General features: G+C 36.4%; 7 protein-coding genes, 1 long non-coding RNA gene, 1 other non-coding gene and 1 pseudogene across 10 annotated transcripts; 2 read left to right on the top strand and 8 right to left on the bottom strand.

Moving 5' to 3' along the window:
- Window positions 1-8,325: 8,325 nt before the first annotated feature.
- Window positions 8,326-9,795, bottom strand: LOC125582471. Its single transcript, XM_048749210.1, has 2 exons — window positions 9,597-9,795; window positions 8,326-9,494 (listed from the first exon to the last, which is right to left on the bottom strand). The coding sequence occupies exons 1-2, from the start codon at window positions 9,793-9,795 to the stop codon at window positions 8,326-8,328; spliced, it is 1,368 nt and encodes a 455-aa protein (XP_048605167.1).
- An 11,080-nt stretch (window positions 9,796-20,875) lies between these two features.
- Window positions 20,876-22,865, top strand: LOC106380146 (bidirectional sugar transporter SWEET4). 2 transcript variants are annotated; one of them, XM_013819954.3, is made up of 6 exons: window positions 20,876-21,029; window positions 21,140-21,176; window positions 21,280-21,496; window positions 22,117-22,278; window positions 22,373-22,492; window positions 22,577-22,865. In XM_013819954.3, exons 1-6 carry the CDS (start codon window positions 20,987-20,989, stop codon window positions 22,733-22,735), a joined length of 738 nt encoding a protein of 245 aa, XP_013675408.2. In that variant the 5' UTR covers window positions 20,876-20,986; the 3' UTR covers window positions 22,736-22,865. The 2 variants fall into 2 exon arrangements, with proteins under 2 accessions (XP_013675408.2, XP_048602939.1); XM_048746982.1 differs by having other exon boundaries at window positions 20,877-21,029; window positions 21,280-21,502.
- Window positions 22,866-33,488: 10,623 nt separating this feature from the next.
- LOC106379847 (apoptosis-enhancing nuclease) lies at window positions 33,489-39,034 on the bottom strand. The gene is made up of 6 exons (XM_013819708.3): window positions 36,694-39,034; window positions 36,360-36,511; window positions 36,135-36,265; window positions 35,618-36,045; window positions 35,382-35,462; window positions 33,489-34,771 (listed from the first exon to the last, which is right to left on the bottom strand). Exons 1-6 carry the CDS (start codon window positions 36,732-36,734, stop codon window positions 34,531-34,533), a joined length of 1,074 nt encoding a protein of 357 aa, XP_013675162.2. The 5' UTR covers window positions 36,735-39,034; the 3' UTR covers window positions 33,489-34,530.
- Window positions 39,035-39,266: 232 nt separating this feature from the next.
- Window positions 39,267-43,090, bottom strand: LOC106378692. The gene is made up of 3 exons (XR_007319088.1): window positions 41,889-43,090; window positions 41,270-41,818; window positions 39,267-41,172 (listed from the first exon to the last, which is right to left on the bottom strand). It is a non-coding gene; the product is annotated as an uncharacterized LOC106378692 (long non-coding RNA).
- A 1,656-nt stretch (window positions 43,091-44,746) lies between these two features.
- LOC125582871 lies at window positions 44,747-44,853 on the bottom strand. The gene has a single exon (XR_007320312.1). It is a non-coding gene; the product is annotated as a small nucleolar RNA R71 (small nucleolar RNA).
- Window positions 44,854-53,177: 8,324 nt separating this feature from the next.
- LOC106378690 lies at window positions 53,178-56,710 on the top strand. Its single transcript, XM_048746981.1, is given in 15 exon segments — window positions 53,178-53,647; window positions 53,779-53,929; window positions 54,027-54,082; window positions 54,168-54,206; window positions 54,517-54,537; window positions 54,635-54,718; window positions 54,816-54,901; window positions 54,993-55,083; window positions 55,182-55,305; window positions 55,484-55,525; window positions 55,616-55,692; window positions 55,777-55,867; window positions 55,940-56,021; window positions 56,115-56,187; window positions 56,269-56,710. Coding segments are annotated over 15 exon segments (1,269 nt in total). The 5' UTR covers window positions 53,178-53,564; the 3' UTR covers window positions 56,438-56,710.
- Window positions 56,711-57,444: 734 nt separating this feature from the next.
- On the bottom strand, window positions 57,445-58,245 carry LOC106378689. Its single transcript, XM_048749209.1, has 2 exons — window positions 57,915-58,245; window positions 57,445-57,824 (listed from the first exon to the last, which is right to left on the bottom strand). Exons 1-2 carry the CDS (start codon window positions 58,243-58,245, stop codon window positions 57,445-57,447), a joined length of 711 nt encoding a protein of 236 aa, XP_048605166.1.
- A 4,543-nt stretch (window positions 58,246-62,788) lies between these two features.
- On the bottom strand, window positions 62,789-64,712 carry LOC106379844. Its single transcript, XM_013819706.3, has 4 exons — window positions 64,321-64,712; window positions 63,987-64,138; window positions 63,762-63,892; window positions 62,789-63,672 (listed from the first exon to the last, which is right to left on the bottom strand). The coding sequence occupies exons 1-4, from the start codon at window positions 64,359-64,361 to the stop codon at window positions 63,436-63,438; spliced, it is 561 nt and encodes a 186-aa protein (XP_013675160.2). The 5' UTR covers window positions 64,362-64,712; the 3' UTR covers window positions 62,789-63,435.
- Window positions 62,993-63,430, bottom strand: BNAC02G48230D. The gene has a single exon (XM_013819707.3). The coding sequence runs from the start codon at window positions 63,428-63,430 to the stop codon at window positions 62,993-62,995; it is 438 nt and encodes a 145-aa protein (XP_013675161.2).
- An 827-nt stretch (window positions 64,713-65,539) lies between the features above and the next one.
- LOC106379843 lies at window positions 65,540-67,123 on the bottom strand (annotated as a pseudogene).
- Window positions 67,124-71,467: the final 4,344 nt, after the last annotated feature.

Raw genomic sequence — 71,467 nt, 5'->3', positions numbered from 1 at the left:
CCTCACCCTCTCAGTGATCCCCAAGGCCCAATTATATTTTTGCTGTTGGAAAAAATAAATTAACAATTAGTTTTTTAGAAAGTATATATATAAATCATGAAAAAATTAAAATATATATAATTAATTAATAGAAACTTACAGCGTAAATTTTGAACCACGTCTTTCTGACGTAGTGAGGCGTCTTACTCCAGTTTGGATGTGCCATGGAGAAGTAACCCTTGATCGTGTCGGTTACGTCCGATGCAAGACATCCGTTAACCCCCCACCTGGAATACAAATTTAAAATATAAATTATTTTTTAATGTTATAAAAGAAATTTAAACGAATTAAAAAAAAAATTAATGCAACATACCACAACGTTCCGTCCGGTCGGTCTGGGTCGATGACTGATAAACCTTCTCTGCCTGGCAGACTGAGAATGTCCTCTACAGTGTACTGCGAGTAAGGAGCACTCGGAGGCACCATCAGATCAGGATGAATATCGGCGGCCATCGGAGGTGCCATCGGAGGAGGCACAGGAGGAGGCATCGGAGGAGGCACATGAGGAGCCGATGGTGCACTAGAAGAAGTAGACCCAGAGACTCTCTGAGTGTACTGAGTCTCGGGGACAGTCTCCTGGCCCGAAGAACTGGGAGCGGAAGAAGAGGCCGGGTCTAAACGACTACCCGGCTCACCGAAGATCTCTCTGTAATGGGCAGTAAGTCTTCCTTTTCGAACCTGGGAAAAAAATGAAATTTTTAAAATTAACATCAACAATATATTTCCCAACATTATCCACCTAATCAACACTAAATAACATAAAATCCGCAAACCTATCTAAATTCCCTATACTAACCACCTAATCTATCCTAAACTAACCAAATTAGAGAGGAATCAGAGAGGCTTACCATTGCTACGAAATGGAGAGGAAGTAGAGAGGAAGTAGAGAGGAAAGAAAGAGTGAGCGCTCGGGTGTATATATAAGATTACATATCGTCGCAAATTCGTCGTAAGTTTACGACGAAATAGCGAGCAGTTACAAAGGCCCGTGTTTTTTTTTACGAGGAAATTGCGAGGAATCACAAAGGCCCGTGTTTTTGTTTACGAGGTATTAACGACGATTTTGCCTACGTGGAATTAACGAGGCTTGCTTTCCTATAAATATACCCACAACTCTCATTCTCAAACCACACATAAACTCCCAAATCACACACCTATCTGAAATCACATTCCTCAGCAAAATCATATTCAAATTATAAATATTTGAAAAAATAGGAAAAGGATAAGATATTAGAATTCATGTGGGCGAGACTTACGTATTATAATTGCTGGAAGTCTTGCCACATGTTATTCTTGTATTTTGATCCTTTTCCCTTTTTTCTAGTTTTTACACTACGAGGTATTTACGACGATTTATGCTTACGTGGAATTAACGTGTTTTATGTTTAAATCTTTTTACGTGGTCTTTACGACGATTTCTGCTTACGTGGTCTTTACGACGATTTCTGGTTACGTGGTCTTTACGACGATTTATGCTTACGTGGTATTTACGACGATTTCATCCTACGTGGAATTAACGAGTGTTATGTTTAAATCCCTAGAATCCGAAAACCAAAACCCGAAACCCGAAACCCCATACCCGAAACCCCAAACCCCAACCCCCAAACCCGAAACCCGAAAGCCCAAACCCGAAACCCGAAACCCAAACCCCCATATTTAATTTTAAGTTTCGTCGTTATTTTTAACGAGTGTTATGGTTAAATCCCTAGAACCCCAAACCCGAAACCCAAAACCCGAAACCCGAAATCCAAAACCCGAAACCCGAAACCCCGAACCCCTAAACCCGAAACCCCAGACTCGAAACCCCAAACCCGAAACCCGAAACCCGAAACCCGAAACCCAAAATCCAAAACCCGAAACCCCAAACCCGAAACCCGAAATCCAAAACCCGAAACCCCAAACCCGAAATCCAAAACCCGAAACCCCAAACCCCGAACCCCTAAACCCGAAACCCCAAACTCCGAACCCCTAAACCCCGAACCCCAAACCCCAAACCCCGAACCCCTAAACCCGAAACCCGAAACCAAAAACCCGAAACCCAAACCCCAAACCCGAAACCCGAAACCCCAAACCCGAAACCCCAAACCCCATATTCCTTATTTTCTACTTCATATATTCCAAACCCCATCTTTATTTTTAGGTTTCGTCGTTATTTCCTCGTTGTCTTACGTTGTATTTACGACGATTTCATCCTACGTGGTTTTTACGACGAATTCATCCTACGTGGTATTTACGACGATTTTGTCCTACGTGGAATTAACGAGTCTCGCGTTCTTTATTTTTATATTTTGTCGTTATTTCCTCGTTGACCTACGAGTCCTTTACGATGATTTTTTGTTACGTGGAATTAACGAGTGTTATGTTTAAATCCCTTGAATCCGAAACCCGAAACCCCATATTCCTTATTTTCTACTTCATATACTCCAAACCCCATCTTTATTTCCATTCCAAACCACAATTCCCACATTTGCTTATTCATAAAACAAACTCCCGGCATTACCTTATTCATAAAACAAACCCCACATTATCTTATTCATAAAACAAACTCCCTCATCTTATTCATAAAACAAATACATCAATCGGATACATCGACATTCTCGTCATCACTAGAAACATCATCATTTTCATTAAACTCGTCTTCAACAGCTTCGTCTGTGGCATCATCGGTAAGATCTTCGTACTCGTGATTATGCGGATCAATGAGAAGGATGTCATCAATTTCTTGTTCAGGTTCCTCAACTTCATTTATCTGTTCTTCTTGCAATGGTGGTTCTTCTCCACTGATGATTCGTCCTCGAGGTGTAACTTTGATCACTGCTAACCAATTTATACCTGAATCTCTCATCCGAGGGTATGGAAGGAAGCTAACTTGGTCTGCTTGTGAAGCTAAGATGAAAGGCTCGAATTTGTTGTACCTTCGTCCACCGTTGACATCAACTACACCGAATTTGTTAGACCGAACACCTCTGTTGACGACGGGGTCGAACCATTCACATTTGAAGAGGACGCATTTCAGCTTCAGTATCCCTGGAAATTCGACTTCAATAATCTCCGTCAAGATCCCGTAGAAATCTGTTTCCCCTTTCACACATATTCCATAGTTACTGGTCGCCCGCTGTCTACCATAGTCATATGTATGAAAAGTATAGCCTCGTGTGAAATACATCTGTGATGTGGTGACCTTTACAAGTGGAGATTGAATTACTTCGTGTAACCACTTAGGATAATCTGCATCGTCGTCGTCATAATCAACCTGCAAAAATAAAGAGAATGTTAATGAAATACAGATAATGTATGAAAAAAAAGTTTTAGTTAATACCTGATTCCGCAACCACTTAATGAAGTGTTGATCTTTCCTTTTGTCTACGTCACTTGTGGATATACCAGGAAATGTTTCTTCGACTTGAGAAACAAATAGGCTGTAAAATCACATTTTATAGGAATGAATCTCTCGCAATTATACAATTAATTATACTTATATGTGTTTCGAAGTGTCAATATATGTTACCTTTCAAAATAACGCATCAATGGATCTTCGCAATTGAGTAGAATATAGGTGTGTGCACTATGAGCGTCTTCTTCACTCGACCACCAAACCTCTTTAGACTTCCCACCGAGTCGCCCAATCTGGCTAAAGATGTCTGGAACACCAGCAACTGCATATGTTGGCGCAACACCACCATCATCATATCTTCTTGGAGCTCTTCTCCGTGTACGTACTTTTGACGCAAAGTAGTACGATGTGAAGTGAGAAACTTCTTCCGTCAAACTTCCAGCAATTATAGAACCTTCAACTTTGGCGAGGTTCTTTGCTTTTCCCTTCAAATATTTCATGGCTCGCTCATACTGATACATCCATCCGTAATGTACAGGTCCACGAAGCAATGCCTCATATGGGAGGTGGACAGCTAGATGCTCCATGACGTCAAAAAATCCGGGAGGAAATATCTTCTCCAAGTTGCACAATAAGATGGGAATGTTCTCCTGAAGCTGTTCCACAACTTCTTCTTTAAGAGTGCGTGTGCTCAGATCCCTGAAAAATGCTCCAATGCCTTTTATATTCAAAAAAAATTAAACACATTGTTAGTCATATATTATTTTGTAAATTATTGTGATATAATACACTACGTACCTGCAAGTGCTTCATGTACGTTTGTTGGAAGTAGCTCCGCAAATGCAAAGGGCAGTAGTCGTTGCATAAATACATGACAATCATGACTCTTCATCCCGGAGAACTTTTGACCCTTTTCAACACATCTAGAGAGATTCGAAACATACCCATCGGGGAACTTCACTTCTGATGCCACCCAGTTGAACAACACCGACTTTTTTTCTGAAGATAATCTGAATATCGGAACGGGAACTTGTCCATTGCTTTTAATATGTAACTCGCTTCTTGAGCAAATATCCGGCAAGTCCAACCTCGATTTTATGTTGTCTTTTGTCTTCCCTGGGACATTCAATATTGTATTCATGATGTTCTCAAAGAAATTCTTCTCTATATGCATCACATCGAGGTTGTGGCGCAGAAGAAGATCCTTCCAATATGGCAACTCCCAAAATATACTCTTCTTGTGCCAGTTGTGATGAACACCGTAAGAATCTGGCATATTACGAGGGACATGCCAATTACCACCCCAACGAACTGTTTCGTTAGCTCCGTAGTAGTCGATTTGCGCTTCAATTTGTTCTCCAGTTAGATATGGAGGAGGAGTGTCTCTCACAACCCTTTTGTGCCTAAACAAATTCTTGTTTCTTCGGTAAGGATGGCCAATGGGAAGAAATCGACGGTGACAATCAAACCAACTTGTCTTCCTACCATTCTTCAGTTGAAACGCATCTGTCGTTCCATTACAATATGGACAAGCTAATCTCCCATGTGTAGTCCATCCAGACAACATCCCATAGGCAGGGAAATCACTTATGGTCCACAAAAGCATCGCTCGCATCGTAAAATTCGTCTTCGTTGAACAGTCATACGTCCTCACCCCTGTTGACCACAAATCCTTCAACTCTTTTATCAGTGGTTGTAGGAAAACATCCAGGGACCTTTTTGGATGGTTCGGACCAGGTATTAATATGGTCAAGAATAGTAACTCCCGTTGCATGCACATCTCCGGTGGCAGGTTGTATGGAGTAAGAAAGACTGGCCACAATGAATATTGTCTCCCTGACATTCCGAACGGACTAAATCCATCTGTGCATAATCCGAGATACACATTCCGGATATTGCTAGCGAAATCTGGATGTACTTTGTTGAAATGTTTCCAGGCTCTTGCATCTGATGGATGAGTCATCTCACCATCCGTCTGAGTATGCTCGGCATGCCATCTCATCTTTCCAGCAGTCTGCTCTGATTGATACAATCTTTTCAATCTGTCTGTAATTGGTAGGTACCACATCCTTTGGTACGGTACCCTATTACGTCCCCGTCCTTGCGGCTTGAATCGTGGCTTCTTGCAGAATCGACATTCTTCTAGCTTCTCATCATCTCCCCAATAGATCATGCAGTTGTCGATGCAAACATCTATCATCTCCGAAGGCAACCCAAGACTATAAACCAGTTTCTGAATCTCATAATAAGAATCAGCAGACACATTGTCTTCCGGCAAATACTCTTTAAACAAGTCCGCCCATTCGTTCATGCAACTTTCAGGTAGATTGTGATCAGTTTTAATATTCATCATTCTAGCAGCTAACGACAATTTAGAGAGACCTTCTCTACAACCACTGTAAAGTGGTTGATTCGCCGCGTTTAACATTTCGTAAAACTTTTTTGCATCTATATTAGGTTCTTCATCTTCATCATGAGCTACGAATGCATCAGCTACCATATCATGAACCCTATCATAATCTACCATCTCCTCCTGATGGTAACTATGTTCATTATGCAAATGATGATCAACCGGTTCTTTTTCCTGAAAATTGCTATTACTACTACTAGCTTCATTCTGATCATAATTAAAACCTTCTCCATGTTGAAACCAGATATAGTAATTTGCCGTGAAACCTCTATTTATTAAATGCTTCCAAACATTTTCACGATTTGCCAGTTTCGAATTGTTGCATTTCCGACAAGGACAGAACATCTTACCACTTTCTTGGGCGAGCGGTGTTGAATCTGCTTGATGCATAAATGTCTCCAGACCCGCAAGGTATTCTTTCGTCACTCTCCCGTTAGCATCTCTATGCATATACATCCACTTCCGCAACTCGTAAATAGTCCCGGAGCCAGCCATTTTTTTTCTTTCACGTTTTTTGTTGTTGGTGTGTTTAAAATGATGTTCAAACATCCATATTTATAGGAAAATTCGAATCTGGTAGTTGTAATTTTGCTATGAATTTACGACGAAAATTAATTAGGTGGGCAAAAAAAACGTGTAACACCTATAAAGTTGGTGGATTCAAAAATTTCCTCGCTAAATACACGTAAACTATTCCCTCGTAAATACCACGCAAAGTTTACGTCGTATTTACGAGGAAATAGTTTTTCCTCGTAAAATACTCGTAAAATTACATCCACTTTACGACGAAATAGTTTTGTCGTTATGTTACGAGGAAATAACGATGACTTTAGTTTTTCACGTAAATTCATCGTAAACTCGACGCAAATTTACGAGGATTGTTTTTCCTCGTTAATTTTCGTCGTTAAGCATGTGTTTTCTTGTAGTGCGAGGTGCTTTCGGAGTTTTGCAAGCTCGATTTGCCATTGTTAAAAATCCAGCACTTTCTTGGGATAAAGTCAAGATTGAGAAGATTATAAGAGCATGTATCATACTCCATAATATGATAGTAGAAGACGAACGAGATGGATACACTCTATATGATGTTTCAGATTTCCAACAAGGAGAAGGCAACGGAAGTTCACATGTCGATCTCACATATTCTACAGATATCTCTACAAATATCGCAAATCAGATGGGTGTTCGAACTAGAATTTGTGACAGACAAGCGCATCAACAACTAAAAGGTGATTTGGTTGAACATATATGGCGTAAATTTGGACGTGATCAAGACAACAACTGAGCTTGAGATGCATCATTTTAATTAATATCGTTTGTTTTAGTAATATTTGTTTTTATGTTTGTATTTTAGAACTCTCCTCTTAAATATTATGTTTCATTTTGTTTTATTTAATAAATAAATTTAATTTTGTTTAAAATTTTATGTTTAAAAAATATTTAAAAATTTTTAAATTGTTAAAAACCTTACTTACTTACCAATAAACCACTTAAATTATGTGTCTCTTACCAATCTCTTCTCTTAAATTTAATAGTTTAAAAATCATTAAAAACCACTTAGGAAGAGATCATGGGTTTTAGCAATGAACATGCTCTAATAACTTTTTTTTAAAATGTCAGTAACAATTGTACATTTGTACTATTGGTTAATTATACAGTTGTACTATCTGCTAGCTAAAAACACATATAAAATTATCAGGAAAAGCCCTATTAACGAACAATGGTCAATGATCGTTAAGATGATGATATAACGGTAAAAAGAAAACTTTGTGAGAACTCGAACATTGTTGCTAAATATCACGAAGCTGTCTTTACCGTACTCCACGGGTATGCGACCAGCCAGGAGTTCGAGTCCGTAAACATCGCTTTTTTTCTTTGACCCTTAAATTATGTCAGTCTAATTCAGGCGTTACGTAACCTGTGGGCTGTGGAGGATCAAGAAATAACTTTAATCCGGGGCAAATTTATAAAAACTGATTGAAAAATCATTATAAAACTACACTGATTTTTAAAGTTCATGGTGGGTAACTGCATCTCCAACATTCAAGAAAGCTGTTATTTTTATCATGTTTCCCGTCTTGTCTTTTAGAAGATGAGACTCCAAAATGGTCGGTTTCAGGTTGAAGTGGACGTTTGTTGGACGGAATGTGTGGTGGAGATAAGCTAGTTCTTTCTTTGGCTGTACCGAGGATGATTATGTACTTGCCTCCCAAAAAGAGGTGGCGTTGAGGGTTTTCTTTCGTGGAACTTAGACTGCAAGTTTTCAGTTGAAGGATCTGTAGACTCTTAACTGGTTCTTTTGATCAAGCATACAATACCAAAAGCTTTAGCAACCGTTGTTTTGTCTTTTTTTTTTTTTAACATGGGCCCTAATATAAGATACGAGGCTTTGGGCTTTGATAGTGTTAGAGATTGATGGCCTTGTATGATAAAAATCAGATCAAAAGTATATATGCATGCATAAAATAATACTGATGCCCAAAAGTTAGATATATATATATATATATATCCTTGTTTTTTTGTGAAACAGCTTGCATTATATAAATTATGTTTGGTACATAAGGAGAGCCTGTTTGGAAACATAGTCTGCTCTACTATTGTCCAGTCTAGGGATAAACTTAAATTTAACATCAGCAAACAAAGAGGAAATTAGATAGATATCGTTGAGGAGAGATGCAATCTCAAGATGTCGTCCTTTTGCATTCACAAGATTGATGAGGTTTTGTGAATCGGATCGTATCAGGAGAGTGTTAATCCCACGATGAAGAGCAGAGTTCAAAGCGCTTCGCAGCGCCAACGTTTCCGCCATTAGGGGCGACGTTAAAGAGGTATCGGGCGCTGAGTGAGAGGAGGATGGTCCAGCAAGACCAGCACATCTTGATTCCGGATTCCAAGCGGCGTCCGTGTACATGCAAGTTCGATTTGGGTCTAGGGTAGGATCCTGGGCGATGCGGTTTGCGTGTGATTGAGGTTTAGGTAGTTGATCTTGAGATATGGTCCATTCTCGGGCTTCTCGGGTCGCTTTCAATAGGGTCTCCTCCGGAGTGAAGTCACGCTTCTGAAAGACCAGATGGTTCCTGAAGATCCATAGATCCCAGCAGATCGAGGCAGATAGTGTACCTGGTCCTACTCCAGTGGGATGAAGAGATGGTATCAGTCGGAGGGTCTCTTGACCATTTCTAGTGGTTATAACGGGGCTCGGGTCGAATCTCCAAGCTAGCGGAGCTAAGGTCCATACTTTCTTTGCGTAGCTACAAGTGAATAGCACATGTGCTACAGATTCGACCTCATTGCATCGTGGGCATCGACTTGTGAGAGGGATGTTCCTGATTGCGGATTGTTTTCCTACAGGCAGAGCATCATGTAAGGAATTCCACAGAAAGACTTTGACTTTCTCTGAAGTTTTTAGTTTCCACACGTTGGCTAACCAATCAATATTTGTTTCAGGAACAGGTGCCTCTTCAGTGATCGTCGTTTCTCCTTGAGCTTTGTAGCCTGACTTTGCAGTGTAGACCCCTGATGCTGATTTAAGCCATACCATTTCGTCTGGAGCATTGCAAATAGAGGGTTTGATTTGTAAGATCACTTGCTTGTGGAAGGGGAGAATGGTATCAATCTTTTTGTGGTCCCAGTCCGTGGAGTTAGCAAGCATTAGGTCTGAAACCTTGAGGTCTTTGAGAGTTTTCGGGGCAGGTCCATATGGTCTGAGTTGCTCTGTAGACGAAAGCCAATCATCATACCACACGTTGATATTCTTTCCAGTACCCACAATCCATCTCAGTTATTTAACTAGCAAATCTCTTCCAATAAGTGCACCTTTCCATCCATAGGAGGACGACTTTGAGGCCTGAATTGATAAGAAGTCTTCTTCCTTGCAGTATTTTCCAATTAGGCAGCGGGCAAGGAGACAGGAAGGGTTTTTGAGGATTCGCCAGCTGAGTTTAGCTAGTAGTGCATCGTTGAAGGTAGAGATGTCTTTAAAGCCTAAGCCTCCCTGTTTTTTCGATTTTGCCATTTTTTTCCAGGATATCCATGACATCTTTCTTTTCTCATGCGATCTATCCCACCAGAATCTCGTTAGCAAGGATTGAATCTGCATACAGAGGCCTTGGGGGAGCTTGAAACAAGACATTGCGTGGGAAGGCAAGCAGCGAGGACTGTACGCAGCATAACCATCTTTCCCGCTCGTGAGAGGAACTTGGAGGACCAGCTGATAGACTTAAGCTTGATCCGGTTCACGATATTATCAAAGTGATATCGCTTTCGTCTACTAAATTGCTCAGGGAGCCCAAGGTAAATTCCAAAACCTCCATTGTTCTCAATGCATAGGATCAAGTTGATTTGGTCTTTTCTAGCATGACTAGTGGCTTTTGAGTACGATACCGCTGATTCTATAGATTGATAAGTTGGCCCGAGACTGATTCATAGGTAGCTAGGATCTTGTTCAGGGTCTGGGCATTCTGTTCATTGGCTTTACAGAAAAACATTGTGTCATCTGCAAAAAGCACGATGCTCCTGAAGCGATCTTAATGCCTTTTAGCGTTCCATTTCTTTGATCCATAGTACATAGGCTTGGGAGTAGTTCACTGCATAGGATGAAGATATATGGGGAGAGAGGGTCGCCCTGTATGATTCCTCTTCCTGGTTGGACCTGTCCTTTTGATGCATCATTGATAATGAACGAGTAGCTGACTGTAATACATTGCATGATCCAATTCGTCCAAATATGGTGAAACCCGTACCTTAGGATAGCCATTCTGATAAAATTCCACTCTAGCTTATCGTAGGCTTTACTCATATCAGTTTTTACTGCCATGTAGAAATGTTTTTTAGACTTTGATGTCTTGATATAGTGTAGCATTTCGTGGGTTATTAAGACATTATCTGATATAGCTCTCTTTGGAACAAATGCAGATTGTGTCTCGGTGATGAGGGCTTCTAGCAGCGGTTGGAGGCGTTTCGCTAGCAGCTTGGAGATGATCTTATAGCTCACATTGCAGAGGGCTATTGGTCGGTAATCAGCGACTTTCTTGGGGCTAATTATCTTTGGGACAAGTCTGATATGGGTCTCATTAACGTTCTTGGCATGCAGCCAGATTGGAAGAAAGCTTGGATTTCTGTAACTACATCATCTCCCACAACATTCCAGTTGAATTGGAAGAAGCAAGCTGAGAATCCATCAGGACCAGGGGCTTTACTCGGGTGGATGGAGAAGAGTGCCTCTTTTATCTCCTTCGCCTTAGGCAACCAGATCAGTTTCTGGTTGGTCTCCTCTGAGATAACAGGTAGAATTGCTCCATTGATGATATTTTCCATAGCACCCGGTTCTCTGTCCATAGGCTTGAAAATCTCCACAAAATAATTTTCCGTGGTAGCAGTAATTTCTTCTTTTGTATATACTGAAGTACCGTCTGGACCTTCAATCACTGAAAACTTGTTTAGTGCCTTTCTTTTCTTTGTAGAGGGATGGAAGAAGCCTGTATTTTTGTCTCCAAGATTAAGCCATAGATGTCTGCTTCTTTGACGCCAGTGCTCTTCCGCTAGCATATAGGCTTTTTTTAATTCATCATTGAGTGATTTGAGTAGAGTCTCATTAGGGTTGGAATTCGACATGATCTGCTCTATTTGTCGCTTTAGAATTTCAAAGGTAGTTTTGGGCTCCGCTTGTTGTTCTTTGCACAATTTAATGATCGCAGATCTGCATTTGTCAATCTTTTGCTTCACTCTAAGCTGTGCTTCTTCTGTCCAGGTGTCTTTAATTAGTTGTTGCACTTCAGGGACATTACGCAAAGACCTGTCATACCTAAAGATTCCTTTTTTCTTCTTTTTCAGAGGTTCGAAGTAGGTGACAAGAGGTCGATGATCAGAGCTTTCGAAATGGAGGTATTCACAGCGTCCATAAGGGTTTAGTTCAGCCCAAGAGCTATTGGAGAGAGCTCTGTCCAGGCGACATTTTCCATTATGGCTCCATCTGGCGCCCCTCCAAGATAGGCAATTTCCAGAGTGTTGGAGGTCATACAAGTCTCCTTCAGTGAGGAAGATTCTGAAGTCATCAAAGGATCCTTGCTCTTTCGGGGCCTCCCTCTTTCTCACTGTTTCCAGTCAAGTCGTTGAAATCACCAGAGACAAACCAGGGTGCATCGCGTATTAGAGCAAGAGCAGTAAGATAGTCCAGGTTTGTTTGTGTTTCCTTTTATCTGTATCTCCATAAACAAAGGTAGCGTAGATTAGCTTTCCTTCAAACACCGGTTTTGAGTCAAAGTATTTTTTACAAGAGAAGACAATTAACAGATCAATTCCATCTTTCCAGAGTAGAGCTAAGCCTCCTCCTGCTCTTCCATGTGGAGGTACAGTTTTGATGTTTCCAAAGCGCAGACACTCTAATTTTTTTACCACCACATTGTGGGGATTTTTTTGTCTCAGAGAGAAATATAATATCAGGGTTGATTTTCTTTCAGATCTCTCGGAGTCAACGAACTGTCCAGGGGTTCCCTACCCCTTGTTAATTGTCTTCATTTCTTCTTCATTTTTGAGGCGCGCTAAGTACTTTCTTTCCATCATTTTCAATTTTTTATATTGTCTTTATCTGATATATCATAAAAGCCCAAACGGGTGAGGCCAACATTTATTTTGTGTTATTTATGTACGTATGTGATCATTTTATATATATAGATTTCAAACGGGTTGATCCGATCCGTCCCGTCACGTCCCGTTCCGCAGCTGGCTCATCTCCTTGCGGGTCACGGCGGGTCAGGTCTGCGCGGGCTGCGGTCTCCAAAAGGTCGTCCCAAGCCCGTACCGCCAAATGCACACTCCTTTGCGGGCTGTCCCGCAGGACATACATCAATGTAGTGTATCTGATCATGCTTGACACTGTAAGCCGCTCCAGAACACTTCCTAACGCTCCAGAACACTTCCTGATGCTGCAGGATGCTCCCCTACACAACCAAGCTCATATAATTAATAAACATGAAGCATCTACTCCTCAAATTCTTCAAAATCACTATATATAGTGTTCTTTGAGTGCATTACATTTCATATAAGTTCTTGAAGTCAATTTTGTCTATTGAAATTATAAATGCATGTATAACAAAATCACGTTAAGACAATTAATAAAAGGTCACACTTCATAGACATAACAATATACTTATCGGTTACCAACTTACCAACAACAAACGATAAGCTCAAACAACAGGTTACTGTCCATGAAAAGCTAAGTCTCAACCAAAGTAAATTAAGTATCATGAGCGAATGTGAATGTGAATGAATTGTTATCACTGCTGGAAAGATGAAAAGCTAAGTCTCAACCAAAGTTAAATTTAGAAAAACACCAAATGGTCCAAATCATAGTATTCAAAACAAAACCATGCAACTTAAACAAGAAATCTGAAATTGTAACTGAAGCAAAACACCAAATCAAGTAACATTTCAAACTTGCTAATCTACTCATCTTCATATTCCCCATCAACAATGGACTTAAATGTTGGTAATTTCTCTTCTTCACCATCATCATCACCATTGATATCTTCATCTGCAAAATATCAGAAACTTCATTCACTTAGGATAAAGGATAATGGTATTTAAAAAAAATATATAATGTCAGTTATTTACCATGTGCATAAGATTCATATCCCTTGATCCAATTCCTAGTGCATATCAAAGCTTGCACATTTTTTTGGGAGTAGACGACTCTTATGTTTATTTAGAACTCGCGATCCAATACTGAAGGAGGACTCCGAAGCCACTGTTGTGATTGGAATACTTAGCAGATCACATGCCATTGCAGCCAAGTCACCATACTGATGCGCATTATCTTTCCACCAATCAAGGATGTCCAAGCTCTGGAAATTAGTAATGTCCAAAGGTGGTTCTTCAAGATAAGCTTGTAGAGGTGTCTTTCCACTCACAATGCCACTGACTTTGCGAAATGCAAAGAAATCCTAAGAAAGTTTTTAAAAAAAAATCAGAGAAGAAAAAAAAATAAACAGAAGGAATTTCAGTGAAAAACACTCACATTGTAGTTCCCAAACAGTCCCATTGATCCTGCCACACAGGCTTTGTGCGAAACATTCCCACACAGGCTCAGTAGAAGGTGAGTTATTCTTTGATTTTTTGTCGTATGTCTCAAACAGAATACTGAGCTTCTCACGCAAGTTCTTCACCTTTGCATCACGTGTACTCATGTCAAGTTTCCCTAAACAACATTCGACAATTGAAAGCTTAAACCGTGGATCAAAGACTACTGCCATTGCAAAAACACAACTAACTTCATCCCAATATTTGTTAAACTTCTCCTTCCTCGGTGGCACCATGTGTCTGACAATCTCATCGTCGCTTTCCTCATTTCTCCGAAGCCAATCATGGATCAACCAAACCTGATAGAAATACAGGTTTGCAGTCGGGTAATTCGAACCAGACATCAAGCTTGTGATCACAGCAAAAGGACCCAAAAAATCACAGATATTGGCTGCTTTAGTCCATTCCTCGGCTGTGGGCGCTGTTTTATAGCCCTTCTTATCAAATGTCTCCAATTTAACAAATGCTTTACGGTACTTGAGGGCTCTTTCAAGCATATAGTAAGTTGAGTTCCATCTCGTCGACGCATCCAGTATTAGCCACCCACTTTCTACTACACCCGCAGTATCTACACATTTTTAGAACAATTGTTCACGTGTTTCCGATCCTAATACATACTTAACACTATCTCTTACTTTCTGCAAAGAGTCTCCAATAACCTTCAACCCATCTCGCACTATGAGATTAAGTATGTGAGCCGCACATCTTACATGGAAAAACTCTCCTCCATACAACAAATCATCATTCAAATTCAGCTGCGACTTCACAATGTCCTGCATTGAGTCATTACTTGTAGCATTATCTAATGTGACTGAGAACACCTTCTTATCAATTCTCCACTCTTTCAGTGACTCAAGGAGTTGAACTGTAATACTCATACCGGTAGAGCACAAAATGTCAGGATCTTGCTGTTCAACTTCCAATTCCGATCAATGTAATGTGCTGTCACACACATGTATCCTTCCCGTTTCACGGATGTCCACAAGTCAGACGTGAAGGAGACTCGTCCACGGAGACTCGCTAATTCCATCTTGAGTGTGTCTCTCTCGCTTTCATATAGTCTATACACATCTGCTCTCGCTGTGTTTCGACAAATGGTTTGGACATCAGCATTCAAATACTTCCAGGTGTCTCTCACTCTTTCATACTCCACGTACGAGTAAGGTAGATCATGCTGGACTATTGTCTTAGCTACCATCTGCCTAAACACAATATGATCATACTTGCGAGATACCACTTTCCCTTCGGTATTGAGTTGTTGCTGCCTTCCTCGATTCCTTGGATACATTTTACATCTCAAACCATGTCTTCTCAACCCACTGGTTCCATGCCAGTGAGATTGCCATGCATACTCATTCTTGCAATGATTGCATGCAGCTTTCAACTTTCCATTGGATTTTTCGACCACCTTGAAATCTTTCCAGACATTTGATCTTTGCCTCTCTTCCCTTTCCTCTTCATCGATTTCATCCTCATCATCCTCTTCTTCATCCAGTTCATCACCAAACTCCGGTATGTCCTCTGCGACCTTCTCCTTCTTCTTTTGCGACTGAGTAGGCGAAACCTTCTTCTTTTTCGACTTAGTAGGCGACTTTCTTCTCCCTCCACGAATCACCGACTTCATTGGAACAGACTTCCCCTTACTACACGCCTGTGCAGACGAGCCAATGCCACCATCTATATTGGATTGCAACATGGGTTTCCCCGTGGCTGTTCTGAAACTGGTCTGTCTGCGAGGCTTGGTTTTTTTGGGTTGGTTGACTGATTTCAACATCAGAATCATCAGTAATCATCAGTATCATCGACAAGACTGATAAGCCTTTTTATGCTTCCTTGCTGCTTCCCATCAGCACGAGTTACACCAGCTTCCTGAGAAGCGATCTGATCAGCAACATCATCTGCTGCAGCAAGAGTAGCTAAGACTTCCTGAGTGGCAAAGTCCACAGTATTTGGTGGGGAGTAATGCAGATCAAACGTCGACTGATCTTCGGATTCGCTCCTTGATCCCATGGTCTCTCTCTCTCTCAAGTTTTGTGTTTTTTTTTCACGCCGTTGAATGAAATAACCTTTTTAGGGTTTCCTAAATTTTGTCTATTTTTAAAAAAATTTGTTAATATATTTTTAAAAATTTGTTACTATAGTTTTTTTTCAAATTTCCAAATATTATTATACAAGTATACAAACACAAATCTCTCGTTCAAATTTACTATATCATCTACGCAAAGCAAGCTAAACTAGACAGTGATCCGATAACCTAGTGAATCTAAGTTTCACACGTTTAAGAGCTTACTAACCTGAGGTCCTTAAAGCTGCTATATCGGCTGAAGCTGGAAACTACTCGACCAGGTGGTGTATGTACTCGTGCAATCCTTCCTTGTTCAGTTCACAGGACACAAACAAAAAGAAAAGACAGTTCAGTTCACAGAACACAAACAAAAAGAAAACACAGTTCAGGACACAAACTTTGGCACACAATCTCCTTTGGCGCCAGCAACCGTCTTGGGGCAGTCGTTGATGAACATGACAAATTGATCTCTACTACTCCGCATGATCTCTTCTCTGTATGTACAAGAGAACAAAACATAGAGTTTTAATAAAATCAATAGATCAAAGACAACAAATATTGAGACAGGAAACATCAATGATCTACACATGGTACAGAGAGAGAGTCATGTATATAGTCTTAAGTAAACAATTCTGAGTTAATGCTATGACTTACCGAAGCAAGACGACACTCAACGACCCTGTTATTGTAATTAGTAGCAGCTGTGACCGCCTTCTGAGACTCTGCAAGAGAGTGTGCGATCACAAAACTCCCACCATCAGGGAGTTTCACATCAGTGGCACGAACCGGGTTGAAGTCAATAAGCTCAGCAAGTATCCATACATTTGAGACTTCTTAAAAGCAATTTCAGGAATCTTCTGGCTCAAATGCTTCATAACTCCCCACATAGGAGGCGCCCTTGATAAGAGAAACATGGTGATTCAATTCACGGTTCACTTGTTGAGTGAATCAATTTTGGATATCTATAATAAACACACAAACCTTGTTACGGGAGGAGACAAACAGAAGCTAAGACAGCCTTCTTGCTTTCTCCTAGGATCTCCGAAGCTGCAAGGAAACAACACACTGCGCTCGCGTGGCAAGCTGGCAAACTTCCCTTCTCTGTTACCAGCAGAACTTGACAATCCAGAACCTGAATAAACACAAAGAAACTTTATAGTTGAAACTGAATCGAATCTAAAAGAGCCATACGTCTCTCTCATTGTTCTGAATCGAAGATTCGATTATCTAGAATGGTAGGAGTGATCTTTATAACTAACCTCTTCACCGGTTGCAGCGGCCATATGAGAGAGAATCGTGAGCTGAATCAGAAGTGGTTTTCAAGATTGGAGGAAGACGACCAATGCATGTAAAGAAGCTCCGCTGATGCAGCTCGAGAACGATGTGGTCACCGGAAGGCGGAAGCATTGTCGCCTGTCAGACATCGATTAGGAACGGCCATCGGTGGAGCTCCGTTTCTTCTCACGGTCGTCGTCGAAGCTCCATCGCCTTTTACTCTCTCTCTCTTTTCGTTTTCAGGTGAAGAAAGCAACGGAATCGTCGAAGCTTCCAGATGCGGTTCTATGGGCTGTCCTGTGGTTAATAAGGGCTGTACCGCTTTGAACCCGGAGCCGAACAAGCCCCGTCCCATAAGGCCCGCTTTTTTGCTGGTCATGAATACCTAGACCCAAATCCACCCCGTCACATGTTCAAACGGGCCAGGCCCGCGGGACAAGCCTTCTGTTGACATCCCTAGTTATATAGCAGGTGGTTTCAAAAATCGATATCGGGTAACCGGGTCACTGATGATCCTACCCAACACGATGGGAAAAAATAATGAAATGGCCGACAAAAATATAAAAGCAAGAACAAAAAAGCAAAAGGAAAAAGGATAATTTGTATGTTACTGCTAAAAAATCGAAATATTTTTGGACATGTTCAAATAGTGATATACAAAAACAAAAATAGTTACACTATCGTTTGTTAATCATTGATTGTAATATTTTAGCATTTAGTTTAAGGAAATACATCAATATATATTTTTAAAAGAATTTGAAACATCTCTTAACGTTTAATGAAAAATAATTTAATTTAACCAACCAACAAAAATACTGCATAATATACGTGTTTAACAATTTATAAACATTTTAAATATCTTGAATAATTAAAAGAAGTATATCATTTTGGGTAAGAAAACTTACTATAAAAATTGTGTACCAAACATGATGAATGCTAACAAGGGTATTACAAACCGTCCATATATTAAGAAATAGTCGTTTTGAAACACTAAGAAATTAGTCTATAAATAACAAAAAGCAAAAGCTCTGCGGTACATCTCTTACAAATAGAGACATAAATATTGAATTACTGCATCATGTTATACTATATACTATCAGGGGCGAATCTAGACCACTCATTTAGTGGATCACTATGTATGTCAGATAAAAATAAAAATGCATATGGTAAGGATCGAACCCTAGAAAAATGAGGGTGCACAAGCTGTTTTTTATCCACTGAACTAACAAAATTCTAATTGTTTTACTTACAAAAACTTGAATGTTAATATAATTATGGGTGCACGTGCCCCCACACTACAGAACGTGGCTTCGCCCCTGGATACTATATGAGCGAAGGGAAATTCACCACCGAAGATCGTTAATTCATCGTGTTGAATGTGGTAATATAACCAAAGATCTTAAGAGGGTGACAAATTTGATTTGTGTGATGCTGATTTTATCCTACTAAAAACGTTCGGTGACACTGTTATAGTGGAAATGGTGAGAGGGTGAATACAGTGTCTTGGCCACAAGAATATGCTATTTCATGTTTTCAATTGCCTAGCAACAAAAAAAAGTATTTCAGTATATTTCAAGTTTCCATATACGGATTAGTCTTCTTTGTGACTCCGATACCACTGTCATGGTGTCACAATTCATTCATTTATTCATTTTTCTTTGTTATACTAAGGTTGTGATGATTAGTAATTTTAGAATAAATGACAGGAAAATTAAAAAGTGAAAACGAGTGAAAAGGTAAAAATGGGAAAGAAAGAAAAGTGGAGTGAATATTTTGTCCATTTTCCCCATTTCAACAGTAATTGGAGGGGATAAAAGAAAATATGTTTTCACCTGATTAGTAGTTTATGAGAGTAATTAAGAGTAACTAACTTTTCTATTTGAATATTTATTCTAAAAGAGATTTCAGTCAAAGCTTAAGATTATTATATCAAGTTTTTCATTTTTATAGAAGTACATAGAAACCAAATAGCAGAAGTCCAAGAATATAAGCTAAACAGAGCATCTAAAATGATGAAACTTAAAAAAAAAAAAAAGAGGCCTTGACAGGGACCTGACGTTAAGAGGCATGATCGAACTGAGCTTCCGGTTTTAGCGAGCTACCAAAAAAGAATAAATGAATTAGTTTTGAAGTATCTTGAATAAAATTGTTAATAAAAAAAAAAAAAGTATCTTGAATAAAATTATTATTATTCCTTATCCGATGGAATATGAAAGAAAAATTGTAGTAATTTTACTAACAATCCATGTAGGTTTTATAACTATTTTATTATTTTTTATGTCAGTATATATATATATATATATATATATATATTTATAATCCGAACGCATCTGCGGATCAAGGTCCAAATGATTAATGTCCATGGGATTTGTTTATCGGCACCAAACAAATCCGATAGTTTGCAATGAGAATTAGATATTATGTTGCATAATCTCACAAGCTGAATATATATGTGTTCTTGCTAAAGGATTTTAATTAATTCTTTATTTTTGCTAAGGGTTTGCAATTAATTATATTTTGTTGACCACAAAAAAACAGTGATCTAATTGCAGGTATATATACCTTACCCATCACCAGGTGTTTATATATACACATAATTTATATGTACATTATAATATCAATTCAAAGCACATATATATTGCGGTTTTCTCATCCATTGAATCCGTAAAGAAGGAAAACGATCGTTAGAAGAATGGTTACATCGGAATCCAAATTCGAAATCGACAGTCGCATGCTTACTTTACTTTTGTATTGCTTTCTTCTACAAGAAAAAAATATTTTTTTATTATAATTATTCTATCGGCCGATCCGGTCGATCCCGAGAGGAACCGCATTTAGTGGTTCATAGTAGACTAGTTACCACACTATCTGATCCAAAACTACAATTTTTTTTATGTATTACAAAGACTTCATTCAAGACTGGCATAATATTTGAGATAAAAAAAAAAGTAGTTTTCCTTTTTCAAACAATAAATTGTCCGCTGTTACTAAAATATAAGAACTTAATAATGATTTTATATTATTCAAGCTTTGGATGGATCAAATATGTAACTTTTTAAGGAAAAATATAGATTATGCGGAATTATATATACATTACGTTAGTTCACAGAAAGAATGATTAACCCAATATTTTCCAAAAATATGGGATATCTCTAAAACAGAAATGAAGAGAAAGATACGCAACCATGAAGATTAGCAAACCTTTTACCTTTTCTATCATATGAAACATATAATTTAATATGACAACACAAGTTTAGTATTAGTCGTTCTTAAAGTTCGAAAAGAAGAAAAAGTAAATGTTGAGAAATTTGGTTTTCTATCAGCTTGCTCGCTTACACTCACGTGGATCTCTCTGAATAGTGTTATTTTGTAAATTAACTATGGCCGTGAATAAGATTATTACAACTAAAATAACTTACATGCGCACATGCATATGATATATACACGTATATTTCTCTTTAATTAGGGTAGGCACTATTATAATCATGGCTCCGAAACAATAAGCCAGCGAAAAGGTATTGCAAGATAGTCAGATAAGTGTCATGATTGTTTCCTTGAACGGGAAGGAGAAACGCAAGGTCGCTTTCATTTCAATTCCTTAAACTTCTTGAGTTTCGCTCCGTCATCAAATACATATATACATACTTGTCTATCTATGCATCAGTACATATATTTATACCAACGTCTCATCGTGTTTCTATAAATATAAGCAAACCCACACACACATATTCACATCTCTCTTCTCTTGTGTTCTTACTTCTTATCATTTAGAATTTGCTTTTAACGTAAAATGGTTAGCGCGACAGTTGCAAGAAACATTGCCGGCATTTTTGGTAAGCACAAAATACATACAAAGATTGGTTTGAATTGTGTACGAACTACATTTAAAGAATTTCTAATATTTTTTGCTATTATATTATAAATTATTTGTTAATTGTCGCAGGAAATATCATCTCCTTGTTCTTGTTCCTCTCTCCCATGTAATCATTAATCCCTCACACATAGCTAACACTAACATACATACCATAGTTTGAAATATTGAACAATTAATGTTTATAGAATGTATATGAATAATTAATGCAGACCAACATTCATAACAATATACAAGATGAAGAAGGTGGAGGAATACAAAGCCGACCCGTACTTAGCCACCGTGCTGAATTGCGCATTATGGGTCTTTTATGGCTTACCAATAGTCCATCCAGATAGCCTTCTTGTGATCACTATTAATGTCACTGGTTTGGCCATTGAGCTCTTCTATCTCTCCGTCTTCTTCTACTTTTCTCCCACCCAAGGCAAGGTAAAATAGTATCCTTACATTTCTCTTTCTTCTATTAATTTTTAGCATAGTTTTTGATCATTCTTATGCACAAAAAAACCAAAATTATAAAACCATATCAAATCAGGTTAAGTTTTGGTTTCCATCTAGATTCTAGTTAGTATGAATCGTATTTTTTTTCTCCTAGAGATACCCCTAGAGATATATAAGTACAAGGTAACAAAATACAGCTAGTTTTTTTGTGTAATAATTTATGGTTAATGTTTAACTTTTTGTTATAATATTTAACAGTTAATTATTTAATATATTGGTCTGAGTATAAAATTCCACGGAAGATTTTGAAAGAATTAAAACGAGAGTATATAATCTTATATTTGAGTTCTGTGATTTAACAACTAACATAATTTATATTGTGTATAACATAAAATTGAGCTCTGGTTCAATGGTAATCAAATCGAAGTGAAACAAAACTGAGCCAAGTCCATTCAATTATGGTCTTCTGGCTTGAAATGAACGCTAAGACACTGTAGCAACGAGCAATAGTCGACAATGACTGATTCTGGTTTTAGGATGGTGATAGGCAAGACAAAGTTTATGCAATTTATTCTGAGTTGGTTTAATTAAATTGATTTATGGTGCAGGTGAAAGTGGGGATATGGCTGATAGGAGAGATGGTGTTTGTTGGAATAGTAGCCACATGCACATTGCTATTGTTCAACACACATAACCAGAGATCTACTTTTGTTGGAATCATTTGTGTCATTTTTATTAGCATCATGTATATTGCTCCTCTCACCATCATGGTACGATATTTTAGTTTCCTCTTTTCCCTAAACCTTTATATATATTTTTTTACCTTTTATAATAAAAAATACATCTTCGTTTTGACTTATCCAGAGTAAGGTGATCAAGACCAAAAGTGTGAAGTACATGCCGTTTTCTCTCTCACTTGCCAACTTTATGAACGGAGTTATTTGGGTTATTTATGCCCTTATTAAATTCGATCTTTTCATTTTGGTAAACCATTTAAGTTTAACTATATATTTAGCACTAGTGTCTTCTGTTTAGAAGTACTTACTAGTTTTGTTTATTTTATTATAGATTGGAAATGGACTAGGAACAATACCAGGAGCAGTACAGCTTATACTATATGCTTGTTATTACAAGACAACACCAAAAGATGAAGAAGAGGAGAATCTTTCTAAGGCTAACTTGCAACTCAGTGGCAACGAGGAACATGCAAAGCGAGTTTCAGCTTGATTATATCTTGGATTAATCAAATATTCAATTAGTTTTCTTTTTCTAATTTAAGCTTTCGTGTGATTACTAAGCTGTGAAAGTCAAACTCCTTTTTCGTCTAAGAAAGATATTAACTACCACATGCTCCATATATAAATCTGTGTATTTTAGGAAAGTTTGGGGGGGGGGAATCAGTGTCTTCTCGAGAAAAAATTGGTGATATTTTATTTCTTTTAATGAAAATGTGGAAAAGAAAAAAGTCACTTTTTCGTTTTTCATATATGTTATAAGTAACTGAAAATTCTCTTGCCTCCAAATTTTTTTTTGGAAAACAAATTTTACATGGTCGATACATATCATAGCTGTCGCAACTCGTAACTCGTAAAAATATTGTTAACAGATAATACTTAAACAAATTAATACGTACATTTGAGATTAACAATATAAGAACTAAATGGTCATAAAAAGATTGGTTAACAGATAATAGTTCTCAACTTTGTAATATATGTTATTTTGTTTCAGGACTATTCATGCAAGACTATTCATGCAAAATGTAATGAATGTATCAAATTGTGTTCCACACTTGAAATAGTTTTTTATGTACTTAAAACATTATATATATATATACGTATCTCTTCGTCAGACAATTCGTTTTTTTTTTCGCAGGAAATCTAGTATCATCAAGAGAAATCAATGTGTATCATATCACAGGCTTCATAGCACAAAACAAGTAACACTAGCTTCTTTTACCTAGACTACATCTCTTTTTAAGCCAAATTCTACAATAGTAGATTACCATCACGTATGTTATCAGTTTTTAATATATGGATCTGAGAATGATGATCATATAATTGACTTAATGACACTTTGTATTGTAGTCAATCCTACTCTGTAAACATTCATATCTAATTAAAAGATAACACATGAAGAAATATATTTAGCCATTTTACCAAGAAAGTAAATTCACTACAAGAAAACACAGTTTTAGCAAGGAAATTTAACGAGGAAAACTATTCCTCGTGAAATTACGATGACTTAACGATGAAATTGCGAGGAAATAAAGTTTCGTCGTAATGGCCTTGTAAAATACCGAGTAAAGATTTTCCTCGTAAAATCGTCGTAAGTTAACGTGGTTTTTCCGAGAAAAATGTGTTTCGTCGCAAATTCGTCGTAATTTTAGCATGATTTTTACGAGGAAATAACTTACGAGGAAAGAACGAGAAATCCACCAACTTAACACGTTTTTTTTGCCACCAACCTAATTTTTCGTCGTAAATTCCTAGCAAAATTCAACTACCAGATTCGAAAATTTTCTATATATATGGAGGTTTGAACATAATTTTAAGCACACCAACAAGAAAAAAAAAAGTGAAAAAAATGTCGGGCTTGGGAAATATTTTCGAGTTGCGGAGGTGGATGTATATGCATAGAGATGCTAACGGGAGAGTGACGAAAGAATATCTTGCTGGGTTGGAGCGTTTTATGCATCAAGCAGATTCTACACCGCTCGCCCAAGAAAGCGGTAAAATATTCTGTCCTTGTAGGAAATGTAACAATTCAAAGTTGGCAAATCGTGAAAATGTTTGGAAGCATTTAGTAAATAGAGGTTTCACGCCAAATTATTATATCTGGTTTCAACATGGAGAAGGTTATAGTTATGATCAGAATGAAGCTAGTAGTAGTAATAACAACTTTCAAGAAGAACCGGTTGATCATCAATTGCATAATGCACATAGTTACCATCAGGAGGATCAGCCGATGGTAGATTATGATAGGGTTCATGATATGGTAACTGATGCATTCGTAGCTCATGATGATGAAGATGAAGAACCTAACATAGATTCAAAAAAGTTTTATGAAATGTTAGATGCGGCAAATCAACCACTTTACAGTGGTTGTAGAGAAGGTCTCTCTAAATTGTCATTGGCTGCTAGAATGATGAATATTAAAACTGATCACAATCTACCTGAAAGTTGCATGAACGAATGGGCAGATTTATTTAAAGAGTATTTGCCGGAAGACAATGAGTCTGCTGATTCTTATTATGAGATTCAGAAACTGGTTTATAGTCTTGGGTTGCCTTCGGAGATGATAGATGTTTGCATCGACAACTGCATGATCTACTGGGGAGATGATGAGAAGTTGGAAGAATGTCGATTCTGCAAGAAACCACGATTCAAGCCGCAAGGAAGGGGACGTAATAGGGTACCGTACCAAAGGATGTGGTACCTACCAATTACAGATAGATTGAAAAGATTGTACCAATCGGAGCAGACTGCTGGAAAGATGAGGTGGCATGCCGAGCATACTCAGACGGATGGTGAGATGACTCATCCATCAGATGCAAGAGCCTGGAAACATTTTAACAAAGTACATCCGAATTTCGCTAGCAATAGCCGGAATGTGTACCTCGGATTATGCACAGATGGATTTAGTCCATTTGGAATGTCAGGGAGACAATATTCATTGTGGCCTGTCTTTCTTACGCCATACAACCTGCCACCGGAGATGTGCATGCAACGGGAGTTTTTATTCTTGACCATATTAATACCCGGTCCGAAGCATCCAAAAAGGTCACTTGATGTTTTCCTACAACCACTGATAAAAGAGTTGAAGGATTTGTGGTCAACAGGGGTGAGGACGTATGACTGCTCAACGAAGAAGAATTTTACGATGCGAGCTATGCTTTTGTGGACCATAAGTGACTTTCCTGCCTATGGGATGTTGTCTGGATGGACTACACATGGGAGATTAGCTTGTCCATATTGTAATGGAACGACAGATGCATTTCAACTGAAGAATGGTAGAAAGACAAGTTGGTTCGATTGTCACCGTCGATTTCTTCCAGTTGGCCATCCGTACCGAAGAAACAAGAATTTGTTTAGGCACAAAAAGGTTGTGAGAGACACTCCTCCTCCATATCTAACTGGAGAACAAATTGAAGCGCAAATCGACTACTACGGAGCTAACGAAACAGTTCGCTGGGGTGGTAATTGGCATGTCCCTCGTAATATGCCTGATTCTTACGGTGTTCATCACAACTGGCACAAGAAGAGTATATTTTGGGAGTTACCATATTGGAAGGATCTCCTTCTGCGCCACAACCTTGATGTGATGCATATAGAGAAGAATTTCTTTGAGAACATCATGAATACAATATTGAATGTCCCAGGGAAGACAAAAGACAACATAAAATCGAGGTTGGACTTGCCGGATATTTGCTCAAGAAGTGAGTTACATATAAAAAGCAATGGCCAAGTTCCCGTTCCAATTTTTAGATTGTCTTCAGAAAAAAAGTCGGTTTTGTTCAATTGGGTGGCATCAGAAGTGAAGTTCCCTGATGGGTATGTTTCAAATCTTTCAAGATGTGTTGAAAAGGGTCAAAAGTTCTCCGGGATGAAGAGTCATGATTGTCATGTCTTTATGCAACGACTTCTGCCATTTGCATTTGCGGAGCTACTTCCAACAAACGTACATGAACCACTTGCAGGTAGTTTACAATAGGACAATAATATTAAATTGGTTTAGTTTACAATAATAGTATTTGACTAACAATGTGTTTAATTGTTTTTGGAATAGGCATTGGAGCATTTTTCAGGGATTTGAGCACACGCACTCTTAAAGAAGAAGTCGTAGAACAGCTTCAGGAGAACATTCCTATCTTATTGTGCAACTTGGAGAAGATATTTCCTCCAGGCTTTTTTGACGTGATGGAGCATCTAGCTATCCACCTCCCATATGAGGCATTGCTTCGTGGACCGGTACATTACGGATGGATGTATCAGTACGAGCGAGCCATGAAATATTTGAAGGGAAAAGCAAAGAACCTCGCCAAAGTTGAAGGTTCTATAATTGCTGGAAGTTTGACAGAAGAAGTTTCTCACTTCACATCGTACTACTTTGCGTCAAAAGTACGTACACGAAGAAGAGCTCCAAGAAGATATGATGATGGTGGCGTTGCGCCCACATATGCAGTTGTTGGTGTTCCAGAAATCTTTAGCCAGATTGGACGACTTGGTGGGAAATCAAAACAGGTTTGGTGGTCGAGTGAAGAAGACGCTCATAGTGCACACACCTATATTCTACTCAATTGCGAGGATCCATTGATGCGTTATTTTGAAAGGTAACTTAAATTGAGTATACATTATATAATTGAGAGAGATTAATTCATGTAAAATGTGAATTTACAGCATGTTTGTTTCACAAGTCGAAGAAACATTTCCTGGTATATCCACAAGTGACGTAGACAAAAGAAAAGATCAACACTTTGTTAAGTGGTTGAAGAATCAGGTATTAATCAAATACTTTTAAAATTTTCATACATGAATGATTTGTATTTCAACGTTCTTTTTATTTTTAAATAGGTTGATTATGACGACGATGCAGATTATCCTAAGTGGTTACACGAAGTAATTCAATCTCCACTTGTAAAGGTCACCACATCACAGATGTATTTCACACGAGGCTATACTTTTCACACATATGAGTATGGTAAACAGCGGGCAACCAGTAACTATGGAATTTGTGTGAAAGGAGAAACAGATTTCTACGGAATCTTGACGGAGATTATTGAAGTCGAATTCCCAGGGATATTGAAGCTAAAATGCGTCCTCTTCAAGTGTGAATGGTTCGACCCCGTCGTCAATAGAGGTGTTCGGTTGAACAAATTCGGTGTAGTAGATGTCAACGGTGGCCGGAGGTACAACAAATTCGAGCCCTTCATCTTAGCTTCACAAGCAGACCAAGTTAGCTTCCTTCCATACCCACGGATGAGAGAGTCGGGTATAAATTGGTTAGCCGTGATCAAAGTTACACCTCGAGGACGAATCATCGTAGGAGAAGAACCACCATTGCAAGAAGAACAAATAAATGAAGTTCATGAACCTGAACAAGAAATTGATGACATCCTTCTCATTGATCCGCATAATCACGAGTATGAAGATCTTACCGAAGATCCCACGGAGGAAGCTGTTGAAGACGAGTTTCATGTAAATGATGATGTTTCAAGTGATGACGAGAATGTCGATGAATCCGATTAATGTATTTCATATTTGTATGAGTTTGATTTATTATATATAATTAAAGATAATGGGAGTTTATTTATAAATAAGATATCGACATTAATTATAAGTAAAGGAATTGTGTTTTTATAATTTTCGGTTTGGATTAGAATGAATTGCTTGAGGTTAAAGGATAGAAGTGTTTGATATATGAAGTAGAAGATAAAGAAGATGTGGTTTGGGATTTGGGGTTTCGTTTTAGGGGTTTAGAGACAGTCGTCGTACTTTCCACGTTATCTCACGGGAATTTTACGACGATTTATAATACATTACCTCGCATATTCCACGGTAACAGTAAACGTCGTAAGAGCCTCGTTAACTTACGTGGAATAAGAGACGATTTATAATTAAAAAAGCGGACCTCGCTTATTCCACGTAAGACTAAAACGTCGTAAGAGCCTCGTTAACTTACGTGGAATGAGCGAGGTTAGCTTTTTTATTTTACTTTTCGTCGTTAATTCGTCGGTAAATATACTAAAATGAAACCCAAATCCCTAAACCCCAAATGTGCAAACCCTAAAACTCCCCATCCTACTTCATATAAACTAAAAAAAAATTAATTTTCAATTTTTTTTTTATGTTTTTAAACCTTTCATATATGATTTGTAGAGTGTGTTTGATTTGTTGTGTGATATGTCAAATTCAAAATTTGTAAAATTGTTTTCCAACGTATTAAACCTTTCAAATTCAAAAAAATATATATATTGAAGTTAAAGGGTTAGAAATATATGAAGTATAAGATAAGAAATATAAGGAAGATAGGGTTTGAGGTTTGGAGATAAGAAAGATAGGGTTTGAGGTTTGGGGTTTAAAATTTTAGGGGTTAGCAAAAAAAGCCTCGCTATTTGCACGTAAAATCGATGATAAAAACAAAAATCGTCGCAAGAACGACGTTAAATAAAACACGGGCCTCTGTATATCCTCGTTAATTTGCTTGGGCCTTGCGACGAAACAAAAGACGGGCCCACGTAAAATCGATGATAAAACAAAAATCGTCGCAAGAACGACGTTAAATAAAAGACGGGCCTCTGTATATCCTCGTTAATTTGCTTGGGCCTTGCGACAAAACGAAAGACGGGCCTCTGTCTTTCCTCGTTATTTTGCGACGAATTGTCGACGAACACTAATCCTATATATAGGCGAAACCGCAGCCCTCTTCATTTCCTCTCTAATTCCTCTCTAGAGCCTTTCTATTTCCTCTCAACATGGTAACTCTCTTTCCTCTCTAAGTAGTTTAGGGAATTTAGATTAGGTGGTTAGTTTAGGGAATTTAGTTTACGAAATTAGTTTACAAAATTTAGGTTTCCTCATTTTATTAATTACGTAGTTAATACTGTTCATAATTTTTTATTTACTCTTGAATTTAATTTAGAAATTTAAATTTTGCAGACTATTCGTAGGCACCAGCGTAGTGCTCACTACTCGCAGATGTTCGGTCCACCGGGTAGTCGGTTAGACCCGTCTTCACTTCCCGGTTCTTCTTCAGCTCCTGGTTCTTCGGGTCAGCAGGAGACCGTCCCCGAGACTCAATCTTCTCAGAGAGTCTCGCCTTCTTCTACGGCATCGCCATCAGTTCCTCATGTGCCTCCTCCGGTAGCTCCTCCTCCGATGCCAGCTCCTCATGTGCCTCCTCAGATGCCCGCCCATCAGGTTCATGCTGATTTGATGGTGCCAGCGAGTTGTCCTTACTCTCAGTACACTGTTGAGGACATTCTCGGTTTGCCAGGCAGAGAAGGCTTACCGATCATAGACCCCGACCGACCTGAAGGAACTCTTTGGTATGTATGTTACATTTATTTTTTAAAATTCATTTGTGACTTTAATAAATATTTAAAACTTTGAATTTGTTTTTTTTTTCCAGGTTTGGGGTTGATAACTGCCTTGCAAAAGTAACCGAGACGATTAAAGGTTACTTCTCCATGGCACATCCCAACTGGAAATCCACTCCGATCTACATCAGAAGGACGTGGTTCAAGATTTACGCTGTAAGTTTTTACAATTTATTCCTGATTTATATTTTTTTAAATTTTATTTTTCTAAACTAATTATTAATGTTTTTTTGCAGCAAAAATTTAATTGGTCCATGGGGGTCACTGAGAAGGTGCGGAAAGAGTTTATCGACAAGGCGAAGAAACGTTTGTTGGACACGGTCTCCAACTGGAAGGGTGACTGGATCGTGAAGGGCTATGAGCGGGGCAAACCCTCAACCATCACCACGGACGTGTGGGATGGCCTCATCCGTTACTGGAGGGATCCTGATGCCATGAGAGTCGCCCAGTCTTGCTCCGCCTCCCGTAACTCGGTAGATGAGCATGGCCACAGGGCGATGCAACATAGTACGGGCCAAAAACCACACGCCCGCGTCCGTTTGGAAATGGTACGTAATTTAAATATTTAACTTTTTGATTTTTATATATATATATATATATATATAATAAAAACTTTCTTAACTATTTTTAGGCCAAGGAGTTGGGACGTTTACCGACTCTTATGGAACTTTTCGATCGGACCCACAAAAACAAGGCGGGCGCATTTGTAGATGAGAGGTCTGAGAAGATCTACAATGATGTGGCAGCTCGTATTGACGAGCGTGAGACCCAGCTGGCGCAGGAGTCCGCCGACGGATTACCCGTCGTCTTATCCACAATAGAAGTGGATAGAATTTACGAGGAGGTAAATTTTATATAAATTTTTTATTAATTCCATTTTACTTTAAAATTTAAATTTTAATATATATTTTATTGTTTTTTAAGGTCGCTCCTAAGAAAAAGGGACGTGTGTTGGGGATTGGTTCCGTCAACGATGTTCCGAGAGCGACTTCCTCTTATGGCCAGAGACGGGATGATGAAGTCTCTCAGCTGCGCGACGTGTTGGAGACGACACAACATCAGCTGTCGTCGACACAAAACGAGTTGGCCTCGACAAAATCGTCGTTCACAGCTCGTATGACTGGTCTCGAGAACTTCTTGGACGTCATAGCGGCCACAAATCCGGAATGGGAGGCCATGTTCAGGACCATGAGACAACAAAACCCCATTCCAGGCGAGACATCCGTGCAAGTCAACGAGGAAGATCTCTCGAGAAGGAGCGAGGAATTCTACGACGCGGCAATGCAGCATTAGTTTTTTTTTTGTTATTGTATTTTAAAATTCAAAACTTATTTATATATTATATAATTTCATTTTAATTCGGCCAAAAAAATTTTCCTATTCGATTTAATTTCAATTAAAATTTTATTAATAAATTAAATAAATATAATTTTTATTTATAAATTCAGTAAATAGAAAACAAAGTAATTTCGTCGCTAATTCCCGATGTATTAACGAGGAAAATTAACGACGAAATATCGAGGAACAATTATCGAGGATTTTACGTGGATTTACTTACGATTCTATTACGACGAATTATTTTCGTGTTTCTTACGTTTTTATTACGACGAATTTATTTAGAGGTTTTTGCGTGTCTTTTACGACGAACCATTTACGAGTTTCTTACGAGGAAGCACAACGACCGCGTTACGTGGAAACCCCACGTGGTCTTTACGACGAAAACTTAATTCTTCTTTACGAGGAAAATATAACCTCGCTAATTAACGAGGAAATGGCGACGAATCTTCTCTTACGACAATCATATAACGACGAAACGCCTTTCATCGCCATTTCCTCGTAAACCTTCTTTTCCGAGGAAATAACGACGATTTTGGCCGTCGTTAAATTTGTGTTTTCTTGTAGTGATTACCCTCCAACTTAACTCTGTTATTTTTATTATTAATGTTGTAGTTTAATCTATATTAATAATAGGAATTAAAAGGCTACGTCTTTTCAATTATGTAACTATTGAAAACAAAAGATTGTGTCTTCTCAAACATGTAACTATTAAAAAAAATTAATGATCAAATGTTGTGTCTTTTAAAACTGTAACTATTGAAAATGGTTGAAGAAAAATGTTTAGATATGTCTTACCATGCATGTTAAAAATGTTTAGATATGTTTTCTCATCTTTAAAATATATTTGAAATCTCAATTAATGTAAAGAGTTATGTATTTTCACTGTAAAAGACATAGGAGTTTTTAAAAAAATTGTCAATATATGTTATAAGTTCCTTTCAATAATTATGATGTATTTTGTAATGATGTGTCTCTTCAAAATATACATGATTATTCATATATGATTTTGAAAAACTATAAATATTCTTTGTCCATGAGTTTTTATTGTAAATCTTTCACAATTTTATAATTAGGAAGAAAAGATTGTGTGAAGCACCATTCGTGTTTACCTCGTTACAAAAAGTTAGAAAATATTCAAATGAAACGTTGCCAACAAGGAATTATTTGAAGCACCATTCGTGTTTGGCTAGAAAGACATCCTAAATGAAATAATAAAGTTACTAGTCTTAATATTCGTCTACTACATAAAAAGTGTGTTTTTATTTCTTACAAAAAAAATTCCGTTAATACATGATTTATGCCCTATATAGTCATGCACTTTGGCTATATAAGAGTGTTTGATTATGTCACAAAAGCCGGTAAATTTTGTATTTGAGCGTGTGCATCACACAGAAACAACCGGATTCTCTTGGTTAGTTTCATATTAGTGCATTAATAAGCACAATTAATTTATAATAACATATTATTTATTTCTCACGTGTTGTTTGATAGCGTGTAACATATTTGTATGGCTTTAATATTAAGAGTTGTGTCTTTTTTTATAAAAAGCAGACATTGTTTTTTTCCAACAGGTAACTATTGAAATTTTTTTAGAAAATAGTTTTAAAATATTTCACTAAGTGTCTTTCTACAATTATTGGTTTTAAGAGTTTATATCTTCTCACAATTAAAAATAAATTATTTTAAAACAAAATTTTAAGAGTTTAAGTATTTTCTTTAAAACTGAAATTAGGTCTTTTTCATCATGCAACTATTGAGAATTCGTTTTTAAAGAAGTTTAAATTAAATATCCCAATAAGTGTATATCTACAATTATTAGTTTTAAGAGTTGCGTATTTTCATTATAAAATATGAATTATTTCAAATCTCATTTAATGTTAAAATTTTTGTCTTTCATAAAAAATAATAATAGGATTCTCATTTAATGTTAAAGGTTGTGACTTTTCATAAAGAACTAACATTATTTTTTTTCCAACATGTAACTATCGGATATTTTTAGAAAGTATTTAAAATATTTCATTAAGTGTATTTCTACAATTATTACTTTTAAGAGTTGTATCTTCTCATTGTAAAAAGAAAAATATTCTTAAACATAATGGTAAGAGTTGTGTGTTTTCATTGAAAAGCACACATTGTTTTGTTTTTTCAATATGCAATTATTGAGACTTTTTTTAAGTAATTAAAATATCTCAATAAGTGTATAATTATTAGTTTTAAGATTGTATCTTCTTATTATAAAACACAAATTATTTTCACATAATGTTAAGAATTGTGTCTTTTCATTAAAAGGAGAATATTAGTTTTGTTTTTCCAACATGCAACTATTGAATAAAAAAATTAAAGTAGTTAAAATATCCAAATAAATGTCTTTCTATAATTATTAGTTTAAACAGTTGTGTCTTCATAAAAAACTAATATTATTTTTGTTCTTCCAACATGCAACTATTGGAAAAGTGTCTTAAAGAATTTAATTTACAATAATTGTCTTTATATAATTATTAGTTTTAAAAGTTGTGTCTTATTATCATAAAATAATTATTTTTAAAAATTGTTAAAATATCTTAATAAGTGTCTCTTATATATTTTTTTGATGAAATTTTGAATTTCTTGATATATCAAAAATAATGATATTTACATTGTCACAAACAATTTAAGATCCTTTCAATTTGTGTATTGTTATACCAAAATCTCTTTTCTTTAATTTGTAAGTATGTAATTCTTTGAAAATAATTTACTTTATAGAAGATACAAATGAAAAAGTAGATAAATGTATGTGTGATATGTTAAGGAAGAAGATATCTAAAAATTACCATCAAATCATATTTTTGACCACATACGTCTTACATGGTTTCAAATAAATCATGAATATTTGAGTTATCGTTATAAATTACCTTATTAATTTAGTAAATGGTAATATTAGAATGTGTTTATTTTTTAATTAGTTTCAAATATTCAGTTGGTTTCGATATTTCTAAATAAATTAGTCAAACGGATAACAAGACATATATCTTATTTGGTATTGACATATTTATAATTTTATTACAACCAACCTATAAACAAAATATATATTTTTAGTATTATCAGTAAATGAATAAAACTGCATAGAAGAAAATTATGTTACACTTGTATTTTTCCTAAATAGTTATATAAAATGTGGCATATTTTTCTTTATAAAACGAGTTCCCGTGCGATTACCTATTCATGTTAATAACCATATTTTTAATGCATACCGTGTTTGAGAAAAAAATGTCTTACTACTTACTATTGTATTATGTGTGTTTCAAAAAATAGAAATTTTGCATAATTTTTATATGGATTAAAAGTCTAAAACAAACAGAGATGTACAAGTACTAATTAGTAATTAATTTTAAACTAAAAGTAATTAATCATTGAAAAGCAATGCATTATTACAAGTACAGTAACAATTTATGCGTCTCACACGACACATACTATAAAATTTAGATACTAGTATATATTAAAAATAACAACTGATTCTTATTCGACATTACGCTACTAAATTTAATATCTTGAAAAAAGTTTACGAAGTTATTATGTGAAATTCCTCAACTTAACCCCATAGTTTTAGAAATCAGGCGAGGGAGTCCAAGCACCAGCAATAGTAGTCGGATCGAGAGATGGAAAGCATTTCATCAGGAGACATCCTCTCGAACTCGTTCTGCCTCCAAGCCACTTGATTGCTACGGTTGTGCGCGTCGGCAGCTAAAGGATAAGCTTCAATCTTGTGTTTCTGATATCTCATTCTCGTGTAAAGCCTCATCGTCGCTACACAATCTTCGTATGGGTCTTGTATCCCAACATGAACATCATACCTATAAGCACATCAATAATCGTCATTAATATATGGTCTTGATTCTTGAACATTAGACAATTAATGTGTATATAATTGATCTCAAGTGTTTTAGATTACTTATACGGTTGGTAGACACGAACATAGATTATATATGGAACATATGGTATGAGGCATACACACTACTCATCCCTAAAATTTTACATACAGAAAACAAGGGTAAATACTATTGGAACTATATATTTGCGTTAAAAAGAAAAGAAAATGAAATAAACAGGTTGATGTAAGGAAAATCTACGCTAATAAGTATTAAGTATCTAGGGTAAAGTAAAATTTCTAACCATGTAAATTCCTTTTTGTTATAATGATTTCATTTTATTTACTTCAATGATAGTTCTAATCACACAAAGTATATATGTTTATGTGTAAATTTTGAAATGAATATATTTGAAAACATGTAAATCTTACGTTTTGAAGCCCTCCCATTTAAGCCCATACAAACATCAATACCCACCTATTATGATATATATGTGTATCAATATAGGTAATGTATGCATGCATCTATAATCATTTTCCAAATTAATGTGTTAGGTTCGAAAATATTATTACAAAAACAAAATTAGATATATTACCCGAGATAGGCTTGGGTCAAGTACTTGAGGGAATTGCTCAGCTTGCTTGTTTTCATCAACGGAGGGTATTTCGCAGTATCCCTACATACAGCAATAAAATGATACAAAATCCCGTCATATAAAAAACACACATAAAATCATGGGCTATATTGAAAGATTTCAAGTAACACTAAAGGAATCTAGTTATATACGTATATATCCTCTTTATATTTTGTTTTTCTTTATAGAAATGCCACCTTATCATGGAAGAAGGATATTCAAGTTGAAGGCGGTCAAGATCGTGATCGAGGCCATGTCCCACGAGAATCCTCCCTTTCCCACCTCTTGGACGAATCTTCCACATGGGTTCTCCATTACAAAGAAACTCTTGAATCTTTCTTTGTGCATGTTTCAAGGGCATTGCGTCCCTTAGATTCTCCGGACGTATGCCGGTCTTCTCATACCTATAGTTCGTCACGGGCATTGGCGGTTTCACGTACGTATGGAACACAACGTTGTCGCTCTCATCCGTTATGCAAACCCTTGCGCATAGATCCAGCGACCCGTCGCTTCCCCCTCCTACCATCTTGCAAGAGAGTGCAACCACTTTTGGGGATCTAGACGACGTGTAGTCGATCATGGCCTTATCTCTTACGCCTAAGGCCGCCATACGAGTCGTCAATCCCTGATACATAGAAAATATGTAAGAATATATTGTTATGCGGTTGATTATTAACAATTTTAATTTGCGCAAATATTAGAAGAAAAGATTACAGCATTGACGCTCGAAAATTGGCATCTCTCTTGATGGATCCTACGAGCGTTCGGGGTTTCGAGGATCATCAAGCAGAATCTGCATCCGCGAAAGCTGAAAATGTTCTTGCATTCTTGTTTTGGCAATGGCCCTAATAATATAGCACAATAAAAAATAAATACACATATGCGTCGTGAATATATAAAACGATATATTTCTCTTAATATATATAGCTTATCATTTACCTATGAGATGTTCCCGGAGGGACTCAAAAGAACGGCAATGTTTCTTGCAAACGCCACACATAGGCTCATGACCGGAGTGATACGAGATCTTCATGTGCTCCACTAAATGTTCGAATTTGTTGAATTGTTTATAACAAGCTGCGCACTTGTTCCTGCACGTGCGTGTACATATGTATAAAAACTATAAATTAAGAAAAACTTTATTTCTTATTTTTCATCAATTGATTATAGAATTTGGGTGTGATACTGGATGACATCCTCCATGAGTTCTTTTCGATATTTTCATATAAACGCTTGATATAATATAATACACGTACGATGGAAGATAGGTTACCTTAGGGTTTCCGATGACTCCATAGATGATCTGCAATCCATGGTACGTATCGGAAAATACAAACAAAAACGTAGCAACTTAAGAGATGAGAGAGTTTAAACAACTGTTTTGATGATCCTTTTTGTATTATAGATGTGTGTGCAGAATGGAGAAGGTGTGAGAAGGTATTTATAGATGAATATATAGAAGAATGAGAAGAAAAGCAAAGCTGACCATTCTCTGATATGACCGTTTAGAGTTTTGATAAGATTATTTTTTTTATAAAAAATGTTTTGATAAGATTATTACAAAAACAAACAAACACAAATTGAAGTGGATGCCTGCGGTGGGGTCGCTTCTTATGGTAAAAAAAAAGAATCACAATTGTACTTCTCATGTGTCTTGAACGATATTAAGATGCTACTAGCATATGTGTGCACGTTGTGTGTGAATACTACTTGATTTCCATCGAGTTTTCTTATAAACAAGAACCGGTACCTAAGGGAATACCAAGTGATTGCATGGAAAAAATATATAAACACAAATACAAACATCAAGTAATTAATTATGTTATTAAAATAATGTCTCTCGAACATTGAGTTACAAATTGTTAATGGATGATTAAAATAAGACTATGATAACATGTGTTTTAAACTCTGATTTTTTTTTACTTCAATTATTTCTCAAGAGGGTGACATTCTAGAGATTTGAAGTTTTTGGAACATACACTTAGAATACTATCTTTTTGACCGATCAATGGGCCAAGTCTAAGATTCTAATTTATAGTGTTTGATCCAAAAAGATTCCGATTTCTGATAAAAAGTATTATTCATGAGCAAAATTGTGTTAAAGAAACAGAAAAAGCTAATGGTCCTTTGGTATCAGACAGTGTATATACACCTATCTAGCATTTCTTGCCTCGAAAATAAAAGTAAGAATGTGTTTTGGTTAAAAATATTTCCTCAATACGTTTCATCCATAATAATTTACAGTACTACAATGCATTGTTTATTTTTTTGTCAACTAGCCGGCATTTAATTAAAACAAATATTGGTCCGAAGAAAATTTGTTCCAAAGAATAATGATCTTCTGTCTTCTAGAGGAAAATAATAAAATTCACGTTCTAGACAATTTTGCAAAAGAATTGGCACAAACATTAAAATTCCTATAGATATATGATATGCTAGAATCGTAAAAACCAAACATGTGAAAACTGAAATGAAACAAATTCTAAACAGAATGCCAGAACTGTGAGCCTTTAACTTGAATTTATCATAGACTTATTCACATTCATTAAGATTTTCCCTCAATTAATAGCACAATCTTCATTTTTGAATTATACATTTTCCGCATTTGTATACACATATTTTGTTCATGAAATTCTTGTTCCACATATATTTAAGTTTGTCTTTAGAGGCGGCATGGCATGGCTGGTCCTTGCACATGTATTTAGGTCTGACTCTCGTTTTAACGGGCTCTTCTTTTTGCGGCAAGTGGTAAGTGTGGAATAAGCTGATGCCTCTGATCAGCGGTTTTGCTTGTTGGGTCGGTTTCGGCTAGATAGATCGAGTTGTTGTTTAGGTTTTATTTTCTTTCGTCCGCTTCTTGTCTCCATTGTATTTCTGTCGAAAAATTGAAAAGCTTGGTAATAATATCTTTACATTTTACCCCAAAAAAAATGTATTTAGGTTGACAAAGTTAGCATATTCTCCATATTCGGATGCTCTGTTGTCATGTTTCATGACTACATCTATTCATATATATATTTAGACTAACAAAATCAAACTACATATAAAACTCTTTAAAAAACCCCACAAACTATTTAGCTCTTTCTAGAAATATACACTTTTTATCAGATTTCCTTACATAAAACCTCATGTCATAAACATTTTAACTTTTTTACTTCCACTGATATTGTTATAAGCGTTATATTTATCTGCAAAAATTATAGTTATCTTCTTCTTTTTTAACTGAGGCTATAGTTATATTGCAACGGGCTGATTCGTATAATATCCGGAGTATGACAAAATGTCTCATATTTGACCTAACCCCAGCAATAATAAAAGTTGGAACTAATGTAAGAAACAAAGGTGATGATTGGCAAGTGATAGAATATATATATTTTTACAGCCATTTTTTTTCTAAATCACAAATCTCTTTCAATAGTGCTTTAGAAAAAAAAAATTAAAACTATAGTATTTTTTTAAGCTTTAGAAAGCAAAATGCCTAGAACACTTATGTCTTTGTTTTAGAAAATTTACAAGTAAATGACTAAATCTCCTCAAATCTATAACCAAAATTCAACAACAAAAATTTATACAGTCACAGAAAAAATAGAAAATATTAATTCTACAGAAAATTATATAAAGCTACATCTTATGCTACTCAAGCCCAAATATATGTTAGTAGTATAATACCGTTAGTTAATTAACCATGAATTTTGGGGTGACAGATATTTTGTAGGTAGATGATTAACCTTATGGTATATCTAAAATGCGTAAATCATCTATCCCTAAACGTGATATTTTAGAATATAATTCAAATTCGACATAACTAAAATAACATCATTATAGTCGGCCCGTTGAGTTAACTACGTCTAGCTAGTTTTAAAGATTATTTTCCTCTATAAATCGAGGTATAACATTTCTCATTATTCTTTAACTTCACTGAAATCTAAATAGAAAGAGATACATGCATACAAGAATGAATTGGCCATGGACTCATTGGAAAAACATGAAGCCACTATGAGGCAGTCAACCTTCCTCCACAACCATTCGTACACCTAAAGCAAACATAATGTTCTTCTCTTTTGTTTTTTTGCTTGTAAAAGGTGGGAAAGAAAAGTAATTTGATAAAAATGTAAATTCAGAGAACCTTTAAAAAGATTTAAAGATGCTTGTTTGACCAAGAAAATCAATAAGCTTTTTGGATTTTAGTTTTACGATGGAATTTATTTTTACCTATATATGTGGTTCAGTTTGGTGGGTTTTTTGCCTATATTATATATCTTTCTAATTGGAAAATAATTTTGAAACATCTATTCATAGCAGTAGTGAAGCTTCCGATGATTGCCGATATAGTTGCTTTGAGTTAAAAGAAAATAAAGAACAAAAAACATTAACCCAAAAGTTATTCTATCCGTTCCTAAATATAAAATGTTTCATCTAAAACATGCATATTAAAAAAATTATTTTTTAATCTAATAGGACATAAAACTATAATTATAAACTATTCAATCAATTACAAAATAGACTAGTAAATATAATTGGTTACACAAATTTTAACAATGTCAAAAGATTATTTATGGAACATCTTACACATTAAAACATCAAAAACTCTTTAAACATCTTATATTTAGAAATGGAGAGAATATTGAATAATGATAATGTTTCATATTATATAATGTTTTACACATGAACAAATATTAAGAAAACTAATCATTATATATCAAAATACATGAAGTTTTACGCTAATGCACAACAATTAAGAAACTTATTTTTCGTTTAAAAAGTATCATTAAATATAAATTTAAAATTATTCAACCAATTACAAAATAAAATACAAAATATCATTGGTTACACAGTTTTTGATAAAGTTAAAAGTCACATTGAAATATAAAAACATAGTCTATTTTGAAACTTCAAAAACTTCATGAAAACATCTATTTGAAATGGAGGAAGTATCTTTTTTATCAGAAATATCATTAAAATATAATTAAAAATCAATTTATTTAATTATAAATAGAAAGAAACAATTACAATTGACGAAAACAAAATTTAATCATGAAATAAAAAATAATCTAAAACATCAAATATATTGAAACAGAAGAAGTGGTGACAAAAAGAAAATTGAAACAGAGGAAGTACTAAATAACACTCCCTCCGTTCCTTAACGATAAATTTTTTAGAAAAAAAGTTTGTTTTGAGAAAGATATATTTTTTGTGTTTTCTATGAAAAAATTGTAAACTTCAAGAAAATTAATTGACTTTATTGAATTATTATTGGTTAAAAGTTATTGAAAATTAAAAATTACATAAAATTATACATTTATTATGGCAGTGTTTTCTTAATATGTGTGAAAATACTAAAAAAATTATCTTCGTGGAACTGAGGGAGTATCTAATAGGGTTTCGAGCTGCGAACGAGTTAAAAGAAAAGAGCACCCTCCAACAGTCGACAATGATTAGATAACGGCAGAATCAAACCATTCGGCTATTCTTAAACATTTATTAATTCATATTTTGCCAACTACATTTTTCGTAAGCTTGCAAGCTTTTTGGGTTGGGATAGGCGGATTGGATATTGATCCATCGAGGATCCGATTTGCGACTAGCATATTCGCGGTTTCCGAGTAATGTATACCATCCCAGCTTATGAAATTTTTTCGGTTTTGGCACGAAGAACTATAAAGTTCTGTTCCATTTGGAAATATTGTCTTTCCGCATCCCATTCCACGTCCGACCGCCCCAACGCAACAATAATCAAAAGGATCAACAAAACCTGAAATTAGAGAAGATAATGAGATATGTTAATGAAGCTAAGGAGGACTGGGTAATTGGGAATGTTTGGTCTAATGAAATTTCAGTTTAGTATTAACCAAGATTCTTTGCTTTGGTGATCAAATGGCTTTTGGCTGAGTAGACATCAACATAAGTTAAGAGAGAATAAGGTAACTCTTTGTTCAGTTCAGAGATTTTCTGCTTGAGTTGTTTGTTGAACTCAATTGCCACATTGTTTAGAGGCTTCAAGCAACCATACTGATCTCGCGGTGTAGCCGGAAATGATTTCAGAAGATAGGGTAAACAACCCGTTGGTCCGGTGTTGTGAATTGAGAAGAATCTTGCTCCTTCTTTGAACAGCAACTAAAAAAATATATACCAATCAGTATAAACTATAAAGTATGATGTCATTAAAAAATTTAGATGAGTAATATTGAACTTTATGATAATCATACCGTTCATTTTGTTACTTACTTTTATAGCAGTAGTGAAGCTTTCGATGATTGCCGGTATAGTTGCTTTGAGTTGTTCCTCTGTCATGTTTTGGAACCCGATGGCGAGATCATTCTGACCGATATCGAAAGTATAAAGAGCCTTTGAGAAATCTTTAGGCCGTGCAAGGACTCCTTTGCAGAATGGAGTTTTTCCTGTTTCACAAATAGGAAATCATTTTCAACTCCGGTTTGGTAATTGGAATGCTCAACCGGTTTAACTCACCGTTGGTTTGGTTGTAAAGAGACAATGTACGAGTCTTGAAGTGAATGAACTGAGACACTTGAGTTCCAAGATGGAACTGACTAAAACAAGCAACGGTGGGGCGGATGCAAGAACCGCCAGTCGCAAAATTAGCCCCATGCCGATAATTAGCTCCAACCGAATCCAAGTACGGTGTTAGATACGGCAACGTCAGATTCTCGGCTGCAAAAAATTCATTACAAATACTGTTTATAGGTTGTAATTGATATCTCATGATTTTCATAAGCTTTAGATTCATTTTTTAGCTTATTATGATCATTTTAGGTTGCATTTAAGTCTTTGTGTTGCATTTGCATACTCATTTGCATATCATAGGGTTGGAATGCTCATTTGGAAGTTTAGGGCGAAATTCAAGGGTTAAATTGCACATTTTGGAAGTTTTGGGTCCACTGTGATGTTAACAAGAATCCAGGGACCAAAGTTGCAAATTCTGAATATTCGCCTGGGCTAAATCGTACGATTGGAAACTTTGGGGTTGATTCGGGTGGACCTTTCTGCACTTTTGATAGTTTTGGGGTCAATTCGTAAATAGCCAAAAGAATAAGGACCAGATGTGCAAAAAGTCTCAAATCCACCATTGTTGCATCGTGATTCCTCCGTTACGAGCAGATGACGAGCACGACGGCGGAGGCGGATACCACGGCCTGGAGATCCGATCACGGCGAGGAGGAGATGACTTGGACCAGAGATCCCGTGGTGGAGAAGCCGATGACGAGAAGCGACGAAGAAGCTTGGTCGCGTCGAAACTCCGAGACGTTGAAGCTCGATCTCGACGGCGACGAAGAGCTGAGCACGCGACCACGAGCTGAGAGCACGAGCTCAACCACCACCACGACAGAAGCTTGAAGCGACGACCTCCGCGAGTCGAGCCAGTGATGGAAGAGACCGCAGGTTCACGACGCGGCTTGGACGAGGCCAGGAAGACGCATCGACAATCTCACGCGGGTTCAGTGACGCGGGATCGCATACCCGCTCGCACCGGAAGAGACGTCAACACCAGTCTCACGCGGGGTCATGTACCCGCTCGCATGAACTGAAGGCGTGGCGATGGCTTGACGCGGGGAAGCTTACGCGGGTTGAGCCCCAAAGATCTTACCCAAGTCGATATTTTTCCTCACTCGAATTTTAATGTTTTAAGGGCTTGACTTTTTAATGGAAACTATTAGATTTACAAAAGACATATAAATATTCTTGTAATCCCCAAAGGGAAGAGGATCTTGTTTTTCTATCTAATCACAAAAGAACTTTTAGGTGAAATATCCTATCTTGATCATTTCTCTCTTGTGATTGCTTGATTATCTTGATCACTAACCATGATTAGCACCAAATCATCATTGATTCTTGGGCTCATCATGAAGAGTATTGAGTAGTCATCTTTGAATTCATGGGCTAGGGTGATTTCATTGATTCTTGGGCTCATCATGAAGAGTATTGAGTAGTCATCTTTGAATTCATGGGCTAGGGTGATTAAGGGTGATTAGAGATGATCTAGGGTGTTAAAAGTTAGATCTACTTGTTTCTTTGCTTGTTGAGGGTTCCAAATGCTATTTTAGTCTCGATCATACTAAAATAGATCTCTAGGCATTTTCTGCCCACAAGGTGTATGATGAAATGTCTAAACCAACTCTTCAATGCTTTTAGCTTTCTTTACCTAAGAGATTAGTTGCTAAAGGAGTTAAGATTGCTATTGGATTTGTTCTCCATGTTTGCTTTAGTGACATTGAACCTAAGAAATTAGATGCTTGAGTTGATTTACCAAAAGAACATTCCTCTAGAGATAGAGCTTGTTTAGATTAGTGTCTAGGCATAAGGAAAGTGTTTGATTGATTATCTTGCCACCTTTAGATTGAATCTACATCACCTGAGATCAAATGCCTAGCCCCATGAGTCCTTTTACTTCAAATTGAGAAAGAAAGATCATTACTTTATTGCATTAGCTTATAGTTTTTGGTTCATACAATCTTTAAAACCGGATCGCACTTAGCTTAAGCATAAACTTGCATTCCTTTTGCTTTAGAATCACCTAGGATTGGTTCGACAATCTTTAATACTACATTGATTTGATCTTAGACCCTTGAAAAGTCCTGCATCAAATTGGCGCCGTTGCCAAATTCTAAGTTGATTGTGACATTGAGATTTAGTCATTTGCTTGAGACTAAGTCAATTTTTATTTAATTGTGTTATTGCTTCTCTTTGTTCTTCTCCCTTTGCATTTCAGGTGTATGAACACAAGGAGTAGAGGTCCAACAAACCTAGTTCCAAGAGTTGAAGACATTAGAGCACTTGAGAGGGAGATAGCAAGACAGAGAAGAGAAGTAGAGCAACAGGCTCACTTGCAAAGGTTGGGGTTTGATATGGAGAATCTGCCTCAAGATGGTGATGCCCACGGAGGCATTAATCCAAGAGCTGATCCTTTAAGACCACAGCACCAGCCACAACATCCACAGCGTCATGCTCGTGCCATTGGAGCCTATGATCAACCTCACATTAATGGTCATATGTTGGGAATCAGAGCACCAGTTGTGAAGAACAAAAACTTTGAGATCAAGTCAGGGCTGCTCAATACCATAGAGAACAACAAGTATCATGGTCTTGCTGCTGAAGACCCTTTTGATCACTTGTACAAGTTTGATAAGTATTGTGGCTTGTCCAAGACAAATGGTGTTTCTGAAGATGCTTTCAAGTTGAAGTTGTTCCCTTTCTCTTTGGGAGACAAAGCACACCACTGGGAGAAGACTCTTCCAAGTGACACTGTCACTACTTGGGATGAGTGCAAGAGAGCTTTCCTAGATAAATTCTTCTCTACTTCAAGGACAGCTAAGATCAGGAACGAAATCTCTGGGTTTCAACAGAAAGGTCTAGAGAGCTTCAGTGAAGCATGGGAGAGGTTCAAGGGCTATTGGTCTCAATGCCCTCATCATGGTTTCAGCAAGGAGAGTTCACTTAGCACCTTCTATAGAGGAGCTCTACCACAATGCCGAAACAGGCTTGATACTGCCAGCAATGGTTTCTTTTTGGGAAGAACTGAGGAAGAGGCAGAGGAACTGGTAGAGAACATGGCCAAGAGTGACTCAGTCTACAGTGAGGAGCATGATAGGGTCAACAGAAGTGATGATCAGCAGACAAAGAAAGAGATCAAGTCCTTGCAAGAGAAGATGGATTTGCTTCTTTCCAACCAAGCTAAACAGGAGCAGATGAACTTTGTGGGTGGTCCTATTCAAGAGCTTCCTCCCAAGGTCAATGAGGTTGATGGTTTGGAAGGTCAAGAAGAGGTATGCTTCATCAACAACAATGGTTCTTGGTACAGGAAGGAATCCAATTTTCAGTACCAAAACAACTCTCAGCAAAGACCTTACTACAACAATCAACAAGGAGGTTACCAAGCCAAGCAGAACTATCCTCAAGCCAACCAATCTCCTCAGACTCAAGGACGTTCTTCTCAAGCTCAAGCTCCAGATTCAAGTGTGGATTCTATGTTCAAGCAACTCTTGGAATTTCAGGCCAGAAATGAGAAGACCATGATTTATGAGTTCAAGAACATCCATGCAAAGATTGATGGGAACTATGCTGACCTCAACAACAAGTACATGCAACTTGCCTCTCATCTCAAGGCTTTGGAGAGTCAAGTTGCTTCTATGCCTTCATCCTCCAAGCAGCCAATGGGGGTCTTTACCAGGAAAACTAGAAAAGAACCTCAAGGAGTCTTGCAATGCTGTCTTCTCCACTACTTCTCCAAAGATTGAGCTGAGTGATCATGAGAAAGAGGAGGATGAGATTGAAAGATTAGTATGTGGAACTGAGTTTGGGGAAGTTGAGAGATTTGTTGTAGCCACAGCTGAAGCACAAATTGTGAAAGATGCTGCCACAAAGGTTGAAGCAACGAATCTGCAAAGAGCTGAGCACAAGGCTGACAACAAGCTGAAAGAGGTTAAGCTAGAGGAAGCAACTAAGGTTGAGTTATCACCCTATGATAAACTCCCTTTCCCCCAAAGAGTTCTCACCAAAGCTCAGAAGAAGGTGCTCTCTAAATTTAGAAAAGATCTTAGTGATGTTGGGGTCAGGCTTCCAGAAATCTCGGGTATGCGTGAAGCTCATGTCCAGATGATGCTCATCAATGACATTCTAGACCACCAAGCTGAAGTGGCTGAGCTTTTGGACATCTCCATTATGAAGATTGATCCACCAATCCCTCCACAGTTCCTCCCTAAGATTAAGTCTCAAGGGATGTTTACCTTGCCTTGCAACCTTGGTAAGTTCACTTTTGATGATGCTCTTGTTGATTCTGGTGCAAGTGTAAATGTGATCTCAATGGAGATGATGAAGAGCCTAGGGATTGAGAGCATGGAGCCAAACATATCTTCACTACAGTTTGGAGATTCCTCTTCTACAACTCCTATTGGTCTCATCAAGGACTTCCCTTTGAAGATTGGAGCATGCACCATTCCTATAGACCTCACTGTTCTGAAGATGGCAACTGAGAAGAGAGTCCCATTGATCCTTGGCACTCCATTCCTTACAACAGTAGGAGTTTGCATAGACTTTGTCAACAAGAAGGTCACACTCGTAAATGTGAACAAAGCTGTCTCCTATCCACTACAATCACCAAAGATGATTGCTGAGTATTGTGGAACAATCACTTGTGGAGCATCCACCATTGAGAAAACCAAGGCTGAAGGGGTCAGTATTGTAAAAGAAGATCTTGCTGGAGAGTCCTCTAACGAGCTGTGTGGTAAGCACTTGGAAAGTGCTAAAAAGAAAGAGGTGAGTAGAGCCACAAAGTCTGCTCATGACAAGAAGAAGATTGTGAAAGAACCTCATCCTCCACCTCTTGATAAGCCTCCTCACACACTCACTCTCCACCCAATGAAGTTCAAGGATGGAGCTATTGAGTACAACATCAAATGCAAGGGAAAGTCTACACCATTCTCCAGTGCAAAGGCCATCATCACTTCACAGCTCCAAGATGATCCAATCAAGCTTCAAGAGCTTCTCTCTCAAGTCCTCACCATCACTCTTGAAGGTGGGAAAGATCCTCCTCTTCATTAGCCAATTGGAAGGAAAGTCAAGCTAGAGACTTAAAACAAGCTCACTTGGGAGGAAGTCCCATGGTATCCTTTGTATATATCTTTATATATCTTTTTCTTGCTTTAGTGTGTTTGAATAAGCTTAGGGACAAGTTTGGGGGAATTCTAAAAAATTCCCAAAGGTCATGTCGAAAATTCCAAGGTGACAACAAGTCCTCCCTCCTCATTTCCCTTCTCTTATGATAGGCAACTTCAAGTAAGTGCATTCTACCTTTGTAAATACTTAGTTATCATGTTTATGTATTTCCCTTAGATCTCTCCTTTGAGCTTATTCTCACACAAGAGATTGTGTGAAGTAAGTTTGGGGGAGAGTCTACTATCTCACATTGTGTTTTGTTTTGTCTACTTGTCATTAAGTCTCATCCATTGCATTGTGAATAATTATTTGCATAGAAAATCCACAAAAATTGAAAATTTTCGAAAATCACAAAAATAAGCATTTAGTTGCATCATTTGCATCTTTAGGATTGAGTCTAAAAGCATTTAGATTGCATTCATGCATTGGGAGAAACCTTGTAAAGAACACATGTCTAGAACTCAATTTGACATCCTAGCTAAACATATCAAGTAGCTTAAGCATCTTTTGAAAAAAACTTGTAAGCTTCGAGCCGTGAAAACTCTTCTTGAAACTTGTTTGCTTGCTTGATATTGGCATTGTTCTTAAAATCAGCTCCAAACTGAACTTGGCTTGAAAGAACTTAATCTCTCTTGCATATGGGCACTTGCATACTTGATCATGGATCTCATACACATTTGGGTTATCTTATTCCATTATATCAATCTTTGTTAACCCAAATGGCACTCCATACCCTACAACCCTAACCATTCTTTGAGACCAAACATTGAATTGCATGAGTGAGGCCTCTTTTGATAGTTTGTCATGTGCAAAATCTTGAGAGTATTGGGAGCGACATGGATTTGTTCTCATCTCTTGCTAGCATAGAGTCATCATTTGAGCTAGCTTCTATGATGATGAGTGGGGTCTTTGTTCCTTAAAGGTTTATATCTTGGGTTTGGGAAGTGATAAAGTTGAGATTGATGAACAAAAGATTGTCATGAGAAAGAAAATCCCTAGGGACCTAGAATAGAAAAATAAGAAAGCTCTTGATTGTATTGGTTGAGATCTTCCCCCTCTAAAAAAAAAATGAAGAAAAAAATGAAGAAAAAAAAAGAAAAAGAAAGATTCAATAAGATAGTGGAGAAGGGATAATAAAAAGTGTTAGAGCTTAGAAATGTGAAAAGTGAATAAGAGGTCCTTAGTGGTTGAGTCTTGAGAAAAGAATGTTGTTTATTGGGTGAGTGATGTGAGTGTTTTTCATTTTGGGCTATGGGATGAATGAAATGGGTGTAGAATTTGTAATCACTTAGGAATGGGGTAGAATGATGAGAATGAATCTATGTATGCATGAGTTGCTTCTAATCTTAGATAAATTTTGCATAATGATCAAGCTCCTTGTTCTTGAGTGATAACCACCTTGAAATGACAACATTTGAATCCTTCTTTTCATTCATCTTAGACCATTGCTTACCTAGCCAAATGATTGAGATCATGTGCCCATTTGTGAGAATTCACCTTGTGTGTGTGTGAATCAATGTGAGAGCTGGTTGAAAGAACTTGTTAGTTGATGAGTATTGCAACTTGAGTAGAAGAATAAGAGTATAGATAGGCCTAGAGAAGCTAGAGTATAATAAGGGAGTTGCTCATGCTATTTGCTATGTTTTCTTATGACGTCAGGTTGAAGGCTAGAAAGTGCTTCTTTTGGTTATAAACTCCCAATTTTAAATATCTCCCTCTTGATTGTTTTTAAAGTTTACTTGTGGACAAGTAAAGGACTAGTGTGGGGGAGTTGATATCTCATGATTTTCATAAGTTTTAGATTCATTTTTTAGCTTATTATGATCATTTTAGGTTGCATTTAAGTATTTGTGTTGGATTTGCATACTCATTTGCATATCATAGGGGTTGGAATGCTCATTTGGAAGTTTGGGGCGAAATTCAAGGGTTAAATTGCACATTTTGGAAGTTTTGGGTCCACTGTGATGTTAACAAGAATCCAGGGACCAAAGTTGCAAATTCTGAATATTCGCCTGGGCTAAATCGTACGATTGGAAACTTTGAGGTTGATTCGGGTGGACCTTTCTGCACTTTTGATAGTTTTGGGGTCAATTTGTAAATAGCCAAAAGAATAAGGACCAGATGTGCAAAAAGTCTTAAATCCACCATTGTTGCATCGTGATTCCTCCGTTATGAGCAGATGACGAGCACGACGGCGGAGGCGGATACCACGGCCTGGAGATCCGATCACGGCGAGGAGGAGATGACTTGGACCAGAGATCCCGTGGTGGAGAAGACGAGAAGCGACGAAGAAGCTTGGTCGCGTCGAAACTCCGAGACGTTGAAGCTCGACCTCGACGGCGACGAAGAGCTGAGCACGCGACCATGAGCTGAGAGCACGAGCTCAACCACCACCACGACAGAAGCTTGAAGCGACGACCTCCGCGACTCGAGCCAGTGATGGAAGAGACCGCAGGTTCACGACGCGGCTTGGACGAGGCCAGGAAGACGCATCGACGATCTCACGCGGGTTCAGTGACGCGGGATCGCATACCCGCTCGCACCGGAAGAGACGTCAACACCAGTCTCACGCGGGGTCATGTACCCGCTCGCATGAACTGAAGGCGTGGCAATGGCTTGACGCGGGGAAGCTTACGCGGGTTGAGCCCCAAAGATCTTACCCGAGTCGATATTTTTCCTCACTCGAATTTTAATGTTTAAGGGCTTTTTAGACTTTTTAATGGAAACTATTAGGTTTACCAAAGACATATAAATACTCTTGTAATCCCCAAAGAGAAGAGGATCTTGTTTTTCTATCTAATCACAAAAGAACTTTTAGGTGAAATATCCTATCTTGATCATTTCTCTCTTGTGATTGCTTGATTATCTTGATCACTAACCATGATTAGCACCAAATCATCATTGATTCTTGGGCTCATCATGAAGAGTATTGAGTAGTCATCTTTGGATTCATGGGCTAGGGTGATTAAGGGTGATTAGAGATGATCTAGGGTGTTAAAAGTTAGATCTACTTGTTTCCTTGCTTGTTGAGGGTTCCAAATGCTATTTTAGTCTTGATCAAGACTAAAATAGATCTCTAGGCATTTTCTGCCCACAAGGTGTATGATGAAATGTCTGAACCAACTCTTCAATGCTTTTAGCTTTCTTTACCTAAGAGATTAGTTGCTAAAGGAGTTAAGATTGCTATTGGATTTGTTCTCCATGTTTGCTTTAGTGACATTCAACATAAGAAATTAGATGCTTGAGTTGCTTTACCAAAAGAACATTCTTCTAGAGATAGAGCTTGTTTAGATTAGTGTCTAGGCATAAGGAAAGTGTTTGATTGATTATCTTGCCACCTTTAGATTGAATCTACATCATCTGAGATCAAATGCCTAGCCCCATGAGTCTTTTTACTTCAAATTGAGAAAGAAAGATCATTACTTTATTGCATTAGCTTATAGTTTTTAGTTCATACAATCTTTAAAACCGGATCGCACTTAGCTTAAGCATAAACTTGCATTCATTTTGCTTTAGAATCACCTAGGATTGGTTCAACAATCTTTAATACTACATTGATTTGATCTTAGACCCTTGAAAAGTCTTGCATCAGTAATAAACTAAATGTTACATATCAAAGACACACTTACTAACGAAGTGTATAATGAGACGGCCATCAGAATGTCTCCCCGCAGATCTTCCAAAGAAGGCAACTCCGTTTGGTGGAGGAACTTCTCCTATAGCCGCAGAGATAGCTCCAGTATCTGAATTTGAATCTCCAAAGTTATAAACAGCCGGAAAATTGCAACTCTTGCGAGAGTTTATACGCGATGCGGTCGAGGATTTCTCAGTAAGGCCTAAAAGAAAAAGGATGATGAAAAAGGTAAATTTGGAAGTCGCCATGGTGTTAGTAGATGCAAAGAGCTAAGCATTTCTCCTATAATAATGATCATGAAGTCGTTGCCTCATGTTCGTTGGCAAGTTAATAGTATACTGTAGTTTTAAGGATTAAAATAAGGGAAATAGGTCAATCATCCTATAAAATATTATTATAATTTCAACAACTTTGATATAAATATCTGTAAACATAGTTTTGTGATATTTAGACGAGCAAGTTGATGATGGATTCATGTGCAGGAGTTTATAGCGATTCTTTAAAATAATTTTAATTTGATTAAGTCGTCTTTGAATCATCCGGTTGATCACGTGGGTAACCATAAATAAAGTCCAACGTCTACTCCTTATATTATATATGAAATACTATAGGCCGAAAATGTGCAAATTCATGAGACTAAACATCTAGAACTTTGCGGGAATCCATCACGCTTCACACTTATTTGAGTTTGATTCTAGTATATATATATATCATTTTGTAACATCTAATCAGCTGTTTGTCGGAAAAAAAACATCTAATCAGCCTATTTGCCAAAAAGAAAAAGATCTAAATCAGCATTTGTCCAATTTCCATGCGGCCATGCACACTCTCGGCCCTTGCATCAGCTTTTACTCGATAGTTTTTTTTTTACTCAATAGGTTGACATAATTTAACTACAAAAAGAATTTGCAAGATTTTTCGAATAGTCATGCTAATCAAATAAAAAAAAAATTCATGTCTTTTGTATAGTAATAGTCACAATGATGGAAAGGCAAATATTGAAAAGCAACCACAGAAAATAAAAACTCTAGTTTCCTCTCTGGCTCGATTACCGAGAGTCCAGATCTGAGAGCGTTTTTCGACGCCGGCGATGCTCGCCGGCGTTGGCTTTTCTCCTCCTCCTTTCTGTTATGTTCCGACGACATGTTCTCTTCATCTTTCTCTGTTTTACTCTTTTCTTTTGTCTTTTTTAGTTATTTTCCGTCCATGGCGACCACAGATATGTTTACGGATGTTGAGCTCATCACCACCGGAACAGGTGGCTTCTCCAGGGATTCCTGGAAGGCTTTATTACCTGGTCCGTTATCTCTTTGCTCCATCCAGTCTAGTCTCACCATCTTCATGACCCACATCCACCTCCGATTTGAAGACCTTCTTCGGCCATTCCCCTCTGTTAACTCGCAACACCACCTCACTGCCTCAGCCTCCATCGAAAAGGCACTCATGGGGATCCGCTGACTCGCCGACCAGATCCGGAAGCCCGAGGTCTCGACATCTGCCGGACCATCTTCCCCGACAAGATCTACTATGCTATCAATGTTCATGCTTGGCCTCCGTCAAATCTCACCGGTCGGTTTGCTTATTCCGGTGAGGATAACTCCTCAACGACGTTTGTCTTTTATCCATCCAGCGGCAGCATCTCCTCCATCTTCGACAACCACCTTCGCCTCTCCACTGCTTGTTTTGCTTGGTCGGGTGTTGACGAACAAGCTTCGGAAGGTTGGGCCAGGCCCATTAAGAGGTTGGTTATTGCTAATCCATTTTCTAGCTCTTCAAAGCCCATAACAGTGAAGAAAAAGTCGAATCATGCCTTTGTGATTTTATTGGGGTTTGCTAGTATTATAAAAATTTCGGGTGGGTTCACTGAAATCTATGTTTCAAACTTTATGTATCTTTCCTGTTTGAAGAATTTACCGGTCAATCTACCGGGACTGTTTCTATCTCCATCACCCTTCTCTTCAGAGGAGAAAACCTTACCACCATTTCCTCTTCCATTGGAAAGAGATGATTCCTCGGCCTCGTTGCCAAGCGTTTGTTTCAGTTTCTTCATCGGTTTGCTATCTTGCGGAGCGGTCTCCACGGGACCAGAAAATGCAACCGAGATTACTTCGGTATTTCTCGTAGATGAAGTCTGGACCTCAACGTCACAATATGTGACTATTCCCTAGCTGTCCGACATTGTCGTGAAAGCTCCCCCGATGCATTCAAGCATCGTCTCGAATTCGATGTCATCTTCGATTGAAGACCTATCTTGTTTGGTTTATTTATCTGTTGTATTTTCTGTTTATGGTCAAAAGAGGATGGATAATTCTCTCTTTCTATTGTACCGAAGAATTTTAAATTGAATGAAAGTAAGTTGTGTTTCAAAAAAAAAAGTCACAATGATGACAACCCATCCTTTGAAATAAAAAATCCGAGTGAATAGTAATAACTATTTAATTTCATTTGTTTTTTTTTTCTTTTAGTCGGTTGTTGAGTTTATTAATCTTTATTTTAGGTGGTTGAAAGATTCAAACACAGCAAGAAAGTGCGTTGAAAAAACGTTAGATAGCAAGATATATATTTGCAAACCAAAATTGTAAAACCCGTAAACCCATATATAAGATTTAAAAAAAAACTTGAAGATCAAGACTCTAACTTGATAAACAAGTAAATCTAAAGATATTACTTTAGGTAGTTAAGAAAGTTTACATTATATAAAAGTTATCTTATATTCTCGTATCAAACACTACGCCGCTCTTCGCCTCCACATTCACTACTAACTAATTACCGTCTCCTTCAGCACTTGATTCTTCGACGCTCAAGTATAAGTATCTGATACACAAATCCTCTCCTTCTAGATAATGGGGAACTGTCTGGCCAAACCGCCTCCGGTGGTGCTCGTTCCTCCCCTCTTTGATTACCCTCCTCTCTCAGCTCGTAACAGGTATCGTCTTCTACCGTATATATAAAGGACACGGAAACTCAAGCCTTCTATTGATTTCCACTGGCATCATGATGTATTTGAGTACGTGCATATGTTCAGCTTTTAATCAAATGTTGAGGTGATGCATGCAGGATGTTGGAATCATCTTACGATTTTCTCTTTGGGAAGCTTGCATTGAAATGTCTCTTTGAAGATTACTTTGAAGTTAAAGATGCAGATCACTTTTCTGCAAAGTTTATGTTGAAGCCTACTGATGACCCTCATGTGGACTTGGTTGCAACAGTATCCTTTAAAAAACTCTTCGTCTTTTATAACAGCACTCTATCATGCATGAATAACTAGGGATGGTGCAATTTTAAGTTTCCTTAAATAGTAAAAGGTTTCATCCGCTGTAGATGGTAAAGTAGAAGGAGATGCATCGTTTCGCTGGCAAAGGTAATACATATATGTCATATGGTTTTTAAACTTTTATTTTTAACAAAAAGAACAATGCTCAACATCTTTTTATGAACTTGTGCAGTGATGCTGATGATCCTCATACTTTTGTAGACCTCTCTGTGTCGACTGTTAAGCTAGATGGGCTTCCAACCTATCACCAATTGGTATTAGGTTGGAGGCCCATCTAGCTTAACATGGTATCAGAGCCCGATCCACCTAGTCCAACCCGATCCACATCGACCCGGCCCAAAGATGGCCCTCGATTCTTGCCCAAACATTCCGAGATTGACGCTTAAAGAGCCATCATCTCGAGGGGGCGTATTAGGGACAAAAGTCCCACATCGGTAGTTGGAAGGGATCTTTAGTAATATATAAGATAGATGGACCACTCCACTTATTACCAATTGGTTTTAGGTTGGAAGCCCATCTAGCTTAACATCGACCACCAATCCGTACACTCCGTTCTACTTTCTACTTTCATATATTCTTGGAACTCGTCTCATTATAGTAGTTTAACGTTTTGAAATAACTCTTTTTGTTATCATCAAGGGTTCTGCGGGTGAGGTCTTCTGGTTTCTGTCCTAAATATGGGATTGGAGCATTTCTAGTCTCCCCTTTGATTTCGAAAAAGAAGTAAGTTTCATTTAGGAGAAGAGGCCTGTCATGTTTTATAGATTTTATGTTTTTCTAGAAGATGAAGAATATTATTGAAGATATGTTGTTTCTGTAGTGACAAGTTATCTGACGAACATGGAATCATGGGGTTGAGATATGCCTCAACAAATTTGTCTCTCGGAGCTATTGTCTCTCCTTTTAGTACTAAGCAGATCAACATTTATTTTTTTCTCTACAACTTCCTGTTTACCTTTTTCTTAGACAATGCTGACCCTTTAAATCCACATTCCAGCAAAGGAAGAATGGCCAAAGAATGCATGGCTGGTAAGAAAGATGGGAAGACTTACAGTAGGAGTGCAATATGAGCCGTTATGTGGTAAAATGTTGAATAGATTTCATTTGTCACGTATGAAAAATATGTGCATTATTTAATTGAAAGTGGTATCAACCACTAGTAATGTGACTTTTTGTTTATTAAAAGCAAAGACACCGAAAAATATAGAGACGTAAGGAATTGGAGCTGTGCGGCTAGCTATGGACTAGGTTCAAGAAGCCCCTTAAACCCTTCTTTCAACGTTGGCCTTGAATTAACGAGGAACTCTCAGGTCATACTTTTAAAGTCTAGATGAAACATGGTTGTTTAGCTGACTATATGTACAGATCTTTAGCCCAAACACTTACCATATTGTTATCCAATTAGATATAAGTATTTTCTTTTGTATTATTTATGTGATTAATGCATTCTTAGTCTTTCTGATTCAGTTATCCTTGTTGTAAATGCAGTCTATTGCTTCGTTCTATCAACATTTAGTGGTCCAAAGGCAGGTACGGCTCTTGTGATGCATCTATTACTAAGTCTAGTGATATATAAATTTAGCACAACTTGTGGCTTAACATTAACTGGACTTGGAACAGGTGAAAAATCCTTTTGAAGAAAACAAAGTAGTTGGAATCACAAACTACATTGACTTAGGTTTTGAGCTACAAACAAGGTAGTGAACATCTCTGAGATGAAAACATTGTAGCTAATGTTTTCTATATGGTAACATAGCTTTAATATTTGTCTTGTATTGAAGGGTTAATGATTCCAACACATCAAACAGTCTGTCAGATTCTTCTCTGTAGATGGCTGCGTCTTGGTAGGCCAATAAGAACTTCTTGTTGAAGGTAAACCATTTACTACTTTTTTTTAGGATCAAGAAATGTTGATAATAAAACTCACAATCTGATATTATGCAGGGTAAAGTCGGAGCTCTAAGTTCAACATTCACATTAGCGTTCAAGTCGTGGTGGAACCCGTCTTTCACATTCAATATTACAGGTAAATCCTCCATAACTATAAGCAATCTTCCATTAGCTCTTAGACTATAATGTACATGAAACATGAAATATGCTGAGCTCATTTTTGATGCAGCGACCAATAATCATCGGACTGGAAGAACAGCATGTAGGTTCGGTCTCCGCGTTGATAACTTAAGGGAAGCTGGGTCAGTGCAATCAGTTTTCATATGTTTTCACATTTCAATGTTTTGTATCTTTCTAATTATAAAGTCTCCTGACATTTGCAGTTACCAAAGAGCTGATCCAAACTTCGTAATGCTGACACCAAACAAAGAACATCTCGCTGAAGGGACTGTGTGGAAAATGGGGGAGAGACCAATGTTTCAATCCGATTTAGACGCAGAGAATTTCAGTGAGCTCCCAAAAGAACTTAGACCGCCTCAGAATATTCTCTAAACTACATAAATCTCAGTTTTTCTTTAATTTTGTCACATTTCAATGATATGTTGACAAACCATAGAGTTCAACATGGTGACCCTCTTCCGTTACGAACCTATAAAGAAAAAGAAAGATTTAAGAGTTTTCTATTGGGAAGTTTACAAAAATGATTCAAATTAGTCCAGTTATTACTAGAGTAAGGCATAAAAGTTTTAAATTACTAAAATACTTTTATGGACGAAAATATTCTTATTAACAGTTGTACCCAAATACGTATATTACAAAAGTGTCATTTAAATTTTGAAAAAAATCGTCAACGGCAAATTTGTTTCACGGAAAATGAATCTTTCCGGATATAAATCTGTTAATTAAAATTGTCGTTATATTAACATCTGCCATGTATATGGTGGCAGATTTTTAAGTCACAGATATTTTAGAGGTGGATGCTTTATCTGGCCGATTTAACGTTGTCACCAGATTTATATGTTTTAGTATCTCGCATGAAGTAACCGATTTTTAAAATTGTCAGTTTTATTTCAGAATTGTTAGATTTTAAGATTAATTTAAAATTACGTACAACCGACTTTCAATGAGAAATAGATATAAATTTTTATGACAGATATGTTTATCCGATTTAAATTTCTTATGGACTTTTGTTTTTATTTGGTGGAAGACTTTTTAAATTGCCACCTTTGGCGGCAGACTTTTAAATTAAATTTTAATTACTAGATTGGGACACACAACGTGTAGCAGACATATCCACTCGAATTTCTGGTTAAGTTCACATAGATTTCGGTTTAGTTTAAATTGGTTTCGGTTTAAATTAACTTTGGTTTTAATTAATTTTGAAAATTGGTCTCAATCAATTTATTTCCAATTTATTTAATTTAAACCACCGGTTTAAACAATTTCTAACCTTGGTTTAAGCTAGTCATTACACAACGTTCTCTAATTAGGTATACGTCTTTGTCGTGTTCTTCTTTTTACGTTTCATTCAGCAACACATGGTCCCCTTTCATGGTGATTTACAACGGCATCTTTGATTTCATATTGATTGGAGAATAATGGAACACATAATTCTTGTCTCCTACACCTGGCACAGACTCGTATATCCAAATTGCCAGTGCATGAACACAACCACGAAGCGTGTAACTCTTCTTTCCTACGTATGTTAGAACTTTAATGGAATCCACAAGGCTGGTAAATCCTACACGACCCCATGGATAACGTTGGAAAGCTGCTGGATCCATCACCCTTTTCGCACAATGCAGTGGTATTCTACTATTGCTCGAAATGCCAAATATCCCAATGGATAAAAGACACAACAAGCCAACCATTAACCGCTTCCCTCTACGCCAGTTTCTGATGATCGGAAAAAGGGCTTGAAGTTCATTAAGCTTGGGTCCTTCAGAAATTAGAACTTTCATCTCCACTCAAAACTCTTCATGACCTACATCCCACTGCTCATGCGTGTCGAAGGGATCACAATTTAGACCTGTAATATCTCCAAACTCATACAGAGAGAACCTCATTGGCTGGTCTTCTAGCAAAGACCAAATTTCATGACTGCTGGCGACCGCCAATTGATTGACCAGAAAATAATGAACATATTTCGCAGACCAAGTGTAATCCAACTCCTTTAGCTTGATAATCACACCAACAGCTGATTTTCTCAACTCAGACCAAACGTCTGCGCCCACATTTTCTTCCACGGTTTGAATGTTGGATAGAAAACAACTGTGGTTCATGCTCCTGTTTTGGATAGGCGTTTTCCCAATCTCGTAAAGCCGTGGAGGATACTTCCTATTACCCGAAGATGAAGCCATTCCTTTAAAAAAAGCAAAGAGAACAAACTTAATAAATATTATTCATCCCCATAATATCATAAAATTTAGATTTCAGCATCACAAAAGTAGTAGAACAAACTTAACAAATAGAACAAGAATAATCAGACAGCATAAATTTTACTTAGTTTTAAAATATTTACTGTCAAAGGATTAAGGGAATTGACGATTTAGAGTTTTCAAAATCAAGCAATCAGAAAAGATTTTTTTTTCAAATTTTTTGAACACACAGAAAAGTATATCTAGAAACAAAGAAAAGACAAATCAATTTTTCAATTTAGGAATTACGGTTTTCAAATTTAAAGTTGCAATCAATCCAAGTATGATAACAACATTTTGATTACCTTAGATTTGGGCCTTACCGATTCAAGTAACACAGACTTGATCGCGGAAGTGACCGATAGGGTTCCTCAAGAATCTCTGAGGCGAAGTTGAGTGACGAGGGAGGAGAAAGGAGAAGAAGCCGATGCACAATGGAGAAGACGAAATTGAAGATTGAAGAATGGAGAAAGAGGTCTGGGAGAAGGAGTTGTCGGACCTCCTTTGTTGGGGGTTCTGTCGCTTTACAAAAAGGAAGAAGAACCCGTGTTCTAGGTTTTGTCGTCAACGAAAAGAGAACATATCATTTTTGTTTCTTTTTTTCTCTTTTGAATTATAATCTATTTTATTAAATGGCATATAAAAAATTAATGGCAAACTTGTGGTTAATGCTTCAAAGGTTGGGTTTTTAGTAAATTTGCCTATTTTGAATTTCAATCTAGTAATTACAAAGTTATATGAGTAATTACTAGAATGATTTGAGCTATTCCAAGTAATTTCTCTTCTATTTCTCATTAATATTATGTTTTTTACATAATTACATGATACAAGTATGATATTATCAAACGAACGATGTTTTTTTCTTTTTTACTAAAGATTTAAATCTCCTAAATGAGAAGAGTGATCTTCTTCCCCGAACAGAGGAGCTAATCTCATCGCTCGATGCCTCACGGCTTAAAACCGTTCGACCAATCTTATGTTTCTGCTTCTCATCCGAGATGGCTTCAAGATTTAGATAGTGGAGTGATTGTCCTCTCAAGTCTCAATGTACAATTTTTAGTTAGCAATAATAGAAATTTATTTTGGTGTTATGAACCAGATTGTGGATGGCTCATAACCAAGAGATTACGATTTGTAATCTTTCCATTTATCTATGACGGTGTAATCTCCTATATAAGGAACCTCTATGTTATGAATAAAGATAGACTTTTCCATTACTTTTATAACACGTTATTAGCACGAAACTCTAAATCCCTAAGCTAATACCCAAATCGAAAAACCCTAAAACCCTAACCCTAGCCGGCGATCCGATGAACCCTAAACCCCGATCGCGTCTCTTGTTCCCGCATCTGTTCCAGCTCGCGTCTCTGATCAGCTTCAGCCCAAGGCGTTCATGATCCTAGCTCAGACGTTCGCGACCCGAGAGCAGCTCCAGCACGTGACAGCATCAGACAGCTCGCGTCCGACGATCAAGGCGTTCCCGATCAAGCAACAAAGGACGTCCGCGACCCGATAAAAGCGACTCGATCCATTCCAGCTTGCGTCCCGTTCGTGTCCAGCTCGCGGCTCAACTCCTTTGGTGGTACGATTCAACAATCATCTAAGGTTAAAAGGTAATTCAAAACCTAAGAACCCATAATCGAACATGGATTGATTGATAAAGAATGAAACCCTAAAACCCTAATCTTTATGAATCAAAACCATAGGGTAATAGATCAAAAATCCTAATTGAGTAAATCGAAGCTCTAAAAGTTCGATACCCCAAACCCTAAATCATGTTCCTACATGATTAAAACCCCAAATTGGTTTTTACAAGTTAAAATCCGATAAACCCTAACCCTATATCTGTAAACCCTAAATAATATAAGTATCAGAATTAATTATACTATAATTATCAAATCACATATTAAAACCATAATCGAATATTTTGAAATCAAAATTGTTTCGGTTTTGATCATTGAGGTTTTAAATCTGATTGAATCTGATGCTATGTTGCTAGAATTGTTTGACCGTTAAATTGATAGATTTATTTTCTCATCCTGCTTGGTTAATTGTTCATCTGATTTAAAATTGTTTAAACCGACCAGCCTGTTAAAACATTGATTGAATCCGATAGGTTGCTAGCTTGCTTTGCTTAATAATCCGATAGGTTGATAGATTGATTGAGGTTTACTTGTTTAAAATTCGAATGATCTGATTGCATGATTCTTGAGGTTTAATATTATCTGCTAGGATTGATAGTTTTGTAATCTGATCTGTTTTAAATAGAAACCCTAAATAATCTGTATGATATGTTATATTGATCTGATTTGAATGTCTTTGAGAATTGAGAATCCGTATGCTAGGTTGATAGATTCATGATAAAATCTAATGTGTTGAGGTTTAAGATTGTATGCTAAGTTCGATTAAATTGATTGATCTGATTATATATTTTTGAGGTTTGATAAATTCGGATACTAGATAAATTATTTACACATGGTTTATGCTAAATACCAATCAGCCTTGAAACTGATTCATTGAAATTCATGCTTGAAATCTATATTATAGTATTGCTAAAATCAGCATTGAAACTGATTCATTGAAATTCATGCTTGAAATATATATTCTAGTATTGCTAAAATCAGCCTTGAAACTGATTGAGTGATTAATAAATCTTTTTACTAGTCTTGCAAAAATCCATTGATTGTTAAACCCTAATTGCATGATTAATTGAATCCGTTTTTGCTAGTCTTGATAAACCATAATATTATGAGCACATAGAAATAGTATTGCTGAGACTTGCTAGAAATTGACTGATTGATTAAATGCCTTTAAGATTGATAGTCTCATTGTCCTCACAAGATTGAAATCCGAATTGATTGTTTTAAAGAGTAAGGCCGCATGAAAATTATACCTAAATATTGAGTGATATATGATTTGAGATGTCGAAAATCAACTTGGATTTTGCTGCCATAAATCTCTCTGGAGATAATTATTTACGGTGGGCATTGGATACAAAAATTATCCTAAAGTCAAAAAGACTTGGTGAATGTATCATAGAAGGAAATAATGCCAATGAGAAAGATTGGTACATGCAATATTAATTATTAGCCATGATCTTATTAAGAGTCTCAAAGATCAGTATATGACTATAGAGAATCCTCTAGACTTTTGGACAGAGTTGAAAATCGAGATATGATGGTGGAGTGATTGTCCTCTCAAGTCTCAATGTACAGTTTTTCGGTAGCAATAATACAGATTTATTTTGGTAAATTATCGACCTATTTTTCCAATCCCACTAAGATCATCTCTCACCAAAATATAAAGAGACAAAGAAGTTCACTTTTGGGATCACAAAGTGGATTCAATGTTGTCAGTTAGAAAAAGCATGCATGAGTTCGGTCTCTCCATGGACTTTTGGAAGCTACTCAGTAGAAAACTAGAAATGGCAAAAGGTAGTAAAACTGTAGATAGATTTTTTTCCTTATAAGCCCCGTCGGCTGATCCGGTCGGCCCCGAAAAGAACGCATTTAGTGTTACATAGTAGACTAACCCGGAAACGTACCACACTGTCTGACCCGAGTTTAGAATACCTTCTGACTAGTGTCAGGTGTGGACCGATCATCTGTTACAGTCCACCATATAAACCATTTAGGTCGAAGCCCAAAACCAGACTGACAAAGTAGTGATAATTTAGTTACCAAAAAGAATCGAACCCAAAGACTGATGTAAGTACACACCAAAGATTTTTATTTATTTATATTCTCAGCGTTTCATTTTTATTTATATTTTAAAAGTATGCTTATAAACCAACCGTAAGAAAAAAATTTAAAAATCGTCTATGATATCTCCTCTACACTAGAGATCTCTAATAACGATGATAACGATGTAGTCCAGTTAGGAATCTGTACTTTTATAGTTACGGAATGGAGTAGATACTCTATAGCGGGTCTAGTCTAAGACACAATTAGTTTATCAAGAAACTATCCTTTGTTCATTCATTCGCAGTCGGTAGATAACATTTATGTAGCCCAGTTAGGAATGTGTACTACTTTCATAGCTACTTAATGGCTGTATTTAATTTACATAATGTAGACGACCCTAGTCTAAACTTTGCACTTAAATAGATGGTGCATTTACGGAAACACTGTCCAATTATCATTCATGCTTTGGAGAAGAAAAAAAACAAATCTAGAGAAATAAAGTATACTTGTCGTTGTAGGATTTATTATGTCCATTTATATGTAATTATTGTCCTCATTTACATTCGTGTTTTGTAACCACTTTCTTCCTCAACAAACCATACATCAAATGCACACTTAAATTGTGGTTAAAAAAAAAAGCACACTTAAATAAATAAAAAAAACAACGCAACTTGCAACGTCTTTTTACAATAGTTTCACGTTTAGTAATATCTGCAACTATAGTTGCATAAAATCCTGAACCCAAATTATAAAATATACAACATGGTTTGAACATGATGAAACTTTGGTTCATCGAAACTCTGTACAAAACAAGAAAATTTTATAATTTAAAGACGTAGAAATTATTAAATACTAATATACATCTTTTATAAGCTATGATATAATACTTTATTAGATAACGAATGTGAACTCGCATCTTTTTGTATAAGTACAATTATTTTTGAAGATAATAAACAAACAAATAGTAACACAAACAAACAAAACTCTAGTTGTTGTCACGGATCAGATCAGAACGGAGAAGAAACTTTGCCGTGTCGGTGAATGTTGGAGAAAAGTCCGACAAGTTCTTGCTTGTACGGTAGATATGACTTTCTCTTGTCTTCTTCTTTCATTGCTTTGTTCCTCAAGTAAAACTTCTCATGTGCTGAAACTGAAACTTTCTCCTTCTCCTTCTTCTTGCTCTTCGTCTTCACCGTCTCCTTGTTCTTCGGACAAGGAGAAGAAGAACAAGATTTGTCTATGTTGTCAACAGGGCTCGTGTTCAAGAACTCGAGTGTTTCTTTCCCGTCGCTGCGACTTCTCGTGAGCAGGTTTCTGATTCTCCAACGTCTCCTCGACCATGTCGACGTCGAAGACGATCCTGTCGATTTGCTCTTTCTACAAGGAGACGTCATCTCCACCGGTGATCTCGCCGGCGTCCATGGACAATATATCTCTCCCGGCATCGTGTCTAGCTCATCTTCCTCCTATAGTTCGTCACGGGCATTGACGATTTCACGTACGTATGGAACACAACGTTGTCGCTCTCATCCGTTATGCAAACCCTTGCGCATAGATCCAGCGACCCGTCGCTTCCCCCTCCTACCATCTTGCAAGACAGTGCAACCACTTTTGGGGATCTAGACGACGTGTAGTCGATCATGGCCTTATCTCTTACGCCTAAGGCCGCCATACGAGTCGTCAATCCCTGATACATAGAAAATATGTAAGAATATATTGTTATGCGGTTGATTATTAACAATTTTAATTTGCGCAAATATTAGAAGAAAAGATTACAGCATTGACGCTCGAAAATTGGCATCTCTCTTGATGGATCCTACGAGCGTTCGGGGTTTCGAGGATCATCAAGCAGAATCTGCATCCGCGAAAGCTGAAAATGTTCTTGCATTCTTGTTTTGGCAATGGCCCTAATAATATAGCACAATAAAAAATAAATACACATATGCGTCGTGAATATATAAAACGATATATTTCTCTTAATATATATAGCTTATCATTTACCTATGAGATGTTCCCGGAGGGACTCAAAAGATCGGCAATGTTTCTTGCAAACGCCACACATAGGCTCATGACCGGAGTGATACGAGATCTTCATGTGCTCCACTAAATGTTCGAATTTGTTGAATTGTTTATAACAAGCTGCGCACTTGTTCCTGCACGTGCGTGTACATATGTATAAAAACTATAAATTAAGAAAAACTTTATTTCTTATTTTTCATCAATTGATTATAGAATTTGGGTGTGATACTGGATGACATCCTCCATGAGTTCTTTTCGATATTTTCATATAAACGCTTGATATAATATAATACACGTACGATGGAAGATAGGTTACCTTAGGGTTTCCGATGACTCCATAGATGATCTGCAATCCATGGTACGTATCGGAAAATACAAACAAAAACGTAGCAACTTAAGAGATGAGAGAGTTTAAACAACTGTTTTGATGATCCTTTTTGTATTATAGATGTGTGTGCAGAATGGGGAAGGTGTGAGAAGGTATTTATAGATAAATATATAGAAGAATGAGAAGAAAAGCAAAGCTGACCATTCTCTGATATGACCGTTTAGAGTTTTGATAAGATTATTTTTTTTTATAAAAAATGTTTTGATAAGATTATTACAAAAACAAACAAACACAAATTGAAGTAGATGCCTGCGGTGGGGTCGCTTCTTATGGTAAAAAAAAAGAATCACAATTTTACTTCTCATGTGTCTTGAACGATATTAAGATGCTACTAGCATATGTGTGCACGTTGGGTGTGAATACTACTTGATTTCCATCGAGTTTTCTTATAAACAAGAACCGGTACCTAAGGGAATACCAAGCGATTGCATGGAAAAAATATATAAACAAAGGCTTACAAATACAAACATCAAGTAATTAATTATGTTATTAAAATAATGTCTCTCGAACATTGAGTTACAAATTGTTAATGGATGATTAAAATAAGACTATGATAACATGTGTTTTAAACTCTGATTTTTTTTTTACTTCAATTATTTCTCAAGAGGGTGACATTCTAGAGATTTGAAGTTTTTGGAACAAACACTTAGAATACCATCTTTTTGACCGATCAATGGGCCAAGTCTAAGATTCTAATTTATAGTGTTTGATCCAAAAAGATTCCGATTTCTGATAAAAAAGTATTATTCATGAGCAAAATTGTGTTAAAGAAACAGAAAAAGCTAATGGTCCTTTGGTATCAGACAGTGTATATACACCTATCTAGCATTTCTTGCCTCGAAAATAAAAGTAAGAATGTGTTTTGGTTAAAAATATTTCCTCAATACGTTTCATCCATAATAATTTACAGTACTACAATGCATTGTTTATTTTTTTGTCAACTAGCCGGCACTTAATTAAAACAAATATTGGTCCGAAGAAAATATGTTCCAAAGAATAATGATCTTCTGTCTTCTAGAGGAAAATAATAAAATTCACGTTCTAGACAATTTTGCAAAAGAATTGGCACAAACATTAAAATTCCTATAGATATATGAGAGCAACTCCAATGGTGTTACCCACCATTGGAGTCCTTAGCTATATAATATATATATTTTTTGCTTTTTAAATAGTTAAGGAATTTTCTCTAAAATATATGTGCAATGGTGTTACCCAATATAAAATCTTTAAGAAAAAAAATATTAAATTTGTAAAACCTTAAAAGTAAGAAGATTAAGGTTGTTGAAACTTACAAAGCAATTCATCATCATCACTGCTCTCACAATCTTCATCAACAAACTATAAAAATAAAGAGGAAAGATTATCAATCAGAGTGGCTTAAGCTAAACAACAATAGAAAGAACCAAAGCAATTCTGAAAAAGCACTTACTGCACTCTCATCATCAGGCTGTCTCAGCTGCAAAAAAGAAGCAAAAATAGAGATTCTATAGTTAGAAACAACTTATGACCAAGGAGATGAGAATACTTTAGATTTTTATATGCCTTTCTCAAAGGAGACTAGAGAAAACTAAGATCACTTGTATGCACAATAAGTTTGTAACGACTTACAGTTGACCTCCTCATCCTCATCACACCATTTGTTCCAGTCTACTTTGATGTAAGAGGTTCCAGTTTGTAACGTTCTTCCTATACTCCTGCATCATACATAGCATAGGAATAACTTGTAAAAACAAGTATGTGCTAGTTCTTATGATTTAAAGAGAGAAGAAATGGGCACTTACTGGCACAACCTTCCCATATAGCTCCAAGCTGAACTCAAAGAGCTTGCCTAGGGCGCCAAGAGCAGAGAAAGTGAATAGGCCCTGAGGCTCACATTTGACTGAAATGTCCTTTGCATCAGGTAAGGCGACGGTTAGGTAAACCTTATCAGACCGCTGAGCCCAAAGAACCTCCGGGTTATGACTGCACACATGACAAAACAACCTCATAACTATACTGTGTTGCCACCTAATTACACAAGAAATCCATCACCAAAAAAAAAAAAAATTATAAATTCTCCGTGATGAGTTTCAAGAAACACTGAAGTACATCAAAATGCAAACTTTGAAAAGGATTGTATCAATCAAGTGAAAGATGATTCCTTTGTAAATAAATCATTATAAAAACAAGTTCTAAGATTTGTGAAATAACCTTCTACACGTCACAAAGCATGATACAATTTCTCTGTAACTGAACGATCACAAGATTCGAGCTTTTCCTCTGGGAACTTAACTCTTAGCTCTTAACCACTATACATACATGAAAGTGATCTTCTATTGCAAAACCCACTAGTAAACTAACTAAAAGATGATAACTTTATAATCTTAGATCACAAAATCACACGAAACCTTTTTTGTGGATTATACACCAACCAGACTGAATCACACGTACCTCATGTCTTACTGATCGGAACTGTAAACGGCGGATGTAAGAGCGTCGATCAAGCTCAAGCGAAGAAGACAGAGACAGAGAGTGAACTCAACGAGTCTTTTAGGGTAATAAATGGACCAATCAAAGTGTGCCAGCACGATAAGGACTTCCGTATTTTTATCCTTAATTAAGGATCATCCTTAACTTTACCCTCCTCTTTTATTATTTCTTTAATCAAAAAGCATTAAGGATTTTTCTAAGGATTGCCTGATTTATACCGTTGTACATGCTCTGATATGCTAGAATCGTAAAAACCAAACATGTGAAAACTGAAATGAAACAAATTCTGAAGAGAATGCCAGAACTGTGAGCCTTTAACTTGAATTTATCATAGACTTATTCACATTCATTAAAATTTTCCCTCAATCTTCATTTTTGAATTATACATTTTCCGCATTTGTATACACATATTTTGTTCATGAAATTCTTGTTCCACATATATTTAAGTTTGTCTTTAGAGGCGGCATGGCATGGCTGGTCCTTGCACATGTATTTAGGTCTGACTCTCGTTTTAACGGGCTTTTTCTTTTTGCGGCAAATGGTAAGTGTGGAATAAGCTGATGCCTCTGATCAGCGGTTTTGCTTGTTGGGTCGGTTTCGGCTAGATAGATCGAGTTATTGTTTAGATTTTATTTTCTTTCGTCCGTTTTTTGTTTCCATTGTATTTCTGTCAAAAAATTGAAAAGCTTGGTAATAATATCTTTACATTTTACCCCCAAAAAAATGTATTTAGGTTGACAAAGTTAGCATATTCTCCATATTCGGATGCTCTGTTGTCATGTTTCATGACTACATCTATTCATATATATATTTAGACTAACAAAATCAAACTACATATAAAACTCTTTAAAAAAACCCCACAAACTATTTAGCTCTTTCTAGAAATATACACTTTTTATCAGATTTCCTTACATAAAACCTCATGTCATAAACATTTTAACTTTTTTACTTCCACTGATATTGTTATAAGCGTTATATTTATCTGCAAAAACTATAGTTATCTTCTTCTTTTTTAACTGAGGCTATATTTATATTGCAACAGGCTGATTCGTATAATATCCGGAGTATGACAAAATGTCTCATATTTGACCTAACCCCAGCAATAATAAAAGTTGGAACTAATGTAAGAAACAAAGGTGATGATTGGCAAGTGATAGAATATATATATTCTTACAGCCATTTTTTTTCTAAATCACAAATCTCTTTCAATGGTGCTTTAGAAAAAAAAAATTAAAACTATAGTATTTTTGTAAGCTTTAGAAAGCAAAATGCCTAGAACACTTATGTCTTTGTTTTAGAAAATTTACAAGTAAATGACTAAATCTCCTCAAATCTATAACCAAAATTCGACAACAAAAATTTATACAGTCACAGAAAAAATATAAAATATTAATTCTACAGAAAATTATATAAAGCTACATCTTATGCTACTCAAGCCCAAATATATGTTAGTAGTATAATACCGTTAGTTAATTAACCATGAATTTTGGGGTGACAGATATTTTGTAGGTAGATGATTAACCTTATGGTATATCTAAAATGCGTAAATCATCTATCCCTAAACGTGATATTTTAGAATATAATTCAAATTCGACATAACTAAAATAACATCATTATAGTCGGCCCATTGAGTTAACTACGTCTAGCTAGTTTTAAAGATTATTTTCCTCTATAAATCGAGGTATAACATTTCTCATTATTCTTTAACTTCACTGAAATCTAAATAGAAAGAGATACATGCATACAAGAATGAATTGGCCATGGACTCATTGGAAAAACATGAAGCCACTATGAGGCAGTCAACCTTCCTCCACAACCATTCGTACACCTAAAGCAAACATAATGTTCTTCTCTTTTGTTTTTTTGCTTGTAAAAGGTGGGAAAGAAAAGTAATTTTGATAAAAATGTAATTTCAGAAAACCTTTAAAAAGATTTAAAGATGCTTGTTTGACCAAGAAAATCAATAAGCTTTTTGGATTTTAGTTTTACGATGGAATTTATTTTTACCTATATATGTGGTTCAGTTTGGTGGGTTTTTTGCCTATATTATATATCTTTCTAATTGGAAAATAGTTTTGAAACATCTATTCATAGCAGTAGTGAAGCTTCCGATGATTGCCGGTATAGTTGCTTTGAGTTAAAAGAAAATAAAGAACAAAAAAGATTAACCCAAAAGTTATTCTATCCGTTCCTAAATATAAAATGTTTCATCTAACACATGCATATTAAAAAAATTATTTTTTAATCTAATAGGATATAAAACTATAATTATAAACTATTCAATCAATTACAAAATAGACTACTAAATATAATTGGTTAGACAAATTTTAACAATGTCAAAAGATTATTTATGGAACATCTTACACATTAAAACATCAAAAACTCTTTAAACATCTTATATTTAGAAATGGAGAGAATATTGAATAACTAGAGATTGGCCCGCCCTACGGGCGGGTGAGTTCACATTAAAATTATTTTACAAAAATGTATTTTAATTTTATAAAATATTTTAAAAATTACTTTAACTCGAATATAATAAATATTTTTTTTTTCTAATTAGATCATATATATTTATTTTGTTAACATTTTACCTTTGTTTATATTTCTTACGTGTTTGGATTTTTATTTGTTATCAGCTATATTGTATGACATTGTATTTTTTATTTTCAGTTATATTTTTTTTATGGAATTTTTTTTTTTGCATTTGCATGAGATTATATGTGTAGTATATTAATATATTTTCTAATTGTGTGTTAAATTCTTATGTTTGATTGTGGTATATCTGAATATACTCTGTCCATGCTTATTAGTGTGTCTCTAACAATGTTTTTATTCAAAAAATTTCTTAACCAAATACTAAAATCACATTGTCTTTGGCTAATCACATTGTCCTTGGCTAATTTAGCATTTTTTTCTTCTCAAGTTTTTTTTTTTAGTGTTAATCGGAAAAAGTGTTCTTTTCTTTTTGTCAGCAAAAAAGAAAAAGTATTGTAGAACATAATTTATTTTATTTTACTTAAATTAAGAAAGTAAATTTTGTCATTTATTTGCAGTAATAGCATATGTTACATCGATTATTTATGTTGGATCAGTAACATATTATTGTTGCTCTTGTGCATCTATAATTGGTCAGATAGCATCTGACTCTCACTCCGTGAATAGACCTTGTGCATCTATTATTGTTTATCTGTTTTCCATTCAAGTGCATCCAATATTTTAAGTATAGAGAAAGTCAGAGAAGATTGTTTTTTTTTTTTTGCAAAATCAAAACATGAATAGCACTTGATATTTCAAGTGCACTTGATATGATAAGGTTATGCTCCTGAGATTGGCTGATTTCTAGTGGTCTGTCTGCATGGGATATTACCTATTTGTTATCCCCGTTAAACTATCTTTTCAAAGTGATTGACGTTTGTGGCGAGGGTATGCATTTGGAAGTATTGATTGTTAGAATATAGTTTACTCTCTAATTGATTTTCAACTACATTTGGAAGTATGCTTTAATTGAAATTTTTAGAAGCGAACTATTTGGAATTTAATCCACTACATGTGAATATATGTACAAACACATCTTAAAAAAAACAACAATACCTTGATAGATATAAAAATGTAGACCACTACTTGCTTCACCATTTAATTCTAATCTAGAGAATTTAATCATAATCCAACTAAATTTCTATAATATTTAAAATAATTAAAAGAATGCTCCCACAAAATTTTGTATTTTAAAAAGTTGAGTATATATTTATATATTTTAGGTACAAAAAGAAAGAATGTGTAGTGTGAGTGACATCACAGCCTTAATTACATCAGTGTTTTATAATCTTGAACTATAGTTCTCTTGGAAAAACCAAATGGCACAACTATGATATGTTATCTATGGAACACACATCTGTATAGATTGCTATGTATTTTTTCAGACATCCATCCAGGGAAGAACCTGTTAATAACATTATGTGATTTTGCAGAATTTCTTGCATTTGTCACATTAAAGATTGTAATAATCATTCCATAAAATCAAACAAAAGTCAATTATAAGTCTTTTTTTTTGTCAAACTGTCAGTTATAAGTCTAGCTGAACATAAAAGGTCAATACCTCATCAGCAATGCTACATTACCCTGTAAAGGCCTGAAGAAACCCGCTTCTTAACTCATAACGTTTGCTTGATAAGAGCTAATGCCTTGTTGTTGATGATGTTCTGCAGAAGAAGAAGCTCCCCATAGTGATTGATAAAGGGCTGCATCACTTTCCTCCAACTGAGATAGATTGAGAGAGAAAGACAGCAATGTTGTAAAAGATCTCAAATGAATTCAATTTCTTGGGCTATAAGATTTTGATGGCATTACCTTTCTCTTAAGATCTCTGTTGGTTTTCAATATCATTTCCTCCAGTAAATAAATCAATATGCGATTGTTGTATTGAGATTATTGAACACTGTGAGGCTCTTTATGTACTTTTGTTTTGAGGTCAGATAGTTGATCAAGCATCGGCCGGGCTTGGCAATGAGAAACAAATCCAAGATTTGATGATGTTCTAAATTCTCTTTGGACCAAATCAAATATAAGCTTGTGATTTCTTGAGATTGTGTATACCTTTGTGGATCTT

Source organism: Brassica napus, chromosome C2 (genome assembly GCF_020379485.1).
Source record: "Brassica napus cultivar Da-Ae chromosome C2, Da-Ae, whole genome shotgun sequence".
In the NCBI taxonomy this organism is placed as follows: domain Eukaryota; kingdom Viridiplantae; phylum Streptophyta; class Magnoliopsida; order Brassicales; family Brassicaceae; genus Brassica; species Brassica napus.
Note: the sequence above shows the minus strand (reverse complement) of the source record. Positions and strands in the feature narration are given on the sequence as shown.

Bases quoted from the DNA above. Each gene is read 5' to 3' on its own strand.
- LOC106380146 (XM_048746982.1), top strand. From the start codon at position 20,987: ATGGTTAGCGCGACAGTTGCAAGAAACATTGCCGGCATTTTTG. The intron at 21,030-21,139 runs GTAAGCACAAAA...TAATTGTCGCAG, and splicing joins AAACATTGCCGGCATTTTTG to GAAATATCATCTCCTTGTTC. The intron at 22,279-22,372 runs GTACGATATTTT...TGACTTATCCAG, and splicing joins TTGCTCCTCTCACCATCATG to AGTAAGGTGATCAAGACCAA.
- LOC106378689 (XM_048749209.1), bottom strand. From the start codon at position 58,245: ATGGCTTCATCTTCGGGTAATAGGAAGTATCCTCCACGGCTTTACGAG. The intron at 57,825-57,914 runs GTCTAAATTGTG...TAATTTCTGAAG, and splicing joins TGAGTTTGGAGATATTACAG to GACCCAAGCTTAATGAACTT.
- LOC106379844 (XM_013819706.3), bottom strand. From the start codon at position 64,361: ATGGATTGCAGATCATCTATGGAGTCATCGGAAACCCTAAG. The intron at 63,893-63,986 runs GTAAATGATAAG...CTATATTATTAG, and splicing joins CCTCCGGGAACATCTCATAG to GGCCATTGCCAAAACAAGAA. The intron at 63,673-63,761 runs GTAATCTTTTCT...TCTATGTATCAG, and splicing joins AATTTTCGAGCGTCAATGCT to GGATTGACGACTCGTATGGC.
- BNAC02G48230D (XM_013819707.3), bottom strand. From the start codon at position 63,430: ATGCCGGGAGAGATATATTGTCCATGGACGCCGGCGAGATCACCGGTG.
- LOC125582471 (XM_048749210.1), bottom strand. From the start codon at position 9,795: ATGGCAAAATCGAAAAAACAGGGAGGCTTAGGCTTTAAAGACATCTCT. The intron at 9,495-9,596 runs GTGCACTTATTG...TTTCGTCTACAG, and splicing joins GTCCTCCTATGGATGGAAAG to AGCAACTCAGACCATATGGA.
- LOC106379847 (XM_013819708.3), bottom strand. From the start codon at position 36,734: ATGGATTGCAGATCATCTATGGAGTCATCGGAAACCCTAAG. The intron at 36,266-36,359 runs GTAAATGATAAG...CTATATTATTAG, and splicing joins CCTCCGGGAACATCTCATAG to GGCCATTGCCAAAACAAGAA. The intron at 35,463-35,617 runs GTGGCATTTCTA...TGCTGTATGTAG, and splicing joins TATCCTTCTTCCATGATAAG to GGATACTGCGAAATACCCTC.